Genomic DNA, 72,089 nt, shown 5'->3' on the forward strand with positions numbered 1-72,089 from the left:
AGGGTTGTCTGTATGGTATCATCAATAATCTCAACTCTGACGTCAAGAAATTCCACATTGCTTTTGCTGATGTGACAAGTCAAGACAATGTTATTTTCATTGATGTTAAGTTTGTCAATAAAGTTGGTGGCTTGTTCTTCATTGCCATTCCATATGACGAACAAGTCATCGATGTAGCGCATCCATGAGGTGATCTGGTCGAGATCTTGTTTGTATTCAGGGTTGGAAAATACTTGCTCCTCCCACAATCCCATAAAGAGATTGGCCAGACTAGGGGCAAAGCAAGAACCCATGGCGATCCCGACTACCTGTCTATATAATTCACCATTAAACAGGAAAATATTGTTGATGAGACAATAATGGATCATCTCAATAATCATAGTGCTGTGGTCTCTGAGGCGTAGGGGTCTGGTCTTGAGATAGTGTTCACAAGCCTCTATGCCTTGTTGGTGGTCAATAATGGTGTAAAGTGACTGCACGTCTAGAGTGATGAGGCAAGAGTTGGTTTCCCATGTGATGTCACCTAACTTTTTAAGGAAGTCTTTCGTGTCCCTGATGTAACTGGGTAAATTGCTGACATAGTCTCTAAGAAAATGATCGATGTATTTAGAGACATGTTCTGATACACTGCCTCTGGAGGAAACAATGGGGCGCCCAGGAGGATTAATGGGGTCCTTATGAAGTTTTGGTAAAAGGTACAAGGCAGGAAGGATGGGATGATCATTCTTCAAATAGGTGTATTCTTCCCATTCGAGTAAGCCCTTCTCTCTCCAAGTGTTGAGCTTGTCCCACAAGAGTGTAATGCTAGTGTTGTATTTATCCACCTTTATGTGTTCGTAATATCTGGTGTCAGAGAGTTGTCTTGTGGCTTCTGTAATGTAACTGTCCCTGTCTAGAATGACGATGTTGCCACCCTTATCAGCAGGGCGAATGATGATGTTACTGTCTTCAGTCAATGATTTGAGTGACTGCCTTTGTGTGTATGTTAGATTGTTACAGTAGTTTTTCTTCTTTCTATGTCTTAAGGTACATAATGACTTGGTAACGCAGTCGTGAAAGGTGTCAATGGGATCATAGGGAGATGTGGGAAAGAAAGTGGATTTCGGTTTGAACCCTGAGGAGGCATGATTATCTGTGGTGAGACCTGCTATGTCTGCAACTTGTGTTATACTGAGCTGTTCTTCATTGTAGGTGGTATTAATACCAGAACTAAGATCCTGATCGAGATGTATCATATCAGTTAGTAAATCAATATCGCCTAATGTGATGTTATCAAGGTGATGAGGTGTATCAGAAAAGGTCTTTCTGGAATCGCCTGGTCGCTTAAGTTTGTGCCATTTTTTTAATTTTAGTTTTCTCACAAACTTGAAAAGATCAATTCTGGTGTCAGTAAAGTTAAAGGGGGCAGATGGGCAAAATGAAAGGCCTAGGCAAAGAGTCAATTTCTCAGTGTCATTGATGTTTCTCTGAGATAAATTGACTACTGTCTTGTTTACCGTGATGGCATCCATTAATATGCTTTTCTTGGGCGAGTTCTTGTTCCCATAGTGCCCCTGGCTCTGCCTCTTCTGCCATCGTTGCTGAAGTCTCTTGTGCCTGTTTCTTCGTTTCCTCGGCCTCTGCCGCGACCTCTTCCCCTCTGTCCTCGTGTTCTGGTTGCCGGAGTGTCCTGTTTCGTCCTTCTGCTCCGGCGCAGATGGCGATACTCCTCTAAAAAATTCACGGGTCTGCTGTTGATGTCAGTGGTTGGTGCTACTTCAACTGATACATCCGATTCTGACTCACTGGCTGTAGAGGTAGATGCTGTTGAAATGACTGTTTTATCGCATGTGGGTGCGGTATTCATTTCTTTTGTGTTGTACAGATAATCAAATTTCTTACTGAACGTAAGAATCCTCCCACTGTCATAGTCATTGTAGTCCCTGTATAGTTTGCGTTCTTTGCGCGCTTTGATCTCCTCTTCGTGCTTGGCTAGGCGCTCTTTCATGGCAATGATAGAACTCTCAACAGTTGCAGTATCAGAATATTTTTGTAAGTCATCAGTAAGTTCTTGTATCTGTTTAAGGATGTTATCCCTGTCAATCCACGCGTATTTGATCAAAATCTCCAACATTCTTTTGGAGCTGATAGCCGAATTGTCAGACCATTCCGTGAGCATGCTGGGGTTGGGTGTTTCATATGTCGGGGTTATAAATATTCGCAAGCCCCTAGGAACCATGTTCTGATCCACATAGTTCTGTAGGGAGGTCGCCTCCCACCACTTGGAGATCTCAGATCTTTTAAGTCTCTCAAGAGTTTTTATTTGTTCATCTATTGACGAGATGTGATTTGTTGTTGGTTCAGTGGTGATCTTGCTTCTCGGTTTCCTAGTAAACATAGCTTGGGCTGCTGCCCTCCTTTCTTCTTCTTCATTCATGGTAAACAACCCCTAAATCTTGGACAACGTTCGTGGTAAGTCTCCCCCTGTGTGAATTACAGGTTCCTCCTGCCAGGCATGGACTTCTCTCGCAGACCGTGGCGAGTAGAAGATGTGCGCTTTAGGTGCAAATGATTAGAAATGCACAAGGAATGTAGTGCAGCATGCCAACTGAAATGTTGACTCATTCAAAAGTTCCGTGAAACCAATGTCTCTACGGGCGTGACACATGTAAGAAGCGGAGGGAATCCAGGTCAGAAAGCTGCTTCTTCCGAAGCGAACGCGAGTGTCTCGCCGATGGAAAGTACACCGCGCTCAAATCAGTGAAGGCAGACAAAAGAGACGGACTCACCTCCTTGATGTCGTTGAGTGCTGCAATAAGCTGCAAATCATTCCATGGATGGCCGGTCAAGTACAGTCCTCTGTATGCGTACAAACTCGATATGGCTCCTTCCGACTGCAGCGATTTCCAACCCTGAATACAAACAAGATCTCGACCAGATCACCTCATGGATGCGCTACATCGATGACTTGTTCGTCATATGGAATGGCAATGAAGAACAAGCCACCAACTTTATTGACAAACTTAACATCAATGAAAATAACATTGTCTTGACTTGTCACATCAGCAAAAGCAATGTGGAATTTCTTGACGTCAGAGTTGAGATTATTGATGATACCACACAGACAGCCCTGTTCAGAAAAACAACTGCAGGGAATAGTGTCTTGCATGCCCTCAGCAGTCACCCTGAGACACTCAAATGGAGTATTCCTTACGGTGAACTGTTGAGGGCAAAGAGGAATTGTAGCACCTCAGTGGCATACGAAAACACAAGCAGAGAGATGTTGTCACGTTTCAAACTCAGGGGTTACCCCAATTGGGTTCTCCGGAAAGCTAAAGAAAGAGCAGATGCCATACCCAGGGATCTTACCATCTCTGACAAACCAGTTGAAACCATTGACGACATTAATGAAACCACCAGGATGATTATGACTTTCAATTCAGACTCCAACAACATACACAAAATTGTAGCCAAAAATTGGGATATCCTCAAGTGTGACAACATCATTGGTGAGACTATCCCTAACAGACCCAGCATCACCTATCGTAAAGGCAGGAGCATCAGAGACATGGTAGTGAGAAGTGATGTCACTCTTTATCCTACAAGACAACAACATGGCCGTGAGGGATTCTTCCCCTGCGGGCACTGCAAAGCCTGTAAGAACAGCAAGTTCCGCACCAAAATCAATTATAATGACATCACCAAAGTAATCAGGGAATTCTTGACATGTAGCACTACTTTTGTCATTTATGTAATTGAGTGTCCCTGTCACTTGTGGTACATTGGAAGCACCACGCTTCCTGCCAAAAAACGTGTCCTGGAACATTACAGAGCCATAATTCACAAAGACGAAAAATATACAGTGGCCCGTCACTTCAAAGACAAACATTTTTCTAACCCTGAACTCCTTACTTTCTTCATCCTAGAACAAATCACCAAAAAAACTAGAGGAGGGAACAGGGTACTTAAACTGAGGCAGCGTGAATCCAAATATATAGTTGAATTCCAAACCAAACATCCGGGAGGCCTTAATCATGATGAGGAATTATCTGTTCATTTAAAGGAATAACTGTATTTCAATTATGTATCATCATGAAATGCACACGTGATATGTGACTTTGCTTTCTCTCCCCTTTTCCTATTCATGATGTCTTTCAGACCCTAGGTTGCATTTCTTCTCTTCATCAGATTGTGTACTTTGTACCTTTTTAAGTATTTGCTCGAGCAATTTTAACATTGTGTTTTCTTTTGTTTCTTTTCATTTCAGGAAGAAAGGAAGGTGCCCCCTCACTGGCACTCACCTCACATGGGCCACCTACCCTTCCTTCCGTTCCTTCACTTTTGAGCACGGTAACTGATGAACTTCGTTTTTTTGTGATTACAATTGGATGACCGTGGCAGAGCCGAACTCTTAACCCCCATTTCTTGGGCACCTGACCGAGATCCATGGCATGCACACTCCTGTTACTTGTCTTGTGTGTCCGCCACCTTACAGTAACTCACTTGGGTCGCTGCAATTACTGCCACTTAAACCGCAACATTGTTTCTATATACTTATGACACAATTAGGCACTGGCATTCTTTTGCACTATGCATTTATTTTGAAACAGTCATACACCTGTTTTCAACATGTCAGCACTGGTCTCTGAGCAGTATCCTCACTTAAACAAGTGCAGCGATTTTGTTAAATCTTGATTGATTGATTTTTTCATGCATTTAAGTGTTGCATTGCCCTATGGTATTTTACCTTCATTTTGACTGCATTACTACATCAATACTTACCTTCAACTAGGTTTCGCGGCAATTCTTGAATGCAATCTAGTTACTTGCTATTCAGCATACAACGTTCCAAGATGTCTGCCTAGGTTTCATTTTGTTTACATTGGTTTTCCTTTTGTCCTATGTTGATGTCTATGCATTACAACTTTATCAGTTACCTTGTTTCACACGATCTTCCACGTGAACAAGGCTTTCTAGCTGAAACGCGTTGTGGATTAAACAACCCTTTCTTGCATTTCTCGTTTTGTGGTATTTCTCCTGAGAGCGCACGTGGATTGCTTTGCAAACTTTGGGATATATATATATATATAATTCACTGAAAAAACCATATGTTTCACACAAGTTATAGTTAGCTGTAGATTTCACTCGTAAAAAACCAATGAAATTCCACGTTATAGTTAGTGCAGGCAACTATAACTCACGCGACCGCAATCCTCTGCTGATGACATATGTGTCTTTATGAAAAAAAAATATTTGTAATATATGTATAGCTAAAATTTAATGGAAGAAGACATGGGCAAAGAAGTGTCTAAATACAGTATTAGCATCAGCAGAGGATTGCGGTCGCGTGAGTTATAGTTGCCTGCACTAACTACAACGTGGAATTTCATTGGTTTTTTACGAGTGAAATGTACAGCTAACTATAACTTGTGTGAAACCTATGGTTTTTTCAGTGAATTTGCAAGGTTTTTCAAATGCTAATTCCTAACTATAACGTGTGTGAAACCTATGGTTTTTTCAGTGAATTGTACGGTTTTTTAAATGCTAAGTTACTTTACGCCGTTCGTGCGGTGCGCGCCCACTTCACGCAGTTCGTTCCGTGCACGCACGGTGCGCTTCGCGCACCGCACGCCCACTTTACGCAGTTAGTGCCGTGCACGCACGGTGGGCACGTGGTGCGCTACGCGCACCGCGTGCCCACGTTACGCGGATGGGCCATGTACGCACGATGCGCTTCGCGCACTGTCCGCACACGGAGGACATATTATGCGCTTCGTTGTGAAAGGTTATGTATTAAATATTCAAATTTTACATATGCCAGGCACAAAAGGTGCCCTGCGGGCACCTTTTGCACACGGGGGGTGGGAATATGTGGATTTTTTTTTTTTTTTAAATTAATATTTTTGCCGTACGCGTACGGTAAGCGCATTCGGCGATTTTTCCCCCCAAAAAAATAATAATTTTTGGCCTTGGGGGTCCTTCTGGGACACCCTAACCAAGGCTAGGTGGTTAGGAGCTGTCTAGCCTGCCCCTTTTCATGTTATCCAACTTTGTTTTTCCTCCCCCCCTCAGAGTGCGAGAGAGAAAATGGCGGCCGACACTTCCTGGTTTCGACCGATTCGAATGTTTACTTTGATCTAACAACCAATCAGAAACGCGCTCGCGCACGGCACCGTACGCGTACGGTAAGCTTACCGTAAGCGCCCGGTAAGCGCACGGAGCGCTGCCACAGATATATATATTGATTTAAATGCTATTTTCTCAGGAACTACTGAACAGATTTACACCAGACCTACAAAAGGCACTTCCTTGACCTTATGGCTACCTCTCTGCCAAATTACAAGTAATTCTGTTCAGCCGTTCGGGCTGTAGCTGTGTCTAAAGGTCCTATGGAAAAATGCATGGGGAAAACGCGTTTTGGGACCCCCTTTTTTCTCAGCCCCCGCTTGACGAATCACCCCGAGACTTTCAGGGTAGGAGTGGAGCGGAGCGCCCCATTAGTTTTGAAAATTTCGCGAGGATTCGTCAACCGGCGCCAAAGTTATTCAAAATAGAATGTTGCGGATTTCCTATGGAAACAGGGTCCTAACTATAACTACCTACTGGCGACCGCCAGTAGGTAATATATATGTATATATATATTTATTATATTACCTACTGGCGGTCGCCAGTAGGTAGTTATAGTTAGGACCTAGTTACTATAGGAGAATGGCAACATTCTATTCGCAATAACTTTGGTGCCGATTGATGAATCTTTGTGAAAGTTTCCAAACTAATTCTTTGTTGAGACCAGCTCCTATGTTGAAATTTGGGGGTGATTCGTCAAGGGGGGGGGGCCGAGAAAAAAGGGAGTCCTAAAACGTGTTTTTTCAATGTTCATTTCCATAGGAAACTTTAGACAAGGCTACAGGTCAACGGGTGAACTGAATTACCCCACATTTGGCAGGGAGAGGTGCCTTGGTCTAGAAAGCACGCTTTTGTTTATTTGGTGTAACTCCGTTCAGTAGTTTTCAGAAATATCGAAATTTACAGATATCGATTTTTGGGAATTCTGCCATACGATTGGCTTAGGCGTTACAGGCACGAGCTTGCTGCTGATTGGCTGCGAGCGCTGCGAGCGTTTGCAGCTAGGAAGTGTTGGCCTCCATTTTGTGATTCCGTTGAAGCGAGTAAGGGGGAAAAAGTGCAAAAATGTGGGAAAGAAGAGGGTAGGAGCACTGTAGGAGTGTGTGCACGACTCGAGAATTAAAGTGTGAGCCCACACTTTGTGTCTTATGCTGTGAAGTAATGTGCCCTGGCCGCTGCATTACAGTTGTGGAAGTAGTATCAGCATGTGTTTATACCTACTAGGATGAACTACTGACCCGTAGAGGTGTAAAAGTCCTGGGTACGGAAAATATGTGAGGTATTGTCTAGAGTCTCATGGAAGGAGGAAGTGTTGGCCACCATTTTGTTATTCAGTTGAAGCGAGTAAGGGGAAAAAAGGGCAAAAAAAGTGGGAAATAGGAGGGTAGGAGCACTGTAACCTCTGTGAGGTGTTTAGGGTGTGCTATAGAAGGGATGCGAAGAGAACTACTCATACCTACCGGTCTGAAAGTGCTGGTTACGGAAATTAAGTGAGGTATTACGTAGTCTGATGTTTCTAAGGTGAGCTGCTGTTGGAGTTGGGGACGAAAGTGTGAGCCTAAACTTAGGGTGTGAAGTCATTTGCCCTTGCCGCTGCAGCACACCTGTGGAAGAAGTGTCAGCATGTGTTTATGCCTACTAGGACAAACTACTGACTCCTACTGGTTTGAAAGTCCTGTGGTCCGGAAAATATGTGAGGTATTGTCTAGAGTCTCATGGTGCTAAGCTGAGGTGCTGCCAGAGTCGGGGATGAAAGCGTGAGTCCAAACTGTGTGTCATATGCTGTGAAGTCATGTGCTCTGGCTGCTGTGCCACATCTGTCAAGTAGTGTCGGCATGTAGTTATACCTACTCAGAAGAACTTTTGTTTTGAACATTGTAACTTGTGTATGGTGCTTAGGGGTGTTATACAGGGAGTGCGAAGGTACATTTGCGCGTATCAAATCAATACGGTATTTGTAAAGTGCAAACTACTCACCCCTATGGGTCTGAAGGCCCTCAAGGCCGGCGTGGAAATTATTTGAGCTATTAAGTGAGCTGTTGCCCAGAGTCACATGGTGCTGAGCTGAGGTGTCCAAAGTTGTCCTTCATAAGCATTTCCAAACCTACCCCAGTCAATGTGCCTAGGTCATTTCCACCACAATGCACAATCATGAGGTCAGGGTGTGGAAGATGCAAAGAGGTTTTAACCAAAGGTAGCAATTGGTGCAAATTCAATCTTCTCTGTGTAAACCATTTAATGTCCACATTTTGTAAACCGAGGTCTAAGTCATTACATCTGTGTTCTGCATACCTCTTGCATCTGAAAATATAGCTATGTCCTACGATTCACACTAGCATTTTGAAGGTATGGTTGGAAGGTATGGAAAGATGTTTGTAGCTCATGCAGTTCCTTGGTAGAATAAGAGATATGGTTAAAGATGGGGAAGTACTTTTTTTTGCCATTCAAAATGATACGTGATTGGGAGTTGAAAAGTATTCTTTTTTAAAAGTAGGGTGCACATTCGTTTTGTGGAAAAGCATCTTTGTGATTGGTTAAGAAAAAGCAGTTTCAACGTGGAGTACTTATCATAGGATAAAATTTGCTCAACTGAACCACAGCTGCTACTTGAATTTGGAAGGCACTGTTCGAACTTAAAACAATTGTGAACTTTTAACCTGCACATGCCGTTAAATGTTCGAGAAAATGTTGCAAAAAAATATCGTTAAGTTAAAAAAAATTGATAAACTTTTAACCTGCACGTGTTGTAGAATGTTCTAGAAAGTGTGTTGATAGAATACGTTGCACTTCTGACTTCTATGTGTTGTTGAATATTTAAAAAACGGTTTATATGGAAAATTAAAAAGAAACCAATAGAGAGAAGTTTTGAAACCTAAAATATTCAAGGAACTATTCTAATTTGTTCTTTACATGTGTTTATGTATGGAGCAACACAATTATAGACACAACAGCACCTGGAAGAGGAAGAAGCAGGGAGTGGGGGGACGGGGGGAGAGGGGCAGAATGGCACACATCCACAATTAAGTACAGCACAAGTATAGACAAACAATGGCCAAAATGAAACACACCAACAAGAAGCACAAGTCACACAACCCGCCAACATCACACCACTGAACGAGCATCGAGGTGAAAACCATGCTGCATTCATACAGGATGTGTACAAAGGCCGGTCGATGGTGTTGTGGGATGTCTGCGACCGTGGTTATCATGGATGAGATGCCCAGCACGTGGCACATGGGCGAGTTCACTGTGTGTTACATTGCCAAACAGCTGCTGCTCCCTCCCAGCAGTCCCCACACTTTTCTATGGTATGCTGTTGTATCTCGTGCACTCGTACGGCACACCATTGTAATGCCTATTCGCGTATGTCCTGCTACATTCAAACTACACCATCACAGTGCTATTTGGAGGAGGTGCATTTCACTTTACAACATTGAGTGCTGCGGCCTTTGTGGCAGGCCACACCAGAACACAGACACACTTACCGCACTTCCTGTACACAGACATGTCCGAGACACCCTGTTCCCCTTGCCGGATAGGCACACCCCTGCACTGACCTGTGTACTCCAGACCAGCACATGCCGGTTGTGCATGCAGGAGGATGCGTGCGTAGCTAAATGTCCAGGCTCACGGCCAACGCTGAGTTGACAGCACACTGTGATGTTGCAGGGCTCGTGCCTATCATGCTAAGACAATGACCACAGGGACACACTTGCTCAGATGCAGGTTTGGGGGGCATTGGCGGTCCTGGAGTTATTGCGCTGAGTCTTGTGGCCCTCATGGGTATCCCTGCATCATGCTCATTGATTCTATGGCACCTGTGGGTGTTCTGGTGTGGCTCTTGGCTGTGTTCCGTTTCATGGTGCAGGTAGTCGTCCTGCTTAACACCAGCACAAAGCAGGTGTAAAATACCTAGTGCTAACGTGGCTTATCGCCGGAATTTGTTTCGCATTGCAGTTGGTGTGAAAGTTGTGATGTGATTTTTTTTGTGTGCAGAACAATATACGAACTGAGCAGTGTATCTCGTCAAGATCCAGCACGTGACGCACTATTCCCAATCAATATAAATACAATGAGAGTTCTTAATTGATTTTGTGTGTACACTGTAAGTGCAGCCACTACCTCAGTGCAATTCAATACAGGATTTTAGTATTTAGAATAAATCGCAAAGGTGCATCTCGTGTCTTTTAGTACGGGAACGGCTAGTCTGCATTTCATTATCATCACTTTAATGGAAGCAAAGTTGAGATAAATCCATACACTATTCAGAAGTTGGTGTAAACTGCACACATCACCAGTATTCCCACGATAAGTGCCCCAAAACTTAACACCATGGTGTACTCCATCAAATAACAGTAATAAGAACAAGAAAGAGTCACACAGCAGTGAAGAGAACAACCAAAAACGTTATTAATTTTCTTTTAAAACTTTATTTTCTTATAAATATATATATAAACGAAAAACTATTTGCTAAATTTATTTTTTTATTAACATATATATAAATTATAAACTAATAAACAAAATGTAACACAAATAATAGAAAACAAGAAGGTGGAACACTCCTGTGGGGACCATGGATGTCGACGACAGAACCTGGAAAATAAAGCACAAAATAAGGACGTGTGTAATGGGCATATCAAAGGAGAGAGGCACAGAGAAACAGAGAAGGTAAAAAAAGCAAGAGAGAAAAAGAGAGGAAAAGAAAGAAAGGGAGTGAGAAAGGGAGAAGGAAGAGAGAGAGTTAGAGAGATAGAAGGAAAAGAAGGAAGAGAGAGAGAGAGAGAGAGAGAGAGAGAGACACTGCCGCCTCTGCACATCCATGAGAAAATAATTACCTGGTGCCACTGGAGTGTGCAGCAGTGGGCACTCCACATGCCCGTCAAAAGTCACTCCAGATATGTCTCTGAGTCCTGAGTAATGAATGGCGGAGACCACATCAGGTGTTTAGCGGATCGCACAGATGTCGCTGAGTCCTGAGTCATGAATGGCGGAGACCAAATCATCTTCTCCACGGCCCGGCAGATCTCACACATGTCGCTGAGTCCTGAGTCATCAATGGCGGAGACCACAACAGCTTTTGGGGCCGCTAAGCCTGTGGAAGTTAAGTTTGTGCCACATTGTGGTAGGCCCCTGATGGCCATATGAGCTTCGGGTGCCACTAACCCTGTGCATCTGAAGTCCGTGCCAAGGGGGTGGTAGGCCCCTGATGGCTATACAGATCAGGGTGCGACTAACCTTCTGCGCAAATTTTCAAAGACTCTTTATAGTTGGGACATGTGGTGCATGCGCCATCTACTCAGCACGGCAATAAAGGATGTGACGTTGTCGATCTATTATATTTGCGTGGTCACATGGCCAGTGACGCATGTGCCAGATGGGTGTGGTGTGTGTACAAACCTGCACCTGAGGGAGTGGCTGTGAGATGTTGAGAACTGGACCACTGACCTGCACACCAACAGCGAGTACGCCTGCGACAGGTAGCTATTTGGGGCCAATGTCAGAACATAATCGCAGTGGCGTGGCATTGCGTACGATGGAACAGGGCAGCGATAGCTACAATAACGCGCACGGCTCGTAGTACTGCATCTGTGAGTCGAGCGGACGGGCCACAGCTGGCCCTCTGCGAGCCTGGGTGCGAACTGTTTATAACTCACACTACATAAACATTGAAAAACCATTTTGTGATTCAGTCCGTTAGCTGGCATTTGTCTGAGGCATTTGTGAAAACATATCGGAGTTCTTTCTCTGATAGATACCCCATTGACGCTGCCTCTCCCCACATCAGCAGGTAACGCACCCTCTTCCCACATTACCATCATACCTCCAACAACCTTCTTGGGCCTGAAAGTGTCCCTGTGCGGTTGGACAAAGAAGAATCTTAGTCATGTATAGATTTACATATAAAAAAAAATATTTAAAGAAAAGAACAACAAATAAGACTGAAGGGAGTCTGGTGCTGTGGTCGCTGCCACGAAGTTGGGGTCACTGCCGTTCAGGACTCAGGACACAGTTATACATGTGGGATTGGTTTGGGTTAAATAGGGTAAGTGGTACCAGAAGCATTGAGACTGTATGAGCCTGTGATGATGCTTGATGTGAACGGGTCACACTGGGAGCAATGTGTCTTTCCTACTGGACTGCTTCATGTGGAATCGGGACTGTATCTGAATTGTGAGGCCTGCTGACTGTAGTGTAGGCCAGAGGTAGCGATGAGGAAGGGCCCACAGCCTTGTGCATACGTTGGTGGCCTCACCAGCCTGCGTAGTGCGGGTTCAGCGGCACCACTTGTCGGCAGACTTCAATCTGTAAATACTACTCACTAATCAAAGGGAGTGAGGTGCTGTGGTCGCTGCCACAAAGTTGGGGTCGCTGCCATTCAGGACTCAGGACACAGTTACACATGTGGGATCAGCTTGTGTTAAAAGATGGTTAGTGGGAGTACGTGTGGCCGGCTTGCATATCGAAATATGCTTCACTGATCGAAGAGAGTGTGGTGCTGTGGTAGCTGCCATGGACTTGGGGTCAGTGCGATTCAGGACTCAGGACAAAGTTACACATGTGGGATCGGCTTGTGTTAAAGAGGGGTAGTTGGCACCACGTGTCACCGGTCTTCCACAGTGTAGGCCGGAGGCAGCGGTCAGCAAAGGCCCACAGGCAGGTGTCGTTGACTTGAGCTGCACAAATTGGGAGCATGTGGTCTTCTTAACCCATTATAGTGTCTAACACAATTTGCGTCGCTACTAATCTTGAATTTTGAACCATGTAACCCCAGTGTAGGGCGGAGGCAGCGGTCAGGATGGGCGCACAGCTACGTGGCGATGATTTATGGTGCAGTGAGTTAGTAGCACCTGAAGCACACAGCGTGTACGCACCATGCGATGATGCCTGGTCTGGGCGGGCTGTACTGGAAGCAAAGTGTCTTGCAAACTGGATTTCGACATCTGCAATCACCACTGCATCTGAATTGTGAGCGCTGCTGTCCGCAGTGTAGATCGAAGGCAGTAGTCTGTACAGACATAAGTCTGCGGTGATGTCCCACTGGGTTCACAGGGGGCCTGTGTCGAGGAGGCCTGCGGTTATGGCGGCAGCCACGTGCCAGGGTGAGGGCTGTCACTGTGACAGACTCGTTGGTCTTTCCTCAAGTGAACCAAGCCTAGGGCCTGGCCTATTTATTCATACTGCTACGCTGGAGTGATGTACGTTGGAGCAGCCCACTCCGCTTCCGCTTCCAGGGGGGGACAACACAGCTACATGACCGAGATCTTCCACACTGCCTGAGGTAACATGGTTGCATCCACTGTGCACTACACTACAAGTATCAACAGTATCAGTGATGTCATTTGAGATGTCATCAGTGATGTCATCAGTGATGTCACTGACCATGTCATGAATGATGTAATATGTGACGTCATCAGCAGTGCATTGCGGGGGTTCCGAGTTATAGTTAGCTCAACTAACTATAACAGGGGAATTCCTCTGGTTTTATGAGTCAAATGTCCAACTAACTATAACATCCCTGAAATCTATGTTTTTTTCAGTGAATTTCAAAGGTTTTTTAAATGCTAATTTCTAACTATAACGTGCCTGAAACCTATGGTTTTTTCAGTGAATTTCAAAGGTTTTTTAAATGCTAATTTCTAACTATAACGTGCCTGAAACCTTTGGTTTTTTCAGTTAATTTTTATATCATTTAAAAAAATATATAATAAAAATTAAAATTATTAGTTTCATTGTTTTTTTTATCTTTTCAGTTGTATAACATTTAGGCGAACTAGCTTTAAAGACATATACAGACACATTTCATTGTAGCATATTTATCATGTTTCTGGATATCTTACAGTTCTCATATAGGTTTATCATCACACACCCAGTTTATCTCACCCCTCCCATGCCTGCTTAGTTCGTTCACAGGGGAGATGCAGATTTTGTCTCTATATGTGTTCCACTTCTCCCATTTACGGTCCTATTTTTCATGGCACCCTCCGCTTTTATACACACCTTTTTCAACTATCATACTTCTATCCATATCTCTTTCCCATCCACTCAGGGTTGGTATGTCTCCTATCCCTCATTTTTGGACTATATTTTGCTCAGCGAGGATCATTCCCAGGGTGACACAAGATTGTTCAATATTGGTTAAATCAGTGGAGTCCCATATATTGATTAGGCGGAGTTGAGGAGTAGGGCTTATCTCCTATCCACACACTGCTTGCATCAGGGAGGGTATAGTTTCCCAGTACGGTCTAATGATAGGGCAGTCCCAGAAAGTGAGATAGAAAGGCACCCAGCATCCTCTCTCTTCCCCAGTTTGGTCAGTGTATTACCTGAGAGATAAGATCTATGTAGGATTTTAAGCTGAATCAGTCTAAGTTTTAGTGGAATGGCTACTTCCTGTGGGGACGCCAGTGCTTCCTGCCAGTCTTCATCTTCTAAGGCACCAATGTCTTCCTGCCAGATGAATCTGAGTAGCCGGAGTGGGTCTTGTAAGTTATTTCCCATTTTTTTGGTAGATCATGGAGATTGCCTTGTGGCTCATGGTTCCAGGTAGGATTCTATCCTCCACTGTTGATGCTTCAGGCAAGGTCTAATTTCTGGAGATGGTGGTCATCAGGGCATGGCATATTTGTAAGTATCTAAACATTTCAGAACTTGCCAATTTATATTCGGTCGGAAGATCAGAGAACGGGATTTCCCATGATCTAGTCCAGAGGTCTCTGATGGTGCCCCACTTATCAAACCCTGGGCAGGCACTTAATCTACCTAGTTGTTCAGCTTCCCACAGAGGCATTGCTTGCATTATTTTCCTGTTCCAACCTAGTTTCTTGGTTGCCTGATGCCATATTGCACCTGTTTGAGCCGTTGGACCTGTTAGATTTTATTGCTTGGGGTTCGTGTAGAGGTCTCTTTTGTAACCTCCTAGCCCCATCTGTATTATATCCATTTGGTATGCTTCATCAATGTGCGGGTAATGCACCTAGTGATTTACTGCCACTACTTGGTTGCCCAGTAGTATAGTTGAAGTTTGGATAAAGCGATCCCACACTCGTACCATCCTCTCATTAATTTGTGTGTAGCTATGCGTTGGGGTTTCCCTTACCATAGCAGGGTTCTAACTGCGCTCTTGATGTTGTTGAAATATGTATCCTGGTGTTTTGTAGTAGGCATAAAAAGCGTGGCAATGCCAGTATCTTGAACAAAGCTGCCTGACACAGTAGGGACAGCAGGAGAGTGCTCCAATGTCGTGCATCATTTTGTCAGTGGGTCAGTGGGCCCTGGAGGTTATTGGTGTAGAAGAGGAGCGCGTCTTTAATTATAAAGATCCCCAGGTAGCAAAAGCCTTCATTCACTATTATTACCTCGCAGTCTGGTGGTAATGTTGCTGTTAGGCCATGGAGGGTGAATATTGTGGATTTGGACCAATTTATGGTGTAGCCAGAATGTCTGCCGAAGATGGTAAATATCGGGAGAATCCTGTTGATGGAGGCAGGCAGTGATGCTATATATAGTGATACATCATCTGCGTACAGAGAAATTCTGTCTTTGTATTCTTTGGTCCATATTAACCATCTAATCAACGGGTCTCCTCTCACCCATGTCGTCAAGGGCTCCAGCATCATGTCGAAAATTAGTGGACACAGGGTGGAGCCCTACTGAGTTGCACTCCCCAGTTGGAACTTTCGGGACGTGTGACAGTTCACTATCACTCGGGCCATTGGCTCAGCATAGAGGAGTCTGACCCACTTTAAATAAATGGGGCCAAACCCATCCACTCCTGGACGGCCAAGAAATATGTCTATTCTATGGTGTTGAATGCCATCTTCACATCCAAGGACAATATATCAGCATTTTCTTGGATTGTTCCCATTCTGCCTAACACTCCATGAAGGTGACGGAGATTAAAGGCTGTATCAGCTAGCCAGGCCCTTATCAGGTCTATATTGGGCAAGTCGATTCAGTTGCAATGCCAATTGATAACATTTTTAGATGCAGCAGAAAAATGTTTGGTACTGACTGTTTGAGATGTATTATATTTATATCCCTCGGCCTTAAGTGAATTTTTGGAAGTATTTTTTTTTGGGTATTCTGTAGAACTATTAGTGTTCATGCTTCTAGGATAATAATTAGTACTGTAATAACTGAAGTCCTCCTGTTATAGTAACTACTTATGCACTTTATAATCAGTTTCCACAATGGAATTACTATTTGTTGCACGTTGGCAGTTTAATATGCAATGATCTAGCCCATGTCTGATAGCTTTTATAATTTATTTTTTCTGTTTGTATGATGTTCGCTGAACTTGATTGGTTTTATGATATAATTATGAATGTTTTTGTAAATTGTTACTAATATCTGTGGTACAGTTTTTAAATATTGTACTATTGTGACAATATATTTTTTTAAATGCCTTATTGCAACTTCTATGTGTGCTGTATTACGCAGCACACATAGAAGTTACAAAACGGCATTTAAAGATTGTTTATGTGCAGGAAGGGGGACCCAGTCCATTTACATTCCAGGTAAGGATTTGGAGTGTGGTCCCTTTCCTTTTATCTATCATGTGTGGCGGTGTGTCCATGTTCGCCTTTACTCTGGGTCTTGCGGCTTCCCTCTTTCCTGTGTGGGACCTGGCTTATTTGTTTGCGTTGCATGGGTGAGTTGTGTGTCTGGGTGTGTGAGAACTCTCCCCCCACTGCTGTGAAGACTGAATCATAACTAAACTTAAAACATCCCCCCATAAAAGGAACAATCCCAAACCCGCTCCCTGACTCCCTGCTTGATGGTGCATAAACTTCCCGCCCACCCTAACATTGCAGAGGGCCTGTCGTCCTCCCCTCTAAGAGTTGGGAAATGTGAGCCCAATCCCACCCCGCATCCCAAATGCCAGCAATAATGAAACATGCAACTTTTCTGCTGTTGGACAGATTGACTGGCTTCAGTTTAGGTTATCTCTCGCTCCTGATCCCTTGACTGTGTACTGGCCCATTAAGACCTGTAAATGGTACGTACAGTGCCTAGGGATGATTCAATTGTCACTGTCTTTATTGGAACTATTCAAATGGTTTGCATTGCCTTTGCCCACTTCCCTGTCACATTTTCTCAGTGATCTCTTTGGCTGTTCCATCCTGTACAAAGCTCATGACTCCAGTGTTGGCAGTTGCTTGTTTCTGTCAGTTTCTTTTTTTTAGACGTTTTCCCATTGGTTAATGATTTCCGACTTTGAGGCATCCATCTAGCCATTCCCATGCTTCTTCTGGGTTAGTAAAGAACCATGTTTGGCTTTCTGCTTCTACTCTCAATTTGGCAGGAAATAACTTTGCATATTTAAGTTCTTTTTCTCTTAGGGTCCATTTGGCCTCCAGGAAACTGCATCGTAGTCTTTGTATCTTAAGTGTGAAGTCACGGAACAACCTTATTTTGCTGTTTTTACAACTGACCAGCGGCGCACTACGGGCTGTGTGTAGGATAACATCTCTGGCTCAGAAGTTGAATACTGATACCAATATAGGCCGGGAGCTCCCGGTTTCGGCCTCCCCTCTGGTACTGTGTGAGCTATTTCAATAGAAAAGTAGTTTGAGAGGTCTTATGGCTGTAGGTATTTTGTGATTAGGTCTTCTACAAATAGGTCTGCCGCTGGTCACTCTGCTTGTTCGGGCACTCCAAGAATACGCAGTTATTTCGCCGTACCCTGCCTTCCTTGTCATCTAGCTGGATTTCCAGTAATTCAGTTTTGGTTTGTAGGTCACTTATTTGTTGTGCTAAATGAGCGGTGTCGCTGGCTTGTGATAGGGTTGAGTTCTCCACTTCCTTGACTCAAGCATCCATGTTGCCTATACCGCCTCTGACCAGAGAAACCTTCATGGTGACAGTGTCCAGTCTACTCTCCAGTGAGGTACGTACATTGTTTATTGCTGCCATAATATCATGTAGAGTAAGGTATGAATGTTCTACAGGTGGTTGGGCCTATGCTTGGGCCATCTCGGTTGCGGTCACTTATGCCTCTTCCCCTTTTTGCTATGCAAACTTGTTAAGCTTCATTTGTAAGGAGGCCCAACCACTTTTCCCACTCATCATTTCTTGGCTTAAAGGGCCACGTTGTTTTTTTAAGTAGACATATTTGAATATACATATTAATTATTATATATGTTCTTTTTAAAAATTAATTACGTTTATTTGTTATATGTGTTAAAATGTAAATTAAATCTATTGTATTCTTTTTAATTAATATTACTATTTAATATATTTTAAATGTATTATTTTATTTTTTATACATGCAAAAACAATCTTTACTACAACCATATTGATGGCCGATATTTTCAATATTTTTGTACTTACCATTATAAGTATACAAATAAAATATTTTTTACTTCAATATTTTTGTCATGATATTTTTGGCCTTGATGTTTTGAGGGGCAATATTCTGTCAGTGAACCGTTTACCAATATTGTGACCCAAATAATCGACTGAATCTAGTTCAAATGTACACTTGTCTTTAGTCAGAGTTAACCCATTTTTCTCTCATCTTAACTAAATTTGCTGCATGTTCTTTTTTGTTTTCCCAAACCCTAAGATGACGTCCTAAAAATACAATACATTTTTTACATCTTTGAATAATTTATGCATCACTCTCTGAAACAGTGCAGGTGCAGAAATCAGTCCAAAAGGCATCGTTTTATAACGATTCACTACTTTAGTGTAATAAAGGACATATAGGCCCTCATTACGATGTTGGCCGGAATTGCTTCAGACCAACACCGTTTCAGTGAGGGAACCGCTGGACCATAGGTCGGTGGTCCTGAACACTTAGTTGCAAAACGTTAATTTCTCTATAGAAGCTTGCGCGGCAGGTGGAAACCACCGTAGTACAAGGTCCCATTGAGAAATGTGGCAACATGGTGCAGGGCTGTTCAGGGGGGCACCATAGGTGCCCCTCAGGCCCAAATGCAGAGGCCGCGGACGGAAGGGGGCCCTGCTGGGGGCCCCCAATGTTGCTTTCTGACAGTCTTTCCATGCCAGAAAGGCCAACATGGAACAGTTGTCGAAAACCAACATCATTATCACAGTAGCTGGAATGCTGTCCTTAAGGGATTATGGTGAGTTTCCGACCGATGGGTTCCATGAGCTCATCGGCAAGCATTGGTCGGTCCCTACGACTGCTTCCTCCGACCATACGCATCATAACGCATCAGTAGATGCTGGTCGGACCGCAACCGATGAGCTGTTGCAGTCTGACCTGCATGGTAATGATGCCCATAGTGTTTACTATCTTCATGTAGTGCAATCTGATAATATGCACTAGAAAGATCTCATGTAGTAAACACTGTGAATCCTTTCAATATTAAGAAAATTTCTCCTTCATTGGGTAATGGGTGACAATTCATACATACACAGTTGTTGAGGTCTCCTAAATCTACACTAAGGAGCCGATTACAATGAAGTTTGGAAAGACTCCAAAAGGGATTCGTTATTGCAAAATCCAATTCAGAGCCCTTGTTTCCGAACGAATCGTACACATTTCCCAACAACCGATTACGATGCCCCGAAACCGTACAGGCAGTCCGAATCTGTTCCAAAAGGCATTCGGACAGCCCGAGTCTTTCGGAGCTGAATCATACAGCTCTAAGGACACGGTTTCCGAACAAGCGATTACGATGACCTATTTGGCCAGCCGTTCCAATCCGGTCTTCCCGACACGAAACAGCTGTTGGAATCTGACTTTAGGGGCCTGTTGCAGGCCCCCCTTCACTCAGAGGCATCTGGTTGGGCCCCCCAACCATGAGCAATGTGGCAGACACCATGGGGTGCCCACCACAGGGTTTTCCCCAACCACCTTTTTTTTCAATGTGAGCCTGTGTTCGCGTTCAGAACACAAGCTCCCATTGAAGTCAATGAGAATCCGATCGAACGATGTTGGGAAGCATTGTAATCAGTTGTTCACGCTGGCAGAACCCAATTCATTGGGAAATGATTTCGAGACCAATTTGTTCGGAACAGTTTCCAAGTGCCATGGTAATCGGGCCACTAGTCTAATCTTTTCATTAGGCAAATGTACTACCACAACAGGTGACAACCATTCACAAGACTCAATTTCTTCATTTATGTCTGGTTTACATAATTTATCCAATTCTACTAATGCCTTTCTTATAGAAATGGGCACATTTCTGACCTTAGGGAATTTTTGCTATGCGTGCACAGTCTTGTCTTCATTAAATTGGCCAATCAAATCTTCATAACCCAACACCTGATCAGGATAATTGGGAGTGTAATATAGTTCCAGACAGGACTTGCTGACTTTTGCTCGGAGTTCCCAAAAAACCCTGCAAGATTTCGAAGAACTCCGCGAACGGGCGGAAAATTACTTGTCCAGCTCTTTGCACTGTTTTTTCAAACTGAAAATCATCATGAATGGCACCACAGGGAGCACATCGGTGTAGCCATTTTGTTATACCTGCTTTCTTTGTTGGTCAGTGCATGGTGCTGGGCCTTTTCAATCTACTTTAATCTGTTACAATGCTTCACTGGACCCACTCATCTACCCCTCATATACTTAGCATAAGTGAGGCAAGTCACACACGCTGTGGTCGCCAGTAACGCTTAGGGGTGCTGCCCGGCCCCATTTTTACAGAGACGGAGAAGGCTGCGCTGGTTTTTTTGGTGCAGCACCTCCTCCCTCCGTACTCGTAGCCAGTGGCAGGCCTGAGAGAGGGTTTGCCCTGCAGGAGGGTCTACTCCTGGAGGAGGAGAGTGTGCCAGTGCATGCACCATAACATAGGGGTGCAGCACACCCCACTGCAGGTGACGCACCACTTGGTGGACATAATAGATCAGGAACGGGACCTGCTCAACCTACTGGGGATCAAAGTTGCAGGGCTCATTGACTAATTATTTTTTGTTTTGAAATAATGCAAATTTTTCTTCCAAATAGCATGCTGCTTACACTCAGAGGTAAGTTAAGTTCACGTTACGAATATTATCTGGTCCAACTTGAGTTAGCCAGGTGCTCTGTGCTACATACTCGTACTCATTGGTGCTCGCTTGGGCTGATTATTTAAGAAGTGATGCAGAATATTCTGTCCTGTCACTAAGATAGTAGTATATAAGGGAGTTAGCATTCTCTGTGCCTTTCTTTCTGTAGCTTATACAGTCCCAATCTCGCAGTGATTTGTAGTGTGGCTATGCATTGTAAATGGAGACTTATTTGGCCTTTCAAAGAGGGTGGAGAAGCAAAGATCACTTGTTGCAATGCATTAGTAGTTCAAAAGGTAGTTTAGGCTCAGGAAATTAGGAATAGGACTTCTGTTTGGGAAACTAGGAATAGGAAAATAGGCTATCCGATTTAGAAAAGTGCAATGCTACTGTGTCTACCTGTCAAACCTTTTTGGGGGAGATTAACATTACCACTAATCTATTTATTTATTTATTTATTTATTTGAGTTTTATATAGCGCTGGCTAGACCCGGAGGTATCAGAGCACTTTACATAAAGTTCCACAAAATTACATCAGTTACAAGTTACATTAGTTACAAGAAAACATTTCAACAGCGTTGGAAGACAAAATATTTGGAGCTTAGAAGGGAAAGTGTGTGGGGAAAGGTGTAGGAGGGAGAAAGGATGGAGATAGGATGGATGGAGAGACGAAGGAGAGTCTGCCCAAAGTCCGGCTTGGTAGGTGACGGCAAAGGGGGAAGTCCACAGCCCATCTCCTCTATAGCTATCAGGTAGCTACACCGGGCATCAGTCAAGCGGCTAGGTCTCAATGAGAAAACAATTAGAGAGCAAAGAGGTGGGATAAATGGAGCATAAAGGAGAAAGTGGGTGGAGTAAAGGGGTAGGAGGGAGAGTACGATGGAGAGATGAAATAATGTCTGCCCAATGTCCGGCTGAAGGGGTAGTCCACAGCCCATCTCCTCTATAGCTATCAAGAAGCTCCACCGGGCATCGGCCAAAAGGTAGGTCTCCACAGTCAGAGGTAGGTTCACAGATTCGGTATCCTAAGGGGTAGGCCGGATGGGGAATGTGATCGAGGTCTGGTCGAAGTCAGGTTTTTTCTCAGAGGAGTATCACAACGTGTTAGGGAACATTGTGGCAGCCATCTTGGGGTCAGGCAAGGGATTCTGACCTTGGAGTTAGAAACAGCCGGATCCCATTATAGTCTTTCACTCAAAGGAGGGTGTTTGTTGTGCAATGGAGCAGCTTGAGACCAGAGTCAGTGTCCGCTCACCTCCCGAGGAGGGGAGTATTTCTGCATTATAGCAGCCACAGGGAGAGATGGATGCCATAATTGGATAAGGTGGGGGACCTCTAGTATCCCACTTGGTTGCTTGTGACGCTAAACGAGGACTTCCCTTGAGCCCTGTGCTGTTGCTACTATTTGAAACAAATATGCTGAGAATGAAATGATTGTCTCCACATATCCCCACTGCTGTGCTAGTTGATTAGAGAACCCCAGCAGGAGCATAGAGCCTTAGTGCAGCCAGGCAGATTCCAAGCAGGCCACATCCCAGGGGACCAGGGATATAGTCCAATCTTTCGTTCACATCCCAGACTGAATGGAGACTAAAAGGGATTTATTGCAGCTCGACCCTTCCAAGATGGCCATCCCCACAATATAGCCAGCGAAGAGTCCTACCTTTCTTTTCACAGTCCAGACAATTAGGGCTTGAAGCAAAGGACCCTTGACTACTAGGGACATCGGCACTTTCTTTCCCCCAGACGTAGCAGATTCCCAAGCCCACTAAAGAGTCAGATCTCTGCTCCTCCACGTTGAGACAGCAATTCGGGGGCGGTCCTAAACAATCCAGTAGGTTTCTATGATCAGCCTCTGGTCCCATGCTCAAAGCGCGAGCCAAAACACCAGAGCTCTAACGTGTATTACAGTGAATACGCGCAAGAGCAGCACACGCCCGACAGCCCTCAAGAGACGGGAATAACTCCCAGTGTACAATTTGGTGAGGGCCATGAGACTGCATGGGTGCACCCCGCATAAGAGGTAGTGCCCAACAGCCCACTACAGGGAGCCGAACTCCAGACTCCACCTGGTAGACTGCCACTCTCTTTTCTCTGCACCACCACAAGCTGCACTGTGACCATGGAGGAAGGGGGCCAAGACTTACCCGTGTCGATCTTACGACCTAGCAGCCAGCACAGGGGAGAGTAAAATTCAACCTGCACGTTATCAGCACTTGCACTGCCGCTCCTCTGCTCCCCACATTCGCTCGGTGAGGATCGCGCCGTCAGTCCGTTCTTCAAAATGCTCCCCCTATTTCACGCAGAGAATTGCGTTGGGTTTCCAGATATCGGCAGTGTTCTGGTGTGCCAGGCTCATGCCGGTCAATGCCGCTCTGTGGGACGTGTGGTAGCGAAGGCGATCCTTAATGTGTCTTTTCTTCACATAGGCTGCGGGCCTTCACAGTCATGCTGCCATCTTAGTATCAGGGCTGAGATCTTTTCGTCCATTTGATTGTGCCCAGTATATCGTGCCTATATAGTATGCAATATCGCTGAAGAGCTCGCACTCACCAGCCTGCTCTCGATGGGTGTGTTTTGAGGCTTGAAGGCTTATCGCCGGACTAACTCACCTTCGTTTTTTATACCGCACCGATTCCCAGTCATTTTCTCGTCAGCTTTCTCAGACAGTTCTTATTGTGCTTATTTCTCTGCTGTTCGGTCATATTTTCCAATCATGCTGGCATCTATCTGTTCCGTCATATTTCCGATCACATTATTTGAGGTCAGATCAATTCGGTATGGGCTCTTTCCGTCGATAAATTAGCAAATCGGCACTCCGGCCAGCAGAGCAGCAGAGCAGCGCCAGCGCGCAGCCATCTATTTTTTTTGTCTTCTTTATTTCTTACATCAGCGCCCAAGGACAAGAGGGATTCACAGCAGAGCAAAGGGGCTGCCACCACCAGTGCCGCAGCCAGTGGAACCACCACTACCACCAGCACCATGACAGATGGTTCTGCTGGCCCAGTAGGTCCTCTTGTTATTTTTTCCCTACCTTTTACCTCTCCCTACTAGTAGAATACTTTTGACTTGTTTATCGGTTTATACTGTCTCCTTTTCTTTCAACTCTTCTATCTAATGTTGTTAAATTCTTGTCACACTTGCATTTTCCTTTTTTGTTAAATTTCATGTTTGTATATCTGACTTCCTCATGCCTGTACGTTTCTCCAACGTTTTAGTCAGCTTGCCCTCTCCCCTTATATGTCTTGTGGTACTGTAAGACATAAAGAACACATTTTTGGTACTGTGAAGATCACAGGCCCAAATAAGTTATTATTCACCGTACATGTTTGTTGAGAAGGATTTCTTGCTCAAGCTCAAACATTCAAGGCAAGAGAGTAGCCATGGTCATGGACCCCACTAACGTTGTGTGACCATTCATTTAAACCGTATACCAGCACTTTCCATGACAGTGCAGCATGGAAGGAAGTATGATATCCCATTGCATTTGCCAACCAAGTCCATATGTTATTTTTTGACCACCCCGCCCCTTCATTGCGTTTCAATGACTTCTTGTCATCATAGCTCTGTCCCTCCATTACACAATGTTTTTGGTGATCTTCGCTATCTAGATTTTCTAACATGTTTCTAACATGTCAACCAACAAACATTTTAAAGTGATAGCTTTGATATAAAAATACTCTCACCTGCTCCATCCTCCCAAATTTGGTTTTAGAAAATGCAGAAAGCATAAGTTTCCTTCTAAAAACTTCTCCCCAGTATTCTATTGCTGGGGCCTTGGTCTACCGGCCGCCTGGGCAGGCTAAAGGTTTCCTGGAAGGTCTGAACTTTGCTGTTTCCCCCCTGGCTTCCAAATATGAACACTGTCTAATTCTAGGGGATTTTAACATTCACATGGATCTGCCCCATATTTTGGATGCGACAAAGCTCCACGATTCTTTAAACATGCTTCATCTCTCTCCATATGTCACCCATTCTACTCACGAAAAGGGACATATATTAGACCAAGATTTCTCTAATAAATTTATTGAAATGGCCACACCCCTTTCTGTAGCCTGGTCAGATCACTATCTACTCATTTTTTGCATTAAAGAAACACTAGCTACAGCATCTAAGTCCTATGTACCACGGTCTAGCAGCTTTAGGTCATTTAAATCAATTACCCCGGCTGCCGTAGGAACCTTTTTGGAAACTCATCCTTTTCATTTAAGGGCAATCTTGCAGCTGAGGTATCTTCGCTGGACAGCTGGCTTGAATCTTGTGTAAACAGTATTGCCCCACTCCAAACTCGAGTGGCAAATAGAGGCAGACCAACTGCCCCTTGGTTTTCTGAAGATCTTAGGAAGAACAAGAGCCGTTGCAAATATCTAGAAAGGAAATGGAGACAGGACTACGACACATGCGCTAAGCAAACTTATAAAACTGCATTAAAAGCTTATTATAATAAAATTCGCATGGCAAAAATGAATTTTCTCAACACAAAAATTGAGAAAGCAGGCAATAAAATTGAAGAACTTTTTAAGGTTGTAAAAGACTTTACATCCCCTAGTGCCTTAAAAAATCCCTTCACTCCTACTAAAGCTTGGACTGATGGTATTGCCCTAGTTTTCTTTAATAAAATTTCCTCTCTTCAAGCCTCTTTTGAAGCCCCTAGCCCCAATTGTGACACGAAGTTGGATTGGCTTCTCCAGCAATCACCCCCTACCGTAAATTCTCTACTACATATCCCAGAAATCCCTCTAGAGAAATCCTTACATCTACTCCGCTCTCTTAAGTCAGGTTCCCCAGTAGACCCTTGTCCTGCAAAAATCTTGGCCTTGATTGCTGAGGTAATTAATCCGGCAGTCAATAGAGTACTGAATCTTTCACTATCTTCAGGGACAGTTCCGGAGCGTTGGAAACTGGGTAAAATTCTTCCCCTGTTAAAAAAACCCTCTGCGGATCCCTCGACAGCTAGCAACTATAGACCCATTTCACTGCTTCCTGCCCTATCCAAAACTCTGGAGAAATATGTTAACCAGATCCTCGGAGAGTTTGTAGAATCAAACAACGTTCTCCATTCCAGCCAGTCTGGTTTCCGTGCTAATTACAGCACCGAAACCGCACTCTTCGAGATATCAGAATCAATAAAAGCCACGTTGGATAACGGCGGCCGTGCAGTATTGGTACTGCTTGATCTATCGGCAGCCTTCGATACCGTACCCCATGACCGTCTTCTCGATCGTCTCTGGAGGTGCGGTATTGGGGGCAATGCCTTACAATGGTTTCGGTCTTATCTGACCAATCGGCAGCAAACTGTCTGGTCCCCACCATTTGAGGCCTGCATTCAAGCGATGAATGTAGGGGTTCCCCAAGGCTCCATCCTGAGCCCCACATTGTTTAATATGTACGTGGCTCCTCTAGCACTGCTGGTCGAATCTGTTGGCGCCAGAATCGTCTCTTATGCAGATGATACACAACTGTTATTCACATGTGCTAAGGGTGAAGTCTTGGACGGAAAGATGATCAAGCTCTGCCTCTCCGCGGTGTTTAACTGGTTTAATACTAATCACCTGAGATGCAACTCTGATAAATCAGAAATGATTTTCTTCGGTGGCGCACCAGATGATAAATGGTGTGATTGGTGGCCAATAAATATGCCTCCGCCTACTGACCTGGCCACTACGGTTATAAACCTGGGGGTGAAACTGGATAGTAAGCTCTCTATGAGCGCCCAGGTTCAATCAGTAGTCGGCACATGCTTCGGCTTGCTTAGGATGATGCGAAACCTTCTACCACTGCTCTCCCTGTCCCACAGAAGGATAGTCGTGCAGGCCTTGATACTTTCTCGCCTTGATTATGTGAACGTTCTGTATCTGGGTCTCCCAGAATATCTTCTCAATCGTCTCCAGGTGGCTCAGAATGCCGAGGCCCGAGCGATTTTCTTAGCTGATCGTTGCACCCATACGACCCCTCTCTTGAGAACACTTCACTGGCTTCCAGTACGTAAGAGGGTTCTCTTTAAAGCACTGGTACTGGCCTTCAAGGCCTCTCATAACATCGGCGCTCCTTATTTAAGGGCTTGTTGCCAACAGTATGCTCCTTCACGCACGCTACGGTCTTCATCCTCCTGTCAGCTCCACACCCCCAGGTTCTACCGCACACGACGGGGAGGCCATACCTTTCAGATACTGGCGTCCGCACTATGGAACAACCTTCCTATTGAGCTGCGTCAGGAAAATGATCTTTTGTGCTTTCGCCACAAACTAAAAACACTGTTGTTCCTATGATCTGTGTCTGTGGTATGTGACGGCTGAGGGCTTTTGTTACGGGTTCTATGATTAGCGCCGGGACACTCTTGGGAGTAGCCGCGCGCTTAACAAATACCTAGTAACATAACATAACATAACATAAAAGACTGCTAACAGAACTGTAGTGAGGTATTGTTGTACTTTGTTAAAAAATAATTATTATTATTTAGGGGCGAAACTGTTATCTAAAATGTGTAATTCTTTTCCTAGCTGTAGCACACCACCAGTGCCGAGGCCAGCAGTGCCAGTGGGACAGAGGAGGTCCAGGAGGAGGTCCAGGAGGAGGGGAAGGAGTCCCAGCAGTGGCAGGGTTGGGTTGTGGTAAGTCACATTGCTTGCTTATTGACAAATTAGGTATACTGTATTTGTTAAGTGAGGCAGACACCCTACCCATCATCATTCATTACTTCCCTGCCCCTGGTATTTTGCTAACCGTGACCTAACTGCAGTATGGTTCAATTTGGCACAGCAGTTTTTACTGCACAATGTGTATCTGCTTTAGTTAATACAACATTGCTAATTTTTCAATGCATTACAAACTTAAAACAAAGGTGTGTTTCTCAGTCACCAATTACTAGCAGTATACTCCATTATTCCTCCCGAAGTTCTATCCCAGCCTACCAAAAAATTGAAAAATCCAATCTGGGCATCTGCCACATTTTTCAGGCCAAGTGATTTATGTATACAAATTTTATGGCTTCCTTGATGGAGTTGCACCTGTTCAAATGTTTCCCTTTTGGCATTCATCAACTACAGTAAACTGACTAACATAAAGCTTAGCATATGATGATCAGTGACACCACACTATTCTATTTTTTTGTTTTTTCAAATTTTTATTTTCCAGCAAAGAAAATAATTAAGATAAAACAATATTTGTGGCATAACAAAATCAACAGCAATAGGTCATATTGGCCATGCGCTCCTTACATAATAAGAAAGATCAAAAATCCTTCATCATACAAAGATTTTTTCCAAATTAGCCATAAACGTTTACTCATGGCCTGACCCTGGTGGAGGACTAAGCCGCCGAGGCAAGAAGACAAAAGAGAAGACTAGACGGACCAGTACTGGGAAGCAGCCATATCAGTCAGCCAGCCACGGATGGGATCCCAAATCTGACCGAGCTTCCACCTCTGAGGATCATTCTCGATTAATATCATCTCCAAACAACTTAGGCTCAAAGATTCCCTCCATCGGATACAAGGATCTGGGGGTAAAAAATAAAGACCAGACAAATGGGGTGGGATAATAGATGAATGTACCAGTATAATCAGCTTCAAATCTGCTATAACCGTCAGATTGGAAATGCCAAACAGCTTGAAAAAACACAACCGCCCAAAACAGTGGCACCTTGGGACAGGATGCAACACCCCACTATTCTAAAGCAAAACCTCTAACTAGCTTAATCCTTCTAACTTCCCTCGCAATAAAGTAACTTTTCTTTGTGCCAAGGGAAGATATTCATTGAAAATAATTTGTGGTGGAGGGAAAGGCCAGGGAGTAAAGTGGGACTAAGTGTCTGATTTAGAGTTTGGCAGATGGGATACTCTGTGTGAACATGTCAAATGAAATATATATATATAGTTTTCTTTCCTGTATTGCAGTGCATGAGTTTTTCCACTGTCTACTTACGGCAGACAGGATATCCGTATTTATATGTGATGTCTGTGACTTAGTATTATAATTATTCATGTGCTTTTTTGGAGTCAAGGTGGAATTGAAAGGCAGTCAGAGAAGAGCAGGGCCACTGGAATTAAAGTAAGTTAATAAATTGTCCAATACAGCTGCCCCAGCTGCAGATTACAGAGAGTACCAGAACCAACACAGCATACTATTAATTGTGCTGCATATATGCCTTACTCATTAATGAGCGGTCATTTTTCTTTTTTACACACAAAGGGCCTCATTATGATGTTGGTCGTCAAGCCTCCAACCGCTCGTTGGAGGTTTACCGACAAACATGGTTGGTTTAGAGTCCGACAGCTAAATTTCAATGTCGGTGGTCGGAGTGCAAACTGGCCAGTCAATCCAATTCGGATCCAATGGGCTAAAGGAGACCATCTGCCAGTCGTAAACCGATCATAATCCCTTACGGACAGCATTTCCGCCTTCGGGATTATGATGTTGGTTTCCGACTGGCAGATGGTCAGCGTTTCTGACATGGAAAGATTGTCAGAAAGCGAATGTTTTAAGGGCCCCCATCCCTTTGCAGCCTACGGTTGTGGCCTGGGAGGCACTATGGTGCCCCTCTGAAAATCCCATTAGTCAATGGGAGCTTGTGCTGCAGGCTGGTCCGCCCACCGCAGTAATGGGAGTTTGTGACCACACCATGTGCGGTTGCATCCTAATCCATTTTTCAGAACCACCGACCTATGGTCGGGCGGTTCCCACATGGAGCAGGTGGCTGACATCATAATAGGGGCCAAAGTGTCTGTGTAGTTTTTACTATGAAATCCTTTAAACAAATTATAACACTTTTGTTATAGTGGCATCCCGGCTTAATTCCTTGCAGTCAGTGATTTATGTGATGTATGTGTTGCTGAAAACTTGGCCCTGTGACTAACCACACTAAAAATTCCAATCGCTCTAGGGGACCAGCAATGTTCTGCCACTGTATCACTATATGAACACGTATTTGCACTGAGCATTATTCAAAATCTGTCTTTTTTCTTTTTTTTCTTGATATAGCTACTCCTGCTGGTCCACCATCATGACAGGATATAGCAGCCCAGCTGTGGTGTCACAGGATAGTTACCATCTAGGCCGAATATCGCTGGTGGCTTTGGAGTATGAGGAGGTGGAAGCAATTGCCACTGCCCCCAGTACCTCCAGCCAGCTACTAGTGCATCCATCCTGTACACACATTCACCAGTGCCGCTGGCAGTCAGGATCCACCGTTGCTGCCCCGTCCTCATCTTCATCCAGTGACCGCCTCCTCTACTGCATTCTGCAGGAGCTGCCACTGCTTTGCCATTAACTGCCATGCATTCACACCCGCATTGATGTCCTCTAGGACTTTGTTTTTAATATGATAATTAGTGACAGTGACTTTTGTTGTGGGTGGAGGGGGTAGGAATTGGGGAAATTTTGGACTTTTGGACTGTTTGGACATTGGTTGGAGCAATATATGTATTTGTTTGAGGAGAGGAGTGGGACTGTTATGGGTGGATAGGATGGATTTTTATTTAGAATAGTCTAGTTTTTGTTTAATTGACAAAAAGCCACCCTCTGAACAGTCACATAATTGTACATCAACTTTTTCCCCTAGACTTTCCCTAGCTAATTTTGAAGTTACTTGCTATATAATTGTTTATTTGCTAGGTTACTTACGTTTCTTATGCCCAAACAAGACCCCACGAACAGAGTGGGAATCACACAGACTACGTCTGTCTAATTGCTTCAGGATGTTTACTTTTGCCACTTTTGCATTAGCAAGCCGCCACTTATCAAAATGTATATACCAGTTAGTTCTACCCTTGTCTTCCTACCCTTTGTCACTATATTAACCAATAGTAGGATGCCTATGCCTAAATTGCCTTGTGACAAGTTACATTCAACAAATCTTAACATTCAGTAGAAGTTACCAACTAAACTAGTTCACCTCCCTTCTTAGTTCCCTTACCAGAAAAGATGAATCAATGGCTGCTACCTCTCTCAGTCTTCCAGAACATTATTTCAGAGTTTCCCAAGGCACCTTCTTAATGGTGGTGGTAGTAGTAGTAGCAGGCTAGCATGGGAACAGGGAAGACATCACAAGCAAGGTCCCACTCCCACATAGGTAAACTCCAACTGTAGGATTAATCAGATGGATTATGCATCACAAGCAACTAGATTGAAAGAAAACACAGAGTTTGTGGGTTTTTCATATCATAACTGAGCTCAGACTACCACCATGACACAAAAAAGACGTGATATTAAAGCAATTAGTAGTAACTTCTGGGCAAAGGGGAGCTATTTAATGAATTAATGAAAACAATTACAGTTAAACTTACTAAATCCTCAATTCAAGAGGAGTGGACTCAGGACGGGAGAGGGTTAATTGTGCAAGCAACACAAGGCCTGAATGATGATGTTGACAGATGCTTTTATATAAGACATTGATTCCCTTTTATGCCTGGGTGGGTAAGATGGGCTGACATAGGCTATTGCTCAGGTAAGAGAAGATCCCGCAGTGAGTTGATGTTGCTTTCACAACATTTGCCACACCAAGCTTGTGATCCATTGTTTGTGTATATTCATAGGTCACACCACAATCTATCACACAGCCTTGGGGAAGAGGGTTAGGGGGTTTGAAGAATAGATGGGAACAGGGAGTTGAGGAAAGGTGTGACAAAGACAAACACCACACAGCAAAAATATTCATCAAGGCAATCTGCAGCACATCATCATCAAATTTGCTGTGGAAGGAAATAAAGGAATGACACAGTTCAGTTAAATGCATTGCAAATAGTCCTTCAGCCTCGTAGACCCAAGTTAAATCTAAATGTTCTGTCATATAGGTTTGAAAAATACAAATCATGGAGGAGTAACCAAAACACTTTTCTTAAAATGAAAGGTAAGCAGAGTATTATGGAACTCTTTTTTTTCATGCTGGAGAGGAGAAGGCCTGCTGATTGTAAAACAGAAACGATATTATAGAGTCAGGGATAAGGACTGAAAGGAAGCTTCTTAAGGAGTAGACAAAGGTGGAGAGCAAGAGTGTAGGCTGCTGCATGTGTGATTAACTGAGAAGTGAGAGCAATTTTACAACCAGTCCCGGACAAGAAGTTGCATGTACCTGGATGATCAATCTCACAACTGTCGTAACATTTATCAGAATGCATCCATCATATGATGATGTGGCATCACATGTCTGTCTCAGGCCCCCGCAACCACAACCACATAATAGAGGCATTTGAAATTTGAGCCTGCACACACTAAGCAGCATTTCCCAAATCAACACAACTCTCCACAGTCCACAGGGCTGAGTAGGACTCTAAGAGTCATCATCATGTTGGTTTCCCTTTGAAGTTGACAATTTCCTTCTTCTGGCTGTTGAAGTAGTCTGACTCTGTGTCCTGACTCAGAGTAATGAATCAGCCTGACTCCTGACCCAAATGAGATTGAGAGAGATAGACCTGTAATGCACTGCTGTTGATAAACAAAAAGAAATAAATAATGTGATCATTTTGTGTAGATTTGTATTTGTTACCTAAACTGACTGGTCTGGTCTCTGAAGGACCAGAAAATAATGTACAGGAAGGAGTGGACCATGGAAGTAAAGCCAGCATAGTGTGAAAGGGCCAATCACCTTCAGGCAAAATCTCCCATCAGCCCCAAACATTGCAAATCATCAAAATCAAGTTTAAAAATTAGTTGAACTCCCTCCCTCACTGTCTGCCACCACATGAATAATCAATGATCACTCACACTCACTCAATAATATGTCACTCATTAGTGCAATAGTAACCTGTTCCAATCCAAGCACGGGGTACACAGTTGTTATATTGTATCTCCTATTTTCCTATAAAATTAAAACTTTGGCAGTCTTGTAAATTAACTGATCTTTAATGGGGAAGCCCTGCTATGGTATGAAAAAATTAAGGATAGGCATGGGACAGAGGTAGGCATTGTTTCCAATGTCCTTGATGGGAATGGGGAGACTTCCTCATTGCACACTAGTCCAACTCCAATACATGTGCGTAAATGATGGGCTGCATTAGTCAGACACAACCAAAACATATGTTGTTTCTCTAGCTCTATTCATTTTCTTTTATTTTGGCACAGCATTTTGATGATAATCTGAAAGTTCTATGGTTGTCTACTCAGTCGGGGAAGAAGAATTCATCCTCAAAATCAGGGGGTTCGCCCAGAAGTTGGTCATCTAACGCACTTCAGTCTCACCAATCTACTTCCTCCTAATGTGGTGTTTCAGTAACAGTGTAACTGTGTGGTATGAAGTGTTGAGTCATTTTAATCATGGTCAATCTCTCCATGTTTTGAGGTGAGAGACTGGTCCTTCTAACTGTCACAACTGCACCAGCTATACTGAACACACTCTTACCAGTCACCATGACCTCCTGGACAAGCCAGATACTTTATTACCATCCTGCTGGTCTCTGTCCATTGGTGCATCTTCCCATACCAATAGACCAGTAGGTTTTGATCCACGCAGATCTCTTTTGGGTCATCCAGATGCACTTGGAATATTCTCTGAATGGTCATTGGTGCTGCCACTTGCTTGACTTATTTTGCTTTTGCCTCTGCACTTTACCTAAGCCCTGTCACTTGAACCTAAGCCATTGCAAAGGTTGGGTACAATTCTTCTGTTGCTGTTGTTGTTGCTGTGGATGTTGAAGGCTGCATGCCAGAACTTCTGCCCGGGACTCTACCTTCCAGCCATTGTTCTTCCAGGTCTCTTGCTAGCTCAACAATCCACGTCTTGTATAGTGGAACATCTACTTCTGAAAAAGGAAGGAAAGTGGGCAGTACTTTTTTGTACCGTGAATCAAGTATTGTGGCACAGATGTACTCCTTGGATGACACAATGTCTCTTTGCAGCCATGGATTGTCAGGCAACCGAAGGACAAAGCTCTCAACCAACTCATGCACATCTTCTTTCACACAGGCGAACCTTTGCCACACCTTTTTGAACTGGTCCTGTAGCAGATGCAACAATGGGATAGCTTGGCTAATTTTACTGTCCTCCTTGCTGACTTCCCATGTTAAAAGTTAAACCTCAAAAGGAACTAGCAGCTGTGTCAGGCATTTTATTATGCCCCATTTTTCAACCTCCATGGTCATGCTTTTCCAGTTGCATTCACTCCTCTTTGAATGACAAAGTTAATTTTAAGTTGGTACTTCTCAAAAAGACTTTGCAACATGTAATAGTTCCAAAGTGTTGGTACCTCCTGCATGAGGGCTTTAACTAGTACTCTATTATGTTATGTTATGTTACTTTTATTTTATATAGCGCAAATCACCACTGGTCTCTAAGCGCTTTAAAAGAAAATACCAGATTGCCCACATGGGAAAGTCCACAAGCAGCGAAGCTGACAATTAAACTAAAGGCAATGTCTTTTTGAACAGGTGAGTCTTCAGAAGCTTTCAGAAGGATAGCAGAACCGGTTCCCCTCGCAAGGTTTCTGGTAGATCATTCCATATTTGAGGAAGGAGAACCGAGAATGCTCTACCTCCTTTAGTTTTAAGTTTATACCTAGAGGAGGTTAGCTTGCAGGCCTTGGAGGAGCGCAAGGCTCTGCTGGGGACATACTTTACTAGTCGGTCTTTGACGTATTTTGGAGCATCCCCATAAATGGCCTTATGGGCTATACAAAGGCACTTAAATTGCACGCGATGTTCAATGGGCAGCCAGTGCAATTTATGTAATAGAGGGGTGGCTCGTGTTCTCCTCGGGAGTAAAAAAATTAGCCTGGGCCCACTGTGGGGGACACGATAGATTGTAGTGCAGAGACAGAAAGAAGGGGCACAAGTTTCCGCAGTTGCCTAAGTAGACCTGTGCATGTGCCTACTACCGCAGAGACCTGGGAGGACATGGACAAATCCGAATCAATTTTTAGTCCCAGGCTCTTTACTACTGTCCCTGGGCTTGGTACCACACCCAGTTCAGGGGGCCAGAAAAGATCACACCAGGGGCTATTTTGGGTTACAATAGTGAGCACCTCGGCTTTATCCGGGTTGACCTTCAGAAAGTTACTTGCCATCCAATTGACAGTGAATCTAAGTAAATTCTTTACTGATTTTTGTGGCCTGGCTGGTATTATCAAGTTGGACCAAGAGTTGAGTATCATCCGCATAGTTGAATACTTGGCAGTCTCTTCATGTTAGCTCTTCCACCAAGGGCTGCAAATAAATGTTAAAAAGGAGGGGGGACAATGCAGAGCCCTGGGGAACACCACAAGTCACTGAGCTGACGTTCGACAGCTGATCTCCCATTTGCACTCTCTGAGTGCGGTCAGTTAAAAAGGAGTTTAGCCATTTAAATGCTTGCCCCTTTATACCCATATTCGACAGACGGTTCAGCAAGATAGAATGGCTGACCGTGTCAAATGCTGCTGACAAATCTAAAAGGATTAGGGCACTCGGCTGTTTGTTGTCAGCTCTGGCTCTTAGTTCGTCCAAGACAGAAGCCATCACCAGCTCGGTGCTATGGTGTGGTCTAAAGCCTGCCTGTCTGGAATGGAGTAATTCATGGTCTTCAAGATACTTTGCAAGAGTTTTCAGGATCTGTTGTTCCAGAATTTTTGCTAAAAAGGGGAGCTGCGAAATGGGCCTATAGTTTTTCAAAACTTTCGTGTCCGCCCCTACTTTTTTCAGGAGGGGAATGACCCTAGCTTCCTTCAGATTAGCTGGCAAATATCCCCGGTCCAAGGACTCATTGAGTAAATCCAGCGTCTGCTTTTCCAATCCCGGCAGGGATTAGCTCACTGAATGATCCTCAATTGCTTCCGGGCTTTAAAAGAATGACTGAAATGAGTGCATATTCTTCTGCAGGAGGACTGTATGTTGCTGACTGCGTCTTCTTTTTTTCGAAACTCCTGCACAACCAGGTTGGTATAATACACTAAACACAGGACCCTGAAAAAGTCACCATCTGCCATGGATTTAACTATATTACTGCCAATGTCTGTGGCAACAAATCCAATTCTGAGACCTCTCTGTCGCAGCCATTCAAACACCTTGCTGTTAACGTCTTCCAAGATGTTTGCACTTGTATGGAATTTCTCCATGGTGAACATCACTACTGTTGCATGCTGCAGAATGCCCTTAAAAGTTTCTTCAGTGCTGAGACCTATGGATAGCTGTTGTTTAACACCCAAAAAAGAGTTCCAGTGTGCAGTGATACACATGTAATCAGTTGCTTGAGAATTGGCTCACATTTCTGCTGGCAGGTGGATAGTGTGAAAAGCACTCTGCTGCACAGCTTGTCCAACCAATTGCAGCACATCGTGATGGAGCACTGGAAGAGCAACTCTGGCAAAATAGGTCCAGCTGGGAATCTTCCATTTCAGGTAGATGGCTGACAAAGATTCTAGAAATCCCACTCCTTTCACAAAAGCAAATAGGAGGAGGTCCAGCGTTAACATTTTAGCCAGCTTCCCTCTGTACAAACGTGCCATTGGGTGGTTAGGTTCAAAGGGCCCCTCCTGCCTAAACATGCCCATAATAGTAGCCTAGATTTTTTCTTTTGTGGTTTCACTGATGCAGGCGATGTCCGAAGAGAACCAGGAATTGATAGGCACAATGTGTGTCATGGGACAGTCACTGTATGTGGTGTCTCCATCTGACTCATGCCATTGGAGCAGGTGATTAGAAGAGGTAATGCTGTTGTTCTCTGAGCCAGCTTCCATTACAATGACTGGATCATCCTTCTCATTTCCTTCCCTAATTCTAAGGCTTTCAGGAACTTTCCTTTTCCCTTGTATCTTGTGTCCAGTCTCGCACTCAGCCGGGCCCAATCCATGTCCAGATCACCATAAAAGGGGCTTGGAGGAGATGGTAGAGTAACATTCCTTTTTCTTGCTGGGGATTGGGAAGCTAATGGTTCAAGAAGAGGTACATCTTTCTCGGCAGGAAGCTCAACCTCTTGTTCTGCTCCTTCTTCAGGAAGATCTATTGCTGGCTGCGGCTCCTGTTGTCCACTTTGCCAAGTTTCATGCAATGATTGGTTACTAGTTAGCCACTGAGATAAATCCAATTCAGACTCACTGATCAACCCCATGATTGCAGTGGCTACCTGGCTGAGAGACAAGGGCTTAGATTTAGGTTGGGGTTGTGCCGTTATTGATGTGGGAGTGTTGCTCCCAGCTTGTGGCTTGGAGGATGGTGTGGCAGGCAGATGAGCTGTCTTGAAACAGAAGTAGGGCAGCAGGCCAGTGGTGGCAATCTGCTTCTACTTCTCCTCACTGGCCATTTTCTTGGCTGCCGGGACCATGGTCAAACAACAAGCAAGGAAGAAATGACAACAAAGAACTCATGCAGGCCTTTGGACACTGACTACATAAAATGGCCCAGTGCCACATGGCATAGCAAAGACAAATAGTGGCCTACTACAAACACACACACACACTGGCCAGACAAAGTAGGCAATGTAAACAGTGAAGAAGAAACTACCATTCATTTAGCAATGAAAAAATGAAAATAAAGTGAGCTATAAGAGTTTTACAACACACATCCTCCCAACACATCAAATATTGCCCCACCAAAATGAACTTTGTGCAGAAAAAAATAATATCCAAATGTTTTTTTTAATCCAATGCCATCCCTAGCCTAAATTATGTTTTAAAACAATCTATAACACAGAAACAGTTGTTTCATGCACCCAATGCTGGCTAGATGGCCCATGGGCAGACTAGGCTGCATAGTAAAATGATTGAATAGTGCAAATTTAAGAAACATGGAGAAACGGTACTGAACTGTGCAACCTTTTTCCCTTACAAAAGATAAAATATTAAATGCAAAAAAATAACTAGGCCTCTATTGCAACTCCAGGAAATCTGCCACTATCAAATTTAAAAATAGAAAAAAGTAAAAATAAATATTGGTGTATGTACTTTATCAAACAAACAACATCCTTCTACAAAAGTTTTTGAACTTATTTGTGATGTCACAAAAACAAAGTCCTTAAAATCAAATTTTGTGCACAAAGCAGCAATTGTAGGCAGAGAGTGAGCCTTCCATTTTGAAATCCAAATGAAAAGTAACCAGGGGATAGAAAGAGGTAGTTGGAGTTTCCAGGGCATTTCTATTTTGTTGAAAAAAAAGTAAAATAAGAAAAATGCTTTTTGCTCTAAAAAGCAGCCTAAACACTACGCTGGAGTAGAGTATTCACTCAAAAATGTTTTTATGAGTTTAATTATCTGCTTTTCGAGTAGAGAATCTCCTTGTGAAGCAGCTGCACGTGCTCACCAGGTCACGAAAATGGCACCAGAAATCACGTGTGCGGTCTGTAGCGACTGGCATATCTTATTGCGATTCCCAGTGTGCACTAACTCATGTAGCATGTGCACCAACTGGATTATAAATTTGCCAATGTGCCGTAAGGTGTCATTTAGCAGGAACACTGCGTTACATGCGTAGTGCGGAGTTACTGAATTCTGCAAACTCCATAAGCGGAATTATAATTCCACCAGGGTCTAGTGTAATGATAAGATCCCTTTGTTGTTGCCAACAGAACAACCACGATCCTTCTTTCAGCAACATAGTTTTGTGTCAGCATTTTCCCCTCACATAAAATTGAAAATAACCGATCACATCAATAGGCTTGTTTCCATATCCCACCAGTTTGATATGAGGTGGTAACAGCTTTACATTAGGAAAGAAATGTAAGAAATCATTACCAATTATCGTGTAAATTGCCCCTGAGTGTGCCATCACCTTTACATCTACACCTCCAATCTCTACAGCACAAAATAGGGCATCTTTTTTTATTCTCTATAATTTCATAAACACCTAATACATACTCATAATGTATATAATTTTCAGTTTGCATAACTTCCCTAACGTGACGTGAATATTCCCTCGGCATTATCATTATTACTGCAATTTCTATTTTTACATAATCTTGCAAAATTACCTTTAACTTTACAATACCTGCATATTTGACCTGTCATTAGAAAAATGACCAATTAATCCACACTTGAAACATAAGTTCCCCTTTCTTCCTATAATGGCTCTACTTTGTCCTATGGTTTTAGGGTACACTTTAGTTTATTTTTTCCTACATTTTCTTTGCTTACTACATGTACATCCTCTGTGACCTTGTGTGTTAATTCTTTCATACCAAACTTCATCTCTTCAAATTAGTGAGCTATACCAATTGCTCTGTTTCATGTAAGATCTTCTACCAATAGCAATATTTATTATAACTTAACAATGCATACTATACCAACTGATCACGTATCATTTGGTCCTGAAAGGATCCACAATTGCACTTAGTGGTTAATACTCTTCAGTCACTAAAAAAATCATCAGTTGGATCATTAGGTAATTGACCTCTTCCCAAGAACTTATGTCTAGCCACCACTTCATTTGTCCCCTTTCTGTCGTAATGCAGAATGGATAAACAATAAAATTGTTTTTACAATGTATACATAACTGGTTTATAAATATGTATACCAGAGACTCTTGTAACTGGATTGCAATCACTCTATAGAGCCAAGCATTTACTCAATTGGTAATCTTTATAGTGGTAAAGTGTCCATATCTCTGACTAACTAATATTTGCACTAGATGTTGTTTTCACCGGTGTGCAAATATCCGTACTAACAATCTTAAAGTGTGTGAATTACCGATTTACAAATATTGGCACAAGCTGTTGTTGTCATAGGTGTGCAAATCACAGTATTTAGGGCCAGATGCATCAAAGGGTTTTGCCCATTCTGTGTCTATGGGAAAATGTGTTCATGCATATGGCCCTTAGTTGGCAAAGACTCCTTCAAATTTTGCCACCGGCTTAGTATACTTGCAAAATATGGTAGTGTACTAACAACTACTTTCTCATGATGCTTTGCAGCATGCCGCACAGACATTCGCACTATACTAAGGAATGCCGCATCAGCTTTGCATTGAACCACCGTGTCCCGAATGCTTTGTTGCAGTTGGCTTGCGAAGAGTTGTCTTGTGCATGGCTACATGCAAGCCTCTTACAGTCTTTATTATATCCATTAGGTGTATCAGGCACATAGATCTTCTTTTTCAATTCCCACTCTCCACAGGGACGACCATATTGCTCCTGTCCTAGCCCACAGATCAGGCTGTAGTTTGTTGCTCAACTGTCCATAGTGGCTGCACCGCAGAGCTTTAGGCTTCCCTCCTGCGACTCTCTCGTCACATGTGTCACAGCCAGTATCCAAAAATGACAGCACACCAATGGATTCAGACAAATGTAGCTTTATTAGAAAACAGAGATAAATCAGCTCCTTCTCGGGAGAGAAAGCCTGGGCTAGCTGACACTTGCTGGAATCTCAGCATGGCATCAATTCCACATTCCATGCTGAGATTCCATCAGGATGCCACAATCTGTTCAAAATCAATAGAAGCAAGCCTCTGCCTGCTAGCTTCCTGTCTCTTCTTACATCCACTATTTAAACTTGCCCTAGGGTTTTTTAGGACGTTTACTCATTAGGGTTACTAGTGGCATGCTTCAAAATAAAGGCCACCTCCCGACACCTAATATATCTGGATGCCGTCAACCTGGAGAATCAAGAAAGCTCTTTGATTTTTATAGAGATCTTAAAACTAAAATTGTCTATGTTGCCCAGATTCTGATTAATTTGAAGAACATCTTTACAATATTAAAAACAGGTGTGGGCACCGAACAAGAGAGGGTTAGTATCTATAGTGTCCCTGGATCAATATGTTTCTGCCACCATGCCTATGATTATGCCTCAAAGGTCACTTGGCTTTCATCAAGACTTCTATATGATCCCATACAAATAGCGTTGCTTCCATCAATCATCCACTCTTTGTGGCTGTAATAATTGTGAATTTTCACACAACCTTTCAAGCATCTGATACATACCAACCTATCTTTTTTCTTTCTATTAGTGTCATTTAGGGTAATGTATTTAAAGGATCCATGGGGATAAGCAGGTGGGTGGATTATTGTCACAATTTCCTCAAAAGATTAGTCTGGCCTGAAAACTATTTGGTTCCTCCTGTAGATGGAGGAGATGTCTTTAAGTTTCATTTCCCTCTGCTTTTGTTTTGCTCATGTTAAAACTACTTCATGTTTCCTTGCACCTTTATCTCCCTCTTGCAGGCTCCTGTTTTCTTCCTCTATGACAGTTTTAGTGTCTTTCTCTTCCTCCATTTTTCTGATATGCATGTTCTCTCACTCTTCCACTTGTTAAATATGTGATAAGGTAAATAAAGGCTCACTTACAATATTTTGGTGCACGACAGTTCAGCAAGCCTTCCTGCTGCACTGCCGTGTGTCAAAAGAAAAGGGCAGCAATGCGCTGTATCTACAAGATGCAGTGTTTTCCTGTCCTTTTCCCTTGTGCTGGTGCAAAAAGTCTGCCATGCGCCAACGCAGACACCCTTACACCATGGTGCATGGGTATCTGATTGTAGGGGTGATTGTTTTTGTGCAGGAAGGGACACCTTCCTGCTCAAAAACAATCACAATAGGTGTTTTCCTCTTTCTAGGTATGCAGCAAAATAAGGTATTTCCCCTTGCTGCACCTCCCTCGCGTGGAGAGGCGTAGGAATCTGACAAATCCCAGATTTTATGAAACCATAAGAATGCGTCAGGCTCCATGAATGTTGCGAACGAACACCCACAGCAATACCCATTGAACACCCCTTTCATGCAAAGTAATGCCGAAAAGGGGGCCATATTTACAAGTCCATGAAAAATCAAGCAGGGTGGCTTTACATGGCCTTGTAAATATGGGCAGGCACGCTGTGCCTCAAGTGCATCAAAAAAATTGATGCACCTGTGGTTCAATGGGCTTGTAAATAATCACCTAAGTGCCTGTCCCCCAAAAGTAGGTGCTGGTACCCCCCACCGGCAACCTTCAGCTCAAATTAAGCACTGCTGTAAACTAAGCTGCACCTACAATAATTTAGCACTTAACTTGGCAGTGGAGACATCACGTCACAAAATGCAGTGCATATTTAATTAATCTAGGAACTTTGACACTGTATTATCACTTCAACCATTATTATTGCGATCTGATCACTACTTCATGTGGGCTGACATCTGGATTATATCACAGCATTGAGTGCCATTTATTAGAATTTATAATCTCTAAATATGAACTTGGACATATTCATGTGACCCCTGCCCTATTGTGTGGCTTACTTTGTACCAGATAGCTAGATCAGCAATAGTGAGTAGTGGGTCTTATGCAAGAGAAGTATTTGAAAGTGCTCTGAAATGTGACAATGGAAAAGAAGGAGGCATTTTGAAATAATGGGGAAGATTTACTAAGGGCTTGCATTGCCCATGCGTCACGCAAGGTGACACAAGACAATGCAAGCCCTTCAATGGGATTTACTACACCACACAAAGGCACTTAGCTTGGCTTGCATCTCAGTAAATCCAGAGCAATGCAAGATAGCTCAAATCTCTGCCTTGTGTTACTCTGCATTAAGAGGACGTTCCATTAGTGGCACATGGACGTTTTCATGCATACACCTATTGATTTTTATGCAATCCCACATTCATTTAGATCAGTAAACCTGGGATTGTGTCAGACTGGCACATTTTACCAAGTGGGGCACAATAACAAGGAGAAATATTGTTATTCTCCATGTTACTTCCCCTTTCTATGTTTGCTGCTTTCTTCAGCACACATAGAAAGAGGAAAATGCCTTTAACGATTGTTTTTTTGCAGGAAGGTGCCCCTTCTTGCACAAATATAATCCTGACTGTCACACAGGCACCGTTACACCACGCAGCATTTGGTGTTTCAGAGCCAGGAAGAGAGCAGAAATGAATGATATATTAGTAGATATGGTTGCATTACTGCTTTCTCCCTGTCACGCAGCACAGCAAGTTGTCTTGCTACATTACATCACTTATTAGAAAATTGGTGACAAAGTGACTACACAATTTGGTCGAGTGCTGAGGTCAGAATTTATCCCAGGTTTCTTGGTTTCACATTGTGCATTTCAGCCAGTCGAGTGTCACCCTTTTCCTCTTTCTACAGGAAAGGTTAGTGGTTTGAGTTGAATTCTTTGAAAAACTGAACGAGTACGCATATTTCATATTTAATTAAGTTGACACGAAGTTTAAAAAAAAATCAAAAAGTTAATGAAAGGCAGACAGCCATACTTTAATGTTGTTGCCAGCAGCTTCCCCTGACTTAACAAGAGTCTGATTTCAGGAGAAGCTGAATTCCTCAGAGAAGGCAATATCACATATTAACAAAACAAAATACCACTCCCAGCCACTGTTTGTTACCGCTCAGAATAGCAGCTGGTATTAGCTGTTATTGTTCATGAAGAGACAAGGGACGTCTACCCGCTGGCCCTGGCTGTCTTACCTTCTCTCTCGTGTTCTCAATTTTTAATTATTTTGCTCAATCTTATTCTGCGCTTGTCGCCCGCCTACATTTTCTCTCTATCCCTCGCTTAGTTCCTCACTTTACTTTTGTCCTTCTCTCAATCATTTTTATCCTTTCGCTGTTCCCTTGCAGTCTCTGCTTAACTTTGATTTCAAATCGCTCCAAGTCAAATATTAGAAGTATGTTTACCCGTTTTCTTTGTGTATGAGGCTTGTAGTTTTCTACTTATAACTAAATAATCACAAATACAAATATCGTAATGCATTCCAAAAGCAGAACTGGGTGAGCCGCTCATATCTGATTTGCAACCACTTCTGGTGTTCTCTTCCTCTCCAGTTTTCCTTTCCATGCGCTTCCTCTATCTTCTTTCCCATTCTCAAGTCTCCTCCTTTGTCTTTTCAATGTTTTACAACTTTACTTCACCATCCGTGTATTCTTCACCTATCCAAACACTTAACTGCTTCTTGTCTCCCGGCTCTTGCCTTTTTCACTATGATCACCTCCTCTCTGCCCGGGCTCCAGGAACAGAAGTGAGTGACTGCAAACCTGACAGTCTCCTTTGACCGCACACCGAGTTATAAAATCAACATCAGATACTTGCAAAAGGGGTTTTAACAATGTAAATACATCAGTTCATTTTTCGTCACATACTCAGTATGCCCTCCCCTCACCCACACCACACCCTGTGCAGGTACAGACTTTTAGATTTTGCCCCACAACGCTGCCCCTGTAGAGAGGCCCAGGGGCAGATTTACAAGCCCCTTGCGCCACGTTTGCGTCACTTTTCCCATGTTAACAATGACACAAATTGGCGCAAGGACCATGTAAATAAGCCCCCCAGTTCGCAAAGGGCTCCTTTGAAGCATATAAAAGCTCACCAATGGAGATGGCGCTATCCCCATTCTTAGAGTCCGGCATATTTACAATCTAGGTTATGGTCAGCTGAACTTCCCATACAAATAGCTGAGAGGGCGCTGCAGTAAACTGGAAATCTGTGATGTCGCGTGTCCCCAAGTGCTCCAGTTAGGCGCTAAAGATTTTTTAGCAAATTGTTGACAATTATTGGGGCAGGGTGTGTTTACATATTTTTTCAAAGCTCACATATGGGTAAGAAGTGCCGCAAAAAAGTGAAAGATTACTGATTAAAATCTGTAAATGCGGAACACCTTCCAGAACAGCAGTAGCGCATGCTGCCTAACTTGGGAGGGTCAGTAAGGGGATCACTGACAGAATATCGACGAACCGAATATCGACCTACAAGAATATCGAGTATAGAATATCGATGGACAGAATATCGACATCCTATCACTACAAAGGTAAGTACAAAAATATCAAAACCAAAATATTGTTGTTTAAAATATAGTTTTTTTTAAATGTCTTAAAAATAATATAAAATTAATTAAATTAGAAATATAATTAATAAAAACATAGTTAGAATTATTTTAAAAAGTTAAAAATGATAAATAATAAATGTAATACAAAACAAATTAAACATACATATTAAATATATATATATATATATATTAACTTAATTATATTAATAAATAATTATGTTTTTTAAACGTCACTGGACTGCTCTTCCTCCGCAGCTCCGCGCCATCGACTCTGCCGCTGAGCCCTAGCCCACTGTATTTGTCTTTTTCTCCACTGTTTCCTTTCCGCCGCTGATGCCCCTGCGGCCCCTCCACCCTGTCCTCGCTCGTCCCCGCCTCCCAGGTGATCATCTCTCCCCCCTCCCCTACTTAATGGAGCCGCTGCGGGGGAGCACGAGTGAGATCTCTGACCCAGGTCACTGGCCTGCTGTTCCCCCGCAGCTCTGCTCCAGCAACTCTGCCGCTGAGCCCCAGCCACCTCCCATGAGGGGTTCTAGGCTGCTGCCTGCTTGCTCTGTTTTGTGCCCCACTGTGTGAAAGTCCATCGGTATTGTATTGTATAATTTGCTACTGTTGGTTCTGATATTGCCCCCACTATTTTGTGACATTGCTGTAATCTGCATTCTGATCTTGTCTCCACTGTTATTCACTTTGTGTGCCAACTGTATTTTTCTTTTTCTCTGCTGTTTCCTTCCAGCCGCTGCTGCCCCTGCAGCCCCTCCCCCTGCCCACACTCGTCCCCGCTTCCCAGCTGATTGTCCCTCTCCCTCCCCTACTTAATGGCGGCCGCTGCACGGTCATGCAGCGGGTGCCCCACTGGCGCCTTAGGCACGCCAAAGGCAATCCTGTCTGCGCCTGTCCGCAACCCGACCGCGACCAGGGCCTGGAACCCTGGACCGCTGCCCCGCCTACGCTACGACCCAGCAGCACTCCATACACTCAACCCAGGCTGCAACAAAAACTGCAAGCTAGCATCACCAGCTGAGACCCATGGACCCTTCAGCTGTCACCGCTGCCGGCACACCTACAGCACCGCCAGGAGCACGGACCCAGCACAACCCGACTGCAAGAACACTTCAGAACCGAAGACCCTGCAATGAATCCTCCTCAACGTCAGATCACTCCACAAACATGTCACCAAAATCTGGGGCCTCCTCAACAACACCACCCCGGACGTAGCATTCCTCATGGAAACCTGCACAAACTCCACCTCGGGACCAGACATCGCCATTGCCATTCCCCAAGGATACAAGATCTCCAGGATAGACCACCCCACCCGCCCGGGAGAAGGAATTGCCATCGTCCACAAATCCACCCTCGGCTTGAGCGCACTCCCCGACAAGCCCACAGACCTGCTGGAAAACCTACACTTCAAGATACAGACCAGCCCTATCACCACCCTCCTGGGAACCCTCATCTTCCAACCCCCTGGACCCCACGGACCATTCACAGACTCCATCACGGACATCATCTCCCCGCACGCCATCCCATCCACCAACTACACCCTGCTGGGAGACCTCAACTTTCACCTCGACAACCAACTAGACCCCAAAACCGCATCACTCCTAGACAACCTCCACAACATTGGACTTCGCCAGATCGTGACCGAACCCACACACTCAGCAGGACACACCCTCGACCCTTTCTTCACAACAGGAATTTCGTTCACTTTCAGCCACACCATCAAACTCCCGTGGACAGACCATCGATGCATCCATTTCACCTTCAGAACACCCACCATCTACAGACACCAGCAACGGCTCCCACAAAGAAACTGGACCTAAATCACTGACGACCAGCTCACCTCCGAACTCAGCAACTCCACCCCGTCCACAGCAGAAGACGATGCCCCCAACACCGCTGCCCGAACTCTACACAGATGGATCACCGACAGCGTCATCACCATAGCCCCCCTCAAGAAGAACAACAAACCACACACCTAGAAGGCCAGATGATTTACCCCGAACTCTGAGAGCCCAGGCACACCTGCCGCCGCCTCGAGAAGACCTGGAGGAACTCCAATCCACAAGAGCCCACAACAACTTCAAAGCCTCCACCACCACCCACCACCAGCTCATCAGAAACACAAGGAAAGCTGCAATTGAAGACAGAATCTCCACACACGCACAAAACAGCAAAGAACTCTTCAACATCATCAAGGAGTTCGCCCAACCCACCAGCGAGTCGAATGACATCCCTCCCTCACAAGACCTCTACTCAGCACCTTCTTCCATCGCAAAATCAAGAACATCTACAACATCTTCAACGAAGACAACCAACACACGGAACCCCCAGCAATCACCCCAACGCTTTGAAGCCAACAATTGACAGCTGGACAACCCTCACCACTGAAGATACACTGAAGATGATGAAGTCAATCCACTCCAGGGCCCTGATGGACCCCTGCTGCCACCACATCTTCAACATGGCCACTGACACCATCGGACCCATGCTTCACCACACCATCAACCGCTCCGTGGTGAACGCCTCCTTCCCCGACGACTGGAAACACGACGAGATCAACCTCCCCCGGAAGAAGCCCTCGGCGTACCCCACCGACCTCAAGAACTATAGTCCCATCTCCCTGCTACCCGTTGACAGCTAAAGTCATCAAGAAAGCCATCAACAGTCAACTCGCCACCATCATCAAAGAACACAACATCCTCGACGCTTCACAATCCAGCTTTAGAAAAAACACAGCACAGAAACTACCCTCCTCGCCACAGCAGATGACATCCGCTCCCTGCTGGACAAGAGAGAAACTGTGGCCCTCATCCTCCTCAACCTCTCAGCGGCCTTCGACACCACGGTGCAAGGGTGCCTGCGTTGACGCTAGGCAGCACTCGGAGCGTCAGAGCAGGAAGAGAGCAGAAATGAATGATATATTAGTAGATATGGTGCATTTCTGCTTTCCCCCTGTCACGCAGAACTTCATTACATCACTTATTAGTAAATTGGTCACAAAGTGTCTGCCTAGGAGCACACAATTTGGTCAAGTGATGAGGTCAGAATTTATCCCAGGTTTCTTGGTTTCACGTTGTGCATTTCAGCCAGTCAAGAGTCACCCTTTTCCTCTTTCTACATGAAAGGTTAGTGGTTTGAGTTTAATTCTTTGAAAAAGTGAATGAGTGCGCATATTTCATATTTAATTAAGTTGACACGAAGTTTAAAAAAAATCAAAAAGTTAATGAAAGGCAGACAGCCATATTTTAATGTTGTTGCCAGCAGCTTCCCCTGACTTAACAAGAGTCTGATTTCAGGAGAGGCTGAATTTCTCAGAGAAGGCAATATCACATATTAACAAAACAAAATATCACTCCCAGCCACTGTTTGTTATTGCTCAGAATAGCAGCTGGTATTAGCTGTTATTGTTCATGAACAGACAAGCTACGTCTACCCGCTGACTCTGGCTGTCTTACCTTCTCTCTCGTGTTCTCAATTTTTAATTATTTTGCTCAATCTTATTCTGCGCTTGTCGCCCGCCTACAATTTCTCTCTATCCCTCGCTTAGTTCCTCACTTTACTTTTGTCTTTCTCTCAATCATTTTTATCTTTTCGCTGTTCCCTTGCAGTCTCTGCTTAACTTTGATTTCAAATCGCTCCTTGTCAATTATTAAAAGTCTGTTTACCCGTTTTCCTTGTGTATGAGGTTTGTATTTTTCTACTTATAACTAAATAATCATAACTACAAATATTGTAATGCATTGCAAAAGCAAAACTGGGTGAGCCTCTCATATCTGATTTGCAACCACTTCTGGTGTCTCTTCCTCTCCAGTTTTCCTGTCCAGGTACTTCCTCCATCTTCTTTCCCATTCTTAAATCTCCTCCTTTGTCTTTTCAATGTTTTACAACTTTACTTCATCATCCGTGTATTCTTCACCTATCCAAACACTTAACTGCTTCTTGTCTCCCAGTTCCTGCCTTTTTCACCATGATCACCTGCTCTCTGCAGGCAAATCTCGGGCTCCAGGAACAGAAGTGAGTGACTGCAAACCTGACAGACTCTTTTGACAGCACACCGAGTTATAAAAGCAACATCATCATCAACTAAAATATCCAAACCCTGGTATAATGAAAACCTAAACACGGAACGTAGCAACCTTATGGCAGTTGAACGCTCCTGGAGATCGAATCCCTCCTCTCACCAACTTAAACTCCTAAGAGACGCTAGGAGCCTTTACTACAAACAAATCAGGAGCGCCAAGTCTAACTATTTCAGACACCAATTAGATCAAGCGGCAAACCGCCCCAAGAAACTTTTCGAATTGGTCAAACAGCAATCAATTGTAGGTCCTACCCTATCGGAACCTGGAAGCAGTCCACCCTCATGTGACAATCTTGCCTCTTTCTTCATTGAGAAATCTAAACTCATATCATCTGACCTCGCTGAATACTGGACTCCTCTCCTCCAGGGCAGCCTCACCACCTGTCCTCTTTGAAAAGCTCAACTCTACCCCCCTGATCCCTAAGAACAATGAGGCCTGGGACACCTTTACCCCGCTCAGTGAACAAGACATCAAAAAGATTCTTCTGAATATCAACCCTTCCAATCACTTCAGTGACCCGTTACTCCCATCCATTTTCAAGGAAATCAAGAATACACTCATCCCTACCTGGACGAGGATTGTAAATGCGTCTCTGTCACAAGGCACAATCCCTGATTGCTTAAAAGCAGCCCAAGTATCCCCTATACTAAAAAAACCTAACGCGGATAGGACAGACCTCAATAATTTCCGACCTATCTCCAACATACCAACCCTTGCGAAACTCCTTGAAAAATGCGTTCAGTTCCAACTCTGTGCTCACATTGAGAACTACCAGCTCTTGGACCAACATCAATCCGGCTTCGGACGGGGCATAACGCTGAATCGGCCCTCATTCATGTGATGGATGACATTCTAAAGATTCTCGATCAAAACGAATCCTGCCTCCTGATCCTCCTTGACCTTTCCTCTGCTTTTGACACGGTCAATCATGACAACCTCTTAGCCATCCTGCAAAACAGGATGGGTTTTGGTGATCAGGTGCTACAGTGGTTCTCGTCCTTCCTCCATCACAGATCGCAAAGAGTCAAGGCAAATCACTCTCTCTCCAAGCCTTCGCCCGTTTTCATGGGGGTCCCCCAAGGATCTGCTTTATCTCCTATCCTCTTCAACCTTTTCTTGGAACCATTAGCTAACACACTGAACTCCATGGATATTAATTTCCACATGTATGCCGACGACATGCAACTCTACTTGAAAATCTCATCCCCGGAAAACCTCATATCACTTAACACCATCCTAATGTATACTCAAAATTGGTTAACTGAGAACCATCTCCTGCTCAACACCTCAAAAACAGAATTCTTGCTCGTCTCCCCTCTGAATTACACCTCCAATCTTGACCTCTGGATGATCCACCTCACTGCTTTCAACTGCACTCCGCTCATCGTAAACTCTGCCAAATCTCTAGGAGTCACCTTGGACAAGAACCTGAATATGAAAAATCATATCAGCAACACATGTAAAGTTGCAAACCACTTGATAAGGACACTCAGAAACATCAAACCTTTCCTTCCACTTAAGGATTTCAAGCAGGTGGTTCAAGCGCTTGTCCTACCGAGGCTAGATTACGGCAGTGCTACCCTCTGTGGCCTGCCCAAATACACCCTGGCTCCACTAAGGGCTTCACTAAATGCTGCTGCTAGATTGGTTACAGGCACCAAACGAAATGAGCGCAAATCGCCAGTCCTAAGAACTCTAAATTGGCTCCCCTATGAAGAATGAATCCAGCTAAAAATTGCCACGATGACGCACAAAGCTATCCCCTTCAAGACGCTCAGGTATCTGGCGCAATAACTTGAACTATCTTGTGGTGTAAGAGCCTCTAGAAGCGCTACTACCTTACTCTTGAAACCACCTATCCTTAACAAAAAGAGAACCTCTAACAGAGCCTTCTCTGGCGCGGCTCCAAAGATATGGAACTCTCTTCCTCCTCGCAGAATCACCAGAACAACGGTGTTCAAACTGGAAGTCAAAAGATTCCTGCTGAATAAACTCCTTCAGTAATTGGGCTAACCCCTTGGCCCGTTGACATTGTTCCTACTTCCTTGTCGTTACACTGTACTTTGTTTAACATATCTTCCATGTGAATTTTCGTGCACTTTATGATTCATTTGTGTATTTAACTTGTGATTGTTACTTTATTAGCCTTCCAGTTCTAGTTTGATTGTAAAGCACTCTGATATCCCTTGGGATCTTGTTCGCGCTATATAAAACGTTATAAATAAATAAATAAAATAAACATCAGATACTTGCAAAAGGGGTTTCAACAATGTAAATACACGTCAGTTAATTTTTCGTCACATGCTCAGTATGCCCTCCCCTCACCCACACCACACCCTGTGCAGGTACAGACTTTTAGATTTTGCGCCACAACGCTGTCCCTGTAGAGAGGGGGGACAGATATGCAAGCCCCCTGCGCCACCAGTACGTCACTTTTCATGACGTACTGGTGGCGCAGGGGGCTCCTCCATATTTACCACCCTGCTTACTTTTCCTCTCCTTGTAAATACGGCCCCTTCACACGCATCACTTTGTGTTGAAGGGGTGTTGCTGTGGGTGTTCCCATGCAACACCCATGGAACAAGACACATCTCCAGATTTACCAGAAATAGTAAATCTGGAGGCTCGGGTGTTGGTCATTGAGGCAGCTTTCTTAGTTCGGTAGGCAGTTCGTCAGTCCCATAATCTGAAGGTCCTGAGTTCGATCCTCAGAAAGGGCATTTATTTCCTCCTTAACTCTGCGGGGGAAGGGGTACGCGCTCAGGGTATTGTTTTTGTACTGCCGGCATTGAGGATTTACGCTGCGGTAGCTTGGGTCGGGGTGCAACTATTTACCGGTCGCGTAATAACTGCGTGCTGGTGCGGGACATTGCCTCTATTGTTTAGTGCACGGCGGACAGAGGATCAGAGTTGCCGGCCTCGGTGAAAAGTGAAGCGCTAGGCCGTTCGTAGTGTTTGGGGAAAAGGTGCACACGCATGACACTCTGGGGTTGTAAGTCCCTTGTTCAGAAAACCAGGTGTTCAGTTCCTGGTATTTCAATATATCTGTTTCCTCAAGTGAAGGCGGTGGCATAATCTTGCAAAATTTTTTAAAAATCAACAGGGAGGGGAGGAGCCTAGCGCGCATCCAAGATGGTCGCGTGAGCACAGGGCTCCCCGGACCCTCGCTGCTCCTCGGAATTTATCCTGACTCTATCCTGACTTGGTTGATGGAATCTGGAAGACGAATGCTGGCTGAACACTAAACTCCTTTCGGACATCAAATCGGACCTGGCAATCCGGAGTTATGGTGGTTTGAACTTTTGAGGCCCACCCGAAGGCTGTGCCCGATGCGAGGGTGATCTGTGGAGCCGGGGCGTAGTTGAACAACAACGGCAGCGGGGCTGTCCCAGTGGCCGTCACATCACTTTCGGTTTCACTTTTGGTCTTTGAGGGGCTGGACTGTGGACTTGCTTGGTGCGACTGGGCTTTCACTTTCCTTCGCTTGATGCCGGTGTCTTCGTCTGCTGCCAGTGTGCTCATCGACGGTGGTCCCTTTGCTCCGCCACATTGCGGCCTGTGGTGCGGACCGCGTCTGCCTGGCCTGTGCCACCTCGACGCTTACTCGGTGGTCCCCTTCGTCGATCGAGGTTCTCATGGGAGGCAAGGGAGACCCCGAGAGGCGTAAGACCAAAACATCCCTACGTGGGGGACCGGTCCAGACGAACAACATGGACCGCTACACTCAGGGTAAAGGATCCCCCGGGGCGGCCAATGTCCCCCCGGAGGACACCAGTGGTGGCCCGTCCGTTTCTCCGGATCTGTCCCTGCAGGACATCATGGGCGCCATTAAGGGCATCAGAGAGACCATCGCTACGCAGTACGAGGCCTTGGCCCGTAAAATCGACACGGTGGCCATTGACATTACGCTAATCCGGGCGGATCTCTCTAAGACCAACGAGAGGGTTCAATCGCTGGATGTGCGGACGTCCTCCCTTGGTACGGACATGTCGGACCTGCAGGCCACTCTCGGCGATCTCAAGTCGGCCAATGATCTGATGGCCCGGCGGCTGGAGGACTTCGAGGGACGGGCCCGCCGCAATAACATCCGCGTCATAGGCGTTCCGGAGACCTCCGATAACCGCCCTGTTGATCTCCTGGTCGAGGAGCTCATCCTCGAACATCTTGCTCCCGCTGGCCTGAGTAAGTTTTTCGCTGTGGAGCGGGCCCATCGAGTCCCAGGTGGCCGGCCGCGACCGGGGGCCCCCCGAGGCCTATCGTTGCGAGACTTTTCCATTATAGAGACCGAGACGCGATTCTGCAGGCCTCACGGGTCCATGGCCCGGTCCGACATGAGAACTCATCCATTAACTTTTTCCCGGACTTCACCAAACTTGTCCAGAAACAGCGGATGGGCTTCCAGGGGGTGAAGCGGCGTCTCCGGGACCTCGGTCTCAAGTACTCTATGCTTTATCCTGCAAGGCTCCGAGTGGAACATGAAGATCGGACTACCTTTTTTGACTGTCCTGTGACTGTGAGTGACTGGCTGGATTCGCTGCCAACCGGGGTGACCGGACTGGGCCATCTGCCGGTACCGAAGGTGGCGGGTCTCCTTTGGAGTGACTTATGGTCCCGGACTCTGCCATGTTGTACTGTTCAGCTGGGTTCTACTTCTTTTGTGCATTTTGTTTCATTATGTTGTGTGTGGGGGGCGGGCGGGGACGGGTCCCTTCCCTCCTCCGGGGTCTTTTCGTAAAATGGGGTTTGTAGGGCGACAGGCACACTGCAAGTTGGGGTGTTTTTTTGGACCGCAGGGGTGCAGGGTGGGGGGTGTTGGAGTTGGGGGGGGGTTGGTGGGTGGGTGGGGTTGTTTGGATTTGTGTTTTTTGTTTTCAAGGCGAAGTATTGGCTATGATTCATCCTTGGGTGTTGCGCTCTTTGCTAGGGGGCCCTTGATCTACTGGAGGGGATGGGGGGGACGGGTTGAGATTGATGTCTTGGAACGTCAATGGATTGGGGGACCGTATCAAACGGGGTGTTGTGCTGCAATATCTGCGTCGTCTGACTCCTGATGTGGTGTTCTTACAGGAGACGCATCTGGTTGGCAATGTTTGTCGGGCTATGAACAGGGGGGGATATCGACTCGTGGCCCACTCTGGTTTCACCACTGGTTCGAGAGGGGTAGGCATTCTCTTGCGAGCTTCACTTCTGTTGGAGATCACCAGGGTGGTCCTAGACGATAGAGGGCGCTATGTGGCTCTGACTGGGAGGTGGGAGGGGCAGTCCCTTTCCTTGATCTCGGTCTATGTTCCCCCGGGCCTCCAGAACTCCAACTTCTCAGACTTGGGTCGTATGTTGCTTGGGCTTCCTGACAGTCTTTTGCTTATGGGTGGGGACTTTAATTCGGTTGTCTCGGGTGACCTGGACCGTCATCCGCCCAGGGCCCTCCCTGCTGCCCAGGCATGGCTTGGCGGGCTCCTGGAGACCTTCGGTCTGGTGGACTGTTGGAGGTTAATGCATCCGACACAGTGTCAGTACACCTTTCACTCTGGGGCCCATGGGAGTCTCTCCAGATTGGATTATTTCCTTATGCCCGCGGCCCAGGCTACCCGGATTCGAGAGGTCAAACACCTGGCCAGGGGTATCTCTGATCACTCCCCACTGTGGTTGCTTTTTGACACTGGGTCGCGGTCCGCTGGGCGGATCGCTCCTATTAACCCTTGGTACCTGCGAGACCCCAAGATCCGTGATAGCCTGATTAAGTCGATTGATCAATATTTTCTTGAGAATGAGGGGTCGGTGTTGTCCTCGGTGTCCCTGTGGGAAGCTTTCAAAGCAGTGCTCCGCGGGCATGCCCTGTCCCAGATAGTGGAGGCCAAGAGGGTTAAGAGAGAGGCGGTTGTGACGCTGGAGACTGAAATATCGGGGCTGGAGGCAGCCTTGGAGGCGGGTGTCACCCCGGATGGGCTGCATGCCCTCAGCCTGAAGCAGTTTGAATATAAGTCTCTCGTCACTGATGCTGCCAAGACTATGTATAGGGAGCAGCAGGGTAGGTTGTATGACGCCGGAGACAAGGCGGGTAAGCTGATTGCCTGGTTGGACAAGAAGGAGAGAGTGAATCGTGTGGTCCCGGAGCTTCGGGTGTCGGATGGAGTGTGTGTGACTGAGCCTGGTGAGATTGTTGAGTGTTTTGCTGATCACCTCCGTGCAGTGTACTCCCCGGTGTCTGATAGAGATGAGGACGACTCTCGTCTTCTGCTTCGGGATATCGCCCTGCCCGGCTTATCCGTCGAGGACCGCGAGCTGATGGATGCCCCTTTGTCTGTCGAAGAGATAGCTACTGCGATTCGCTCCCTCCGCTCGGGCAAGGCTATGGGCCCCAACGGTCTGCCGATTGAACTATATAAGTTGCGCCCGGATAAAATCACGCCTTTCCTCCGTCATATGTTTCAGGAATCGCTCGAGAGGGGTTCCCTTCCTGACGACCAGCGTCTGGCTACTATAGTGGTGATTCCCAAGGAGGGTAAGCCACGTGACCGCTGTGCCTCATATAGGCCTATTTCCCTGCTGAATGCCGAACCCAAAATCCTTGCTAAGGTCCTCGCCAATCGCCTGCTTAGCGTTATATGTGATTTGATACATCCGGATCAATGTGGCTTCATCCCACATCGTAATACCGCTCTCAACTTACGGCGTCTGCATGGCGTCCTCGCTAGGGCTGAGTACTTCGCTGAACCGGCCATATTGGTTTCCCTAGACGCCACGATGGCCTTTGATACCATTGAATGGCCATTTCTTTGGGCCGTCTTGGCGAAGTTTGGATTTGGGGAAGGGTTCCTTAGCTGGGTGAAGCTCCTTTATGCTGGACCAATGGCTCAGGTGGTTGTCAATGGGCGGGTTTCTCGGCCTTTCGCTCTCGGGAGGGGAACTAGGCAGGGGTGCCCGTTGTCCCCGCTGCTCTTTGCTCTCGCCCTGGAACCGCTCGCTGCCTGGCTCCGTTGGGAGCCCTCGATTAGGGGGCTCCGGTGGGCCCCGGGCTTCGAGGATCGGGTCTCATTGTACGCGGATGATATTCTCTTGTATCTCACCTCACCGCGGAAGTCGCTCACTGTTCTCTTTGATGTCCTTACTTCCTTCGGGAAAAACTCGGGTCTGATAATCAATTGGTCCAAATCTTGTGTGTATCCTATCTCTGGTGGTCTTCCTCTCTTGCCGCCTCGTCTTCCGCTCCAAATATCTCAGTCCGGCTTTAAATACCTGGGGGTGTACGTTTCGTTGGATCCGGCGGTCCGCTATGAGCAGAATCTCCTGTCTCCACTCCGGCGTTTGAGGGCAGATACGGCTCGGTGGTGTAAGCTGCCCTTGTCTCCGCTCGGTCGCGCGGCGCTGTTTAAAATGATGTCCCTTCCCAGATTCCTTTATGCACTCCAGAACTCCTTCGATGTCATCCCTGCGGCCTACTTTAGGGAGGTGGAGAGTTTGCAGAGGAGACTGGTTTGGGACGGGCGATCGCGTATCGCTTTGGCCAAGCTGACTCTTCCCTGGTATGACGGGGGCATCGCGCTTCCTGATATTAGATGGTACTATTGGGCCTCCCAGCTGTCTGCCATTAATCATGCTACGTACGCTCCTGGTTTGAACCCGGCATATGAGATGGATAAATTCCTGCTTCCCGGCGGTAACTATAACAGAGCGCTTTACTCGCGGTCCGCTGGTAGGACCCTTATGGGCCCTACCAGGATTGCGGTCCGTTTATGGAAGGCGGCTAACGTAGCGATGGGCTGGAGTGAGCGTTTAACGTTCGCCACTCATCTATTCGACTCAGACCGCTTGGGAAGCCTCTGGACAACGAAAGGCTTCGAGCGCTGGGATACGATCGGCATCAGCAGAGTGGGGGACCTGTGGGTTAAAGGTGCGGTTAAATCCTTTGCGGCGCTTCAGCGCGAGTACGAGCTTAGTGACAGAGAGTTCTTCCGTTATGCACAGGTTCGGCACGCCCTGCTCTCGGTATTTGGGGAGGGGACCACGGTCCCTTCTTCTTCGCCTCTCGAGGACCGCATACTCGATGGTCACGTCCCCGACAGTACTATCTCCCTGATTTACAAAAAACTGATAAACAATCGGGCTGACCTCTTGGTGCGTCTTCGGGAGGCATGGACGGGAGATGGGGTGGAGTTGGACGACGAGGACTGGCAGACTGCACTGTCATCCCCTAAGGAGGTGGCCATCCCGGCCCTTCTCCGCCTGGTCCAGCTTAAGATTCTCCATCGTGTATATGTGACGGGCCCCCGCTTGGTCTCGATGGGGTTTTCAGACGACGGACTCTGTAAGTGTGGCTGCGGGCTTAGTGCCACTTTTCTCCATATCCTATGGGAATGCCGCGAGGTGGCGGAATACTGGCGCCGGGTGCATGATATTATGAGGCGAGTCACCGGGGTCGCTCTGCTGCCGGAGGTGCGTCGTTGTGTGCTGAATGTATGGGAGCCCAATGACTGCAATGCGGCTCAGGCTCGGTGGGCGGCCTTGGGGAACATGATTGCAAAGAGAGATATTGTACAGCTTTGGGGTTCCCAGCGGCCTCCCACCGCGTCCGTCTGGAAGGAGAACATGGACTGGTGCATGTTCAGGGAGAAAACGGTGTATGTGGCTCGTGGTAAACCGGGGGCTTGGGGTAGAATTTAGGGGCAGTGGAACGTGTATCGTGGGTCTATCTGTGCTCCCCCTTTGGTGGATACGTCCGGGGTTGCCTCGTCCCCCTGATCCTTGAGGGTTCCTTGTGTATCTTGTACTTTGGAGTACAGATTTGGTTCTCCCGTGGCCCCCCCCTCCCTCTCATGTCTTCTTTTATTGACCGCCCTCGGGTGGTTGGGTGTTGACTCCCCCGGCTGTGGTTCGCCGCCCATCTCAAGTCGTTTCGCCTTGTTTTTTGTATTTTTGTATTTTTATTTTTTGTTGTTATTTATACTAAAAGTGTGTATTCTGATTTCCCTTATGTGCAGTCGGATCTATTGTGATAGTGCGGAGCCCCTGTGGGCCAGTCATTGTTTTCTGATATGCTGGAACACCTCAACTATTAGCGGCCGGCCCTGGTGGTTGTAGGCCCGTGTTTGTAACCCTTTCTATGCACAATAAAAAAAATTCAAAAAAAATAAAAAAAAATCAACAGGGAAAGAAAGCTGTGGGCGTCATCAAGCCACAAAATGCTATATTTATGAATACTAGTGCTGCACTGTAAATAGTGGTTTGATGGGCAGCATAAGGCGTGGTGTGCACGCTTGGTGGGTTTTACAGGCACTGCAGAACATCAGTTTGTTGTGTGGCCCGGTACTCATCATTTGTGTCTCTTTTTACTTTCAGACATTCCTGAGGTACAGCGAGCTGCATTACTAATCTCTTCCAGGAGCCACATGTTTTGGGGTCTTCTTTACTGGACGCTGTGGTGAGAGTATCTATGGGTACAAGGGGTGCTCTAGTGGTTGGTGGCTACAACTACTATCAGGTAAGGGTTTGGGCAGTGTCCTAGACCAGTGGATAGTGGGTCGTGTGCCATCCATTACACAGTGCGCTTAGTTGGATGCAATGGCACCTAAGGTGAGACGTACCGTAAAGCGGTCCTGCATGGATGTTATGTTGGAGGCCGGAATGCAACAAGTTCAGGTTATGGGGCAAGCTCTGACACGATTGCAAGAGAAAGTTGATGGTCCAGAAGGGGAGGGGAGGCCTAGGCGTCCTATAGTACCTCCTAAACCATACTCTCCGTCTGAGGCAAAAAGGAGTAGGGCCAAGTCAAGTGGTAATGGGCCCAAGGGTGGCGCAGGGACTACTCCTAAGGAGGTTGTACCCCAACCTGTGACTCCCACGCCAGGGCCGGTGGGTTCCGGGGAGACTCCCTCGTTAATCGAATTACCGGCAGGGGAACAGCCACAGGCCCCAGGAGTTCCTCCAGTGGAGGGTACGGGGGAAGTGGCCAACCTAGCCATGGTTGGAGACAGTAGGAAACTGGTTGCCAGCAGCAGGAGCATCCGGCGGCGGGGGCGATGCCATTGAGAAGGCAAGACAAATAATTACTCAGATGGGAAAGGCAAAGCCAGGTGCGCAGCCGGTAGTATCGGTGGGAGGGGCAACACCGGCAGTACCGGCGGGAGCAGAAACGCCTGTGAGCACATTACCAGTAGCTAGTGGCCGAAGTCCAGCGGCGGTAGGCACGCCAGTGATGCCAGAAGCACAGAAGCCGGCTGACACAGCAGCAGCAGGTATGACAAAAACACTGCCACCACTAGGTTTGGGGGAACTGCGTTCATCTAGGGAACAGTTGGGGCGGCATTTGTCTCAAGAAACAAAGGAAAAAATATGGAAAGGGGCGTACATGAAAATCTTTTCCTTGTTGATAGATGAGGCAGACAGGGAGGAGGATAGGAAAAGCAAGGAGCGGATGCTCCCACGGGAATGGGCGAATGTGGCCATGAAATATAGAGTGGAAGAAAACTTGGTTAATTGGGTACAGGCCTTTACCATTTACACAGCGATCATGCTAGAACTTTTCCCGGATATGGGGTCAGAGATGGCGTGTTACCAGAACAGGATAACAGTAGTGCAGGCCTCTCAGGGGGGTAATGGCTGGAAGGAGTACGACAAAGAATTTAGAAAGGCAAAGGCCCATGACCCGACTTTAAGATGGAATCAGACAGACATGTTTATCCATTTGAGACACTTGGTGCAGGGCCAAGCAGACAGCTCCCGGGGACAGGTGCCCGAAAATGTTAGGTATCAGCCCTTTTACGCAGGGCTCTCAGGTAATGCGGGGGGCGCCTCAGGGAGGACAGGGGGCACAGGGAGAAAAGGGGTGTGTTTTGATTTTAATAAAAAGACCTGTAACGGAGCCCCCGGCACGTGTTGGCTCAAACATAATTGTGGCTTCTGTGGAAATGCATCGCACCCCGAATCTAAGTGCTTCAAAAAGTCCAGGGAGAAAGGAGCCAGAAAGCAGGATTGAAGGAATGTCACTTGAAATGACCAGGCCCCCTATAAACATCAGCGCCATGATTCCTTGGTTAAACATTTACAACTGCCCAGAAGCGGCGCAAGTTATCAGGGAGGGGTTTTTGACTGGTTTTAGGATCCCAGCGCAGGGTTACAAGGGGATGACATACTGCAAGAACCAACTATCAGTTAGGGACAATGGTGATATCGCAGCATCAAAATTTGAGAAGGAGGTCAGACTGGGTAGGGTGGCAGGCCCTTTTGATAGAATCCCAATGCAGGATTTTGTATGCTCACTGCTAGGAGTGGTACTCAAGAAAGTGCAGGGTGAATTCCGCCTAATACACAATCTATCAGCGCCAAAGGGGAATTCTGTGAATGAAGCTATTTCTGACACAATATGTAGCGTGAGATATGCATCTTTTGGCCAGACTGTGGACATGCTGAAGCAGTTAGGGAAGGGGGCATTGTTAGCAAAATGTGACATTGAGTCCGCCTTCCGCCTGTTGCCTGTACACCCTTTGGACTTTCACCTGTTAGATTTCCAATTCCTGGGACAGTACTATGTGGACAAATGCATGCCAATGGGTTGTTCAATATCTTGTGCCTATTTTGAGAAATTTTGCTCCTTTTTGGAGTGGGTTTTCAGGCAGGGCACGGGCCATCCATGGGTGTTACATTACATTGATGACTTTCTCTTCCTAGGGACACCAAATTCTGGGGAGTGCGGGGCAGCCTTAACAAAGTTCTGCACCCTCATGCAGGAGTTTGGGGTACCGTTGGCGCCTGGCAAGACAGTGGGCCCTAGCACAAAGATAGAATTCCTGGGGATTGAGTTGGATTCTGCCCAAGGGGTGTCCAGGCTGCCAGAGGAAAAGGTGAAGGATTTCATGGCAGCTTTACAGCAGTGCTTAATGAAGGAAAAGGTGACTCTGCATAAGTTACAACGAGCAGTGGGTCAATTGAATTTTACACTCCACATAATCCCCATGGCACGCCCATTTTCCCGCACCATTGCACAGGCTATGTCCGGCCTCAGAGAGAAGCACCATCACACTAGGCTATCCAGCGAGGACAAGCAGGACATGCTCATTTGGAAGGCATTTCTGCGCGATTTCAATGGTAGAGTGGTTTGGCCTAGCCCACTCAGATCCAGCCCCGAGTTGCGAGTGACGAGAGACGCGGCGGGGAGTGAGGGTTTCGGTGCTATTCTGGGGTCTGCTTGGGTTGCACAGCGGTGGCCAGGGTGGCGGAGGGACTCAGGACTCACAAGTAACATTAGCTTCCTTGAGCTCTTCCCCATACTGGTAGCGCTGGCTGTGTGGCCAGAGCATTTGAGAGACCAGTCTGTGATATTTTGGTCGGACAATATGGAAGTGGTTGAATGCATCAATAACCAAGCAGCAAAATGCAGCATGATCCTGCGACTGTTGAAAGAGATTGTATTACAGTGTATGAGATTGAACCTACTTTTTAGAGCCAAACACGTGCCTGGTGTATTGAATCATGCATTGTCTCATTTTAAAATGCAGGCGTTCAGGTCTCACCTCCCAGAGGCAGCTCTACACCCAACACCTTTCCCAGAACTACTTTGGCAGCTTGGTGCCCCCACTTACTGGACCTCGTGGCAGCTAGCCTAGCACCAAGGACCAGGAGAGCGTATGCAGGGGTGTTCTGGTCTTTTTGTCAGTTGTTGGGGGACAGTTGGGAGAAAAAAATGGCACGACCCGGGTGCAGTGGTCACCTATCTAGATTTTTTGAGGGATGAGGGGCGCACAGTAGCGGGGGTTAGGCGGCAAGTCATGGCCATATCCTTTTTTGCAAAAGCTAGAGGGAAAGATGATCCAACACAGAATTTCGGAGTGCGCCAGGCGTTGAAGGGTTGGAAACGCCTGCAGGGGGCACAGCCTGATGGGCGGAGGCCAATAGGTCTGGACACACTAGCTAAGTTGTTGATCGCCTTACACCAGGTGTGTACATCACCGGGTGAGGTTACGCTGTTTCAAGCGGCATTCTGTCTGGAATTTTATGGCGCCTACTGGGTGGGGGAGCTCATACCAAGAAACAAAAAGTGCTGGCAGGGAGGCCTTCAGGTAGAGCATGTTAAATTAACCGGGGACTCCCTATGGATCACCTTGCCCAAGTCTAAGATGGATCAGGGAGGAAGAGGCGAGAGCATAGTGCTTCACAGGGCTAGGGGTAATACATGCTACCCCATTGCCAGCATGGAGGCTTTCCTAGCACAGCGGACATATACCACTGCAGGGCCACTCTTCATGCATCAGGACAGGTAACCCCTCACTATTTTTCAATTCAAGAGAGTCATGGCATTGGCTATGCAAGACGCTGGTTTGGATGCAGCTAGTTTTGGGACTCACTCCTTTAGGACTGGAGCGGCTATGCAGGCAGTGGCCATGGGTCTTACAGGGGAACAAGTCCAAAGGATAGGCAGTTGGTCCTTGAGCTGCTATAAGCGCTACGTACGGCTGCACATGCTCTAGCATAGCCACTTCAGCATGTGAGACATGTGGTAAATATTTCATTACCGGTACTATTTTTTATGCGGTAAAGTCTAGTAAGAATAACTCAGTAAATATAAGAGGCAGAATCCGTGGTATTAGAGGTTCTAAAAGGCTTTATTCCTCTACAAAGGAATTTACAATTCGAACTGCAGGCTTCAAATTCCATCACCATGGGGGTTCAGGAAGGAAGGCCATACATTATTGACAGGTAATCATTTTTATAAGAAATGCATTACAGTGAAACAGATGCAGGAGGCGTAACAGTTGATAAGATAGATAAAATATGCATACGTAACTAAAAAAGGCGGACATATAGGCGTAACTTAGAAAACGTCATTATACATGATGTCACAAGTGGGTGGATCCATAAGAGAATCCTGCAATGTCAGCAGAAATATTTGGCAGAGATGCGCGCGCAGCCGCATGACGTGTGATTGACGTGCAACTAGAGGGTGAAGGGGACGTTGACATTTAGCTCTACATGTGGAGACAGAAGTCTGGGGGGTCATGTCAACCTAATCCCAAATCATATCTAATATCTTATGTTTAAAGAACTGTTTTATCCAAAAGGAAAGGTCTCTCGGACAGAATCTATTCTATACTGACTGTTGGTGCGTGTACAAGCGTCTAAGTGTCTACATGAGATGCGAGGGGGCAGGAATCTTCCATGGTAACAGGGGCTATGAATTACTTGCATGAGGACAGTGAGGCCTGGCCCTTTGCACGGTAGCTGGAAGAATGTTTACCTAAACTATTAGACAGGAATGCATCGGATGAGGAGCGGAGCAGATAATCTTGAAGGTGAAATACAGTTTTTGGCAGGCAACAGGCTGGATCAGGCACCGTTAGCCGCGCAGGGAGTAGGACAAAGTTCATGGATACAGATGCAGGCTCGGACTGGAGCTTTCAGAGGCAGAAAGCAGGAAAAGGCTTGATGACAGAATTCAGGGCCTACTCGCCTGGATCTGTAAAATGTGGAAAGTGAACCACATAAAGTCGGTGGCCTTTCATACTTAGGAATGGAATATCTGACCCATTCATGGCGGATCTGAAAGAGGACATGTTGACGGTGGACGCACATGTATCTGCGTCTTCATAACTGGAACTGGAGGGAACATACATGTACTTATAGCATGCACATGGAGCCGTTGGGGTCTACGATAGGGGACATAACTGATCACAAAATTCATATTTCCTCATTCCCTCCTTGTCCCCTACGGACCCTCAGGAGATATCGATCTTCATCAATCCATCGATCTGTTCATATAGCATCATTTGTTCTTCTTTCTTCTTCCGGGATTTTGAACGAAAACTTGGATGCGGGATACACGATGTGGCACACAGACCACAAATCGCTGGCCCACATTGTAGACATAAGCAGCAACTGAATAGTATGAGAAAGCCAATACCTAGGAAGGATAGGATCCTCCATCCCCAGGCTGACAACACGCTCCAGAACCAACCGGACCAAGTCCAGGTGCCTGGACTCTGGTGTATCTGGCTCACAATCTTATGAAGGAGAGTTATGGCTTTATATACTGACGGCGAATTTTCTGGTATGAAAACACAGCAACTTGATCCGATGACCCTACAAGCTCCACCCCTATCAGCCAGGATGACGTCAAGGACAAGACGATTTTGAAGCACAACAATCCGCATAGCAGACTGCTCTTCTGTTAAATTGCCTAAGGCGGAAGTAGTCTCGTTCACTACTGCTTCAAGGGTTCTAGTTAATCTACATATCAACTTACTATTAGTGACTGTACCTATATAGGGAAAGAAACCTTTATTGAAATCTGTGTATTGCTCCCATGCCGTTTCAGTGTAATCGACAATCGGGAGATCTCTCTGCTGTCTATTGTGTACTAAATGGATAATTCGGTGATAGTCAGGAGGGGCTAGGAAGACAGGTGGCAGAAGAAATGCTATGTAACAGGTACCATCCCAATCTAGAGGTAGACGTATATATGCGGTCTGGCCACATATGAAGTAAGAATGACGGGAAGCTCTAAACGTAGATTTGCCTTGATCACTGAATTTTATTACAGTGGTGCATTTACTATGGCCCATGTGTATGGAACCATTCTTTCTTACACATAATTCCCCTTTAACTGGGAATACTGACATGGCGGGCAAGATTGGTGTAGCTTCGGATTCAACATTCAGAATCAGGAGGTTAAGTGTAAAATTACCTAATCCATATACTTCATTTTCTAGATCAGTTCCTGTTCTTTTGGGAAGTCCCTCCTTGTTAGGGTAGCAGACTTTAAGCAAAACTAGGTTCAGGTTTCCCCATACCCAGTTGTCTTGATAAACTACTGAATTTGAATCTAGGGAATTAATCAAACTAACCCATGCTCCACAGGAGCCATTGTGTGTGAACGGATATGGAAAAAGGGGCAAAACTCCCTTATAGTTCTGATAGGGAGGGAGTCGGCCACATATCCAACAATTTGTAGCATTGCTGGTCTGGTGGGAATGATGTAACATACTAATGAATGTGTTGTTGCGCAGCGCAAATCTATAAGACAACTCATGCGGAGGTAGTTCGCTAAAAGAATGTTCAGCAGTAACATTGTAAGCACGTTTAGAAATAGGGTAATACATATGCAGCAATATACTAGAGATGATGATCAGAAGACTTAGAAAAAACAAAATTAATAATGTTACTGTGCAGTGACTACGAAGTGATTTACAATGCGCATGCTTTTTAAGCTGCATCTGTCGATTTCTTTCTCTACTCCGGTCTAGAGGATACATGTCAGAGACAAATTCAACCGATTCACCTTGGAGAGGACTTAAACAATCAAATTGTCTGACTTGCTAGACCTTAATTTCAGTTTATAAAGTTCCGTTTTTGTCTGTTCAACCAAGGGGAGCTTTGAGTCTGTCTGTGAGGAAATGCAGGGCTGAGTGTTCACACTGGACGGTAGTCCATAAAATTTCTTGATATGACTCGAGTGCAACCACCCTTTACGTCCCTCGATCTTCACGGCTGTCCTTGTTGTTAGTAGAACGAGTTTAGGCGATTTCCACCTAGGCTCCAGTTGGGTCTTCCGGTCGAAATTCCGCACCAGAACCAGGTCACCTGGAACCACGTCATGGGGCTTTACCTCAGTGTTATCGGGAAAGGCTGCAGCTACCTGTGAACGACAAGATTGTAGTGCAGACATCAAGGAAGCCAGGTAATCTGTCAGCATATTACAGTCAACATCAGTGATTTTGCGAGGTATAGGCGTCCCCCACATATTTGGTGGTCTACCGAAGATCACCTCGTACGGGGATAGCCCTGTTCGAGAATGTGCTACCATTCTCATGTAAAAGAGCGCAACTGGTAAGGCTACTATCCAATCGACACCTTTTTCTCTACATATTTTGGACAATCTGATTTTCAGGGTTTGATTATGACGTTCCACAAGACCTGCTGCCTCGGGATGTCGGACACAGTGGAATTTCCATTGGTAACCTAACAAAAGTGAAACGTGTTTCATTAGTTCAGATGAGAATGGCTGGCCGTTATCTGAGTAGACAACACGTGGCAAACCATATCGTGGGAAGAATTCTCGAACTAACTGTTTGGCAGTAGTCGGGGCAGTGTAATCTGAAACCGGGTAGGCTTCTGTCCAACGGGAAAGAGCACAAACAACTACGAGAACATATTTGAATCCTCGACATCGTTCCATCTGGATATAATCCATCTGGAGGGCTTCAAAAGCATGATCGGGAGGTTGAAATCCACCCTGCTCTACGGGGATGCTTTTACCTGGATTAAACTGACAACATATCATACAGGTACGTACTTTCTGTTTGGCTGCTGCTCGCAAGTGTTTGTTGAACCAAATGTGTTGAATACTATCTAGCATAGCTTTTTCTCCTAGGTGCGCTGGACTATGTATTGTGTTAATGATGACTTGAACCATGGAGTCGGGAAGAAACCATATAGATTTTTCCTTCGTCATCCATCCTTGATCCGTTTGGATCCCTCCTAATTCAGTCCATTTCTTTATTTCTTCTGGTGTAGCATGTGTCTGTATGTCAATTACATCAAGGGCAGGATCCTTAACTGTCATGCAATGTGTTGGTGTCAGAACTATTGTCTTTGTCGCGTCAGTTATATGAGTCTGGTTCTGAGCAGTCTGTTTAGCTGTTCTGTCAGCTAAGTCGTTACCCTGAGAAATGATATCGGTAACTTTTGTATGGGCTTTGCATTTCATAATCGATATTGCAGTAGGTAAATGAATCGCGTCTAATAGGGCTTGAATGAGGGGTCCGTGTTGGATGTGGGCACCGTGAGAAGTTACATAACCTCTCTCTCGCCACAGTACGCCGAAGTCATGGACGACTCCGAATGCATAACGTGAATCTGTGTATATGTTAACTTTCTTATTTTTGGCTTGAATACAAGCTTGTGTCAGAGCGATGAGCTCTGCTGCTTGAGCTGACAAAGTGTTAATACAATTTGTTTCAATGACTTCAGTGCCTGTTGTGACTGCGTAAGCGGCCACTAACTCTCCTGTACTTGTTCTCATACATGAACCATCTACATACAATGTCAAGTCTGGATCTGATAAAGGGATATCTGTCAAGTCTTGTCTGGGTTTCGTCGTGATAGTAATGACTTCAATACAATCATGTGCTAATGGATCTGTTCCATTTACTGGCAAAAGTGTGGCAGGATTTAACGTATTACAACGTCTGATTTCTATGTGTGGCTGAAACAATGTTAATTCATAACCGGTGAGTCTCGCTATAGTCAAGTGTTGTGTTTGTGTGCGGTTCAAGAGAACCTCTACTGCGTGTGGTACTTGTACTGTCAATTGATGTCCTAACACTATGGCATCGCTTTGTCTGATTGCTAAAGCTGTTGCTGCCACCGATTTCAGGCACGCAGGAAGAGCCTGAGCTACTGGATCTAATGTACTAGAGAAATAAGCACATGGTTTGTGTGATCCTGCTTGTTCCTGAGTGAGTACTGACAAGGCAGTACCTTCGCGTTCTGTAACAAAGAGTGTAAACTGTTTACTGTAACATGGTGTTGCTAAAACAGGTGCTTGGCATAAAGCTTTCTTTAAGCTTTCAAAGGCATGTGTATGTTCTTGAGTCCAGGGGAGAACAGTCGATGTGGCTGCCTCCTGTGTTGTCAACTGGATGAGTGGTTTTGCTAGAAATGCATATTGAGGGATCCACTGCCTACAGTATGAAGTGAGACCTATAAAAGCCCGCACCTCCTTTTGTGTCTTGGGTGGTGACATGTTAGCAATTAACTGGATGCGGTCGGGTGTAAGCTGTCTTCCCTCCTTGGACAGCGAGTGCCCAAGGTAAACAACTCGCTGGACACAGAATTGCAGCTTAGAAGGGGACACCTTGTGCCCCTTGTCGGCCAGAAATTTCAAAACCGTCAGTGACGCTGTTTCACATTCATGTTCGCTTCGGGCGGTGATCAGCAGATCATCGACATATTGAAGCAAGGCAGTGTTGACTGGCATGTGGATACTGTCAAGTTCTCGTTTCAGTGCTTGGCTATAGATGCTGGGGCTTTCTGTAAATCCTTGAGGTGCGCGTGTGAATTTAAAACTTCGTCCATTTAAACTGAATCCGAACAGATATTGACTTTCCGGATCTATTGGGACGCTAAAGAAAGCATTCTTGAGATCAATTACAGTGAAGAACGTTGCTTCTGAATCAATAGCTGTTAGTAATGAAGAGATATCTGGGACCACAGGGTATTGTGGTACAATACATTTATTTAATTCGCGCAGATCAATAACTAATCGATATACTGGTGATGCTTTCGGATCCGTTCTTTTAAGAATCGGAATTATTGGGGAATTACATACATTGGAGTCAGTTTCTACAACCACTCCTTGTGCAATGAGCTCGTCAATAATTTGCAGCAAAGCCACAACAGCATCTGGTGGTAACTTGTATTGTCGCATTCGTGGTAGTACTACTCCTGTTTTCAGTGTGACTCGATATGGTGTAATATTCATGCAACCAACATCAGTGGGGCCTTGTGCCCATAAATGTGTAGGTAAATTCTGCAGCCGGTGATCCATGTCTCTGGACACGAAGTGACCTTTGAAGTCACGTAAAAATAGTCGTACTCCTTCCGGAGAACAACATATTATAGCTCCTAGAGCTTTCAATGTTTTTATACCTAACAAGTTTTCTGGACATGATTTAGTAAGCAATAAATCTGTAGTTCGTGTCAATGGACCAACCGTAAGTGGAAGGGGTTGCGTTACTTCATTAATTATAGGTTTTCCTGAGAATCCAAGGGAAATATTCTGTGAGCCTGAGAGGGGTGCCCCTGGAACTTCACTGCGTCGTATAGTTGTTCTGCTTGCCCCTGTATCAAGTAAAAACTTTCGGTCTTCCCCTAATAGTTCACTATGTACATAAGGTCCCTCTTGATCTACAGGAACCTCGATAAGGGGTAAGCCAACTTCCCTCTCTAGGCTACTTCATGTGTATCGCTGATAATCGGGATAATCTGCTTGTGCATACTGATACATCTGTTGCGTTGTTGCTTGTGTGGCAGCAATAGGCTGCGCTTGTGGTGGTGCTACGGTCTGTTGTGGAGCTGCCTGTTGCGGAGCTAGTTGTTGCGGAGCTGACCTAGGTTGTGCATGCTGAGGGATTTGTTGTTGATTCTGATCCTGTCTAGGTGGACGTGGTCTTTCCTGGGTTCTACCTGTGGCAATATTATGTTTCAGGACTGGACAATCGTGTATATAATGACCTTGTTGTTTACAATAGTTGCATGTCCCTTTCGTCGGACCTGTGGAATCACCCGTTTTATGACCATCAGCTGGAACTGACTGAGCAACAAGCATTTTCATTTTTGTATCTTTCATACGTCTTTGTTCGTGTTCTTGTTCTTCTCTAATTCTATTGTGGTGATATTGTAACATCTGTAACATCTGTGACGGGGTGTTACCTTGCCAGGTACTCTCAAATTTCAATACTCTATTCTTAACTTGCGGCAGGGAATTTTCAACTAATTTTGTCACAAACAGATGTGGATATGACTCGCTACTTGCTTTTATGCCACTATTTATACCAAAACATTTTTCAAATCGGGAATAGAAATCACTAGTGTCTTCATCTTGCTTTTGTTTACAGACTGATATTGCACCCCAGTCCTCCTTTTTCGTAGTTAATAAACGTGGCAGTACCTGCACTAGTAATCCTGGTAGTGCTGTAGTCTTTTCCCCAAGCCCTGATCCTGCAGCTCGGGCCTTTTCTTCGTTTTCTAATGCTGTCCAATCTATCTTTTGGTCTCCCACCTCCCATTCCTTTTCTTTGAGTTTCTCGTAAATACCGGCAGGCATTAATACTTTTAATATTTTCATAATGTCGGGGTAGGTATACTCTCCCATGAGTAACATGTCTTTTATCTCACGGTGGAAACCTGCTGGATCCTTGTCATGGCTGGGTACTACTTTCTTCATTTCTAATAATTCAATTTTGGTTATAGGCGTGTACACAAACACGCGTGTAAAGTTATTACCTTCACCTCTGATTGGGTGTACTTCGCGTAACGGATTCTGTCTATCTATGTGATACATTTTTCTTCCCACAGTGGGAATTGGAACGTGTTCTGGGCACACGAAAGCTATATACTGGTTTCGAAATTCTAGAATTTCTTTAATTAAATCAGTACCTGACCCTCTCCATTTATTCGTGAGTAGTTCTGTCAATATGTCAGGTAAGGGTCCAGGATCGGAGTGTTGGCTTTTATATAATATAAGGAGGTGTTGAATCATGTATATACTAGCTAAACGCTGTTCGTCTGGGGCAAGATTCAGAAACGTGTGTGCTAGTGCATCATCACTGTATTTGCTGGGACTGTCAGCCCATTGTACTGCTGACCTGGCTAATTCTTGTTCGTCCATGGAATCGAGCATATGGTACCCCCTTCGATCTCGGAGTAATTTATCAGCGGCTTGGAATAGGTGTTCAGGGGATCTTGTATTTAACATAGGGGTTTGAAAATGTCTATTACATTCTGGACGTATCGGACGTATCGGATCATTAAAGCCTCTAGCATTATTATGGGGTCTTCCTCTACCTACGTAAGCTATCGTATCTAATTGTTCTGATTCTTGCTCCTCCTCTCCCTCTGATTCAATTCTGTCTGCTTCTCGTCTTTCTTTATGTATTCGTTCTACTTCCTTGCGGATCTTTCGATACATGGCGACTATACACGCCTGTCTATCATGTTTCTCATCTGATAAGTTCTGACCCCATTTGGCAAGTGTTTGCATGGTATCATGATCTGCCCCAGGCCTGTCTTGGTTCCTGATCACGCAGTTTAATAAAAAACGTAGCAGTTGTCTTTGTACATCCACTTGCTGGTATTCCATAGCTTCGTTAATACTTTCTGGGCCTCGCCCTGTTTGGACAAAGTGATATATATTGTCTAGGTGTTCAACCATTCCTGGTATCGTCATTAAATACAATGTAGCTCGTCTTATACGTAGTGATGATAGTAGCAATCTGTCCTGTTTACCTGGCACTGGATCATATCTACAATCCACAAGATGTTCTTTAAACATGTCGGGTGTCGCTAGTTGGGGTGTACGTTGGAGTGCTAAATCTCTAAGGGTCTGTTTATTTTGCGGCGGTGTGGCAAACATGTCTGTCGTACCTCCTGTAGCACCATCTGAGGTGCTGGGCAAAAAAGGATTCGTTGGACGTAAGATAGAAATTGTAGATGCGGGAAAAACAGTAGAAACGGATGGACCTGTGGGAATGGGCGTAGGAGTTTGTTGTTGCGGGGATACAGACGGATGATCTTGACGTTGAACACCATCGTCATGCGGTGTGTGTGGTATGGTATTAGCATACTCGGGAGCTACGTCATCTAAATAGGAGGAAAGGAAAACGTCCTTTGCTGTTTTAGGATGTGTTTTGGGATGTGCTTTTATCGGGAGCAATGGAGGAGTCAAGTCTTTTGGTATTTCCGGGGTAGCCTTAGGTAACCCTTCGGCCAGAAGAGGATACATACCATTCATAAGAGTGTTTCTTTGTCTATCTACTTGTTCTGATTTTACTCGGGTACCTTCCTCAATTAATAGATTTTCTCGGGTTTTATTCGAATTCTCCCTACCTTTCTCTTCCTGTCTGAGCGCTTTTTCTGTACGTCTATATGATTCTTTACGCCATAATTCAATGGCATCTTTCTGTGACTGTCTGGCTTTCTTTTTCCATAATTCTTCTTCTACTCTCATGATGCAATCTGCATCCCAGGTCCCCGCTGCGGGCCATCTCTGACTCTCTGGTAACTCTTTGGTGTAGTCCACCCATAAATCAAGAAATAATACGGCATCTAGGCCATGCTTATGATACATAAAGTACCCTGGAGTGTCCCTAGGTGGGATGGGAACAGCTTCTTCGAGTACCCCTTTTCTAGTTTTGATCTGTCTTAATTTCGAAAAGAGCGGCATTTTTAGATCTGGTTACTTAACCTTGAACACACGTAATACAGTAAACACAATGATGAACAATCATTCACACCACAATATGTAGAACGTATTTAAAATATTTAACATTTAACAGTTTTAACGAACGATGATAACTAATAAGAAACTAGTTACTGACATAATACTTAACACTAGATAATACTAAATTATATGCAAGACATACTAGATATACTGCTAAACAGTACAGATACACTGCTGAAACAGTGCAGACCGGATTTGTGTACCCAAACCCGTCTTGACCGGCACAGACTATGTGCACGTTTAAATGCCTCCCCGGCAATGGTACTCACCGGGTAGCTCGGAACGGAAGGCCTCGGAACTGAACT

Source organism: Triturus cristatus, chromosome 7, assembly GCF_964204655.1.
Source record: "Triturus cristatus chromosome 7, aTriCri1.1, whole genome shotgun sequence".
NCBI classification, from domain to species: domain Eukaryota; kingdom Metazoa; phylum Chordata; class Amphibia; order Caudata; family Salamandridae; genus Triturus; species Triturus cristatus.